We start from the raw sequence: 72,089 nt of genomic DNA on the forward strand, positions 1-72,089 counted from the left end.
GCATCAGTAGAACTTGACCATAGAAAGCAAATGGACCAAAATACAGATGTGGGGTGAGTTCATTTGTAGACTCAACGTCTTTCTCTGTATTCCGAAGTGGAATAGCAGCCTTCTTACCTGCACATTTCGATTTTTCTTTTTATCTACATTTGTTCAGTAAAAGTCACCACTCCTCCATTGTGCAAAGGCTTCTTTCTGTTGGCACCTCAGTCATCTATCAGTTATCTTACCCCTGCCCCCTGGCTGTCAGTTAGTCCTTTCCCTGGAGGTGCAGCAGATTTTTGAAGAAGCATTTGAGACACCAGACAATAATGCCCTTAGAACAGGCTGAACATAGAGAGAAAGAAAGGGAATGGTAACACAGCCCCCCCCCAGGAGTGGAAAAGAGATAAGGAGAGGATCAAGAAAAACTGAGAGAAAATAAATTAAATAAAGAGTAAAAGAATCAGTAAGTAAAGAATGAAATTCTAAGCAGAGGATGAGAAAATGCGGTTTACACACATCAGTTAAACTTCAGGCTTCTGTATCTCAGTAGTTTTACAGTCAATAACTGACCTTCTCAGCTTTTCCGAACTGCTTAGGGCACATCCATTTTTCTTTTTTTTTGACGCACAACCATCTAGAGGTTGGGCAAACCAACAATGATTTCAGACCAGAAATCCAGGTCAAGACAGGATGACTCTTCATCAGACAGATATTCCTCATGAATGTTAAAATTTCACACAATGAAATTAGACACATACAGAGAGAAAGAAAGACTTGGAATGGGATAACAGGTTGCTGTGGTCCTTGAGTTCAGAGGAAAAACAAGGAAACAGTTCAGGACTGGGTTGAAAATGTTAAGAAGACGTACTCCATATGTAAAGCTTGACTTAACTGTACAAAAGTAACTTGTACAAACTCTTTTGCAAAAGAAATTGATCTGAACTATCCCCATGAAGATAGCCTGGTATCACCCTTTTATTAATATTCTTTTTTTCTATATTAAAAGTGTGGCTGAAGCACTCAATGTCTGGGCATATAAGCCTCCCTTATGACACTCAATCCTTTCTAAACACTTTAGAACAAACTGCGTTATCATCAAAAGGTGATGAATGAGATTTGGGAAATGATGACTTTCTACTGCATTTGATTTCTCTTTTTTCCAAAAAACATTTCACTGAATATGAGCCTTAAAGAAATAATCTGAACAGACTCATAGGCTAAACACTTTGTAAGATATGCTATAGTGTGTGTGTGTTTTTTACTACTTTATTAGTTATAATTAAATGATTAAACGATAGTTAGAATATGAAATTATCCATGATTAATTGTGTGTGTGTTTGCAAAACATATCCATTGTCCACCACAGCTGGTTTAAACTAGTTTGGGCCAGTGTGGGTGTACGTGACCCACTGCATGGACATATGAGCTGTTTTCTGCCCAAAGTTTTTGTGTTTCCATATATGGTATTAAAACTGCACCCAGAGCGTTGTTGCACAGCCCATCTGGGTGTGGTCTATGTTTTTCTATAATAAATACTCCGTTCTGGGGCATCACCTCAGAGCAACTCAACTTATATCGGACTTCTGTGTCTTTTTGTTGGGTTTTTCTCCGAGCTGCAGCTCGCACCTCTCTGCCTCTGGTCACCTTTTAAGTCAGATAGTGTTTTTCTCCCTGAGTTGTGATTGAGCAACGGTCTTAACGTATTTAGACCTAACACACTTGGCAGGTCTTTGATATTCATTCTTTTTTTTTCTTCAAAATATGTTTATTAGTTTTCCATTTTAAATACAATTAACAAAATGTTCATGCTGACATAAACCATGGAATATAAAAAAAAAAAAAACAAGGAAAAATAATACAATAATAACAATAAGACAATCATACATCCATCCACACATACTCTCACGCCTAGTGAAGCTTGCACATAAAGACATTATACATTGTTGTACACTGTAACCCATGCCTTAGTGAGGAGAGAGAGAATTATAAAAATAAAAATAAATCAATAAAAAAACTTATTTTGCTATAATGGTCATGTAAGGTTCCCATAACTTTTCAAAGTCTCTTTGTTTTCCTTTTGCGATATATGTTAGTCTTTCTAGTCCAATGCATTCTGAAAGTTCTTTGATCCATTGTTGAATTGAAGGAGCGTCCATCCTCTTCCAGTTTAGGGCAATAGCTCTCCTGGCATGCAATAGCCCAAAGTCCAGTAATTTCTTTTGCTTCTTTGTTCTTGAAAAATCTCTCGGGTATATTCCTAGTATGCAAAGCTTGGCTGAAAGGGGAATCTTCACTTTAAAAACTTCTGATAGACATTTGAGGACATAATTCCAGAATTGTAGTATATCTGTACATTCCCATACACAATGTGTCCCTTTGTGATCTCGACATTTAGTACATGTGTCTGGAATATCGCTGGACATGTGATGAAGTATTTCAGGTGTTATATAGACCCTTGTCAACTATTTGTGTTGGAGTAACTTTAGTCGTGTATTAATTGTTTCTTTTTGAGCCCTCAAACAAGCTTCATTCCAATCTGTTTCATCTATATATTCATGTATGTCATTTCTCCAAGCATTTAATTTATCTATTGTTGAATCTGGTAAATTAGACCTGATAAATTATAATATTTTGACATCAAACCTTTTTGTTCACGATTTTTGAGAGACATTTCTTCTATTAGTGATAGATTGGGAATATGTAAAATGTCTTCAGATTTGGATGAGAGAAAACTTTTTAGTTGTAGGTATTTGAAGAAATGCTTTGTAGGAATTTGGAACTTATGACACAATTCACCAAACGTAAGCAGTAATCCATCCTCATATAAACCTTTAACCGTTTGAACACCCTTCACCTTCCATAATTTAAATCCTCCATCCTGTTTTCCAGGTGTGAAGTGTTCATTATTACACAAGGGAGTGAATTGGGATAATGATAAAGGGTCATTAATATGTTTATGTGCATTGTGCCACACGATGATAGTGTTTTTTAAAAAGGGATTCTTAGTCTGTTTTTTAAGAGTTTTTAAATTGGCTGAATAAATATAACTATTAAGAGGCAAATCTGGAATGGATTGTTGTTCAATAGTCATCCAAGCTGGAGGTGAGTTTGTGCAAAAATAATGTGAAGCTGATGTTAACTGGGCAGCCATGTGATACCATCTAAGGTTTGGGAGCTGGAGCCCCCCTCTTTCATAGGGCAAGTACAGTAATTTAAACCGAAGCCTCACTTTATTATTGTTCCATATAAAATTACTGAATGTTTTGTTTAGGTTATCAAAGAATGTTTGTGGTAATGGCAGGGGGAGTGTCTGGAAGTAATACAAGAATTTGGGTAAAATTGACATCTTCAGAATATTTATCCGTCCTATCATGGAGATGGGTAAGTTTGACCAACGATTTAAAGAGTCTGTAACCTTGTCTACCAGGGGGTCATAATTAGTAGCAACTATTTTGTTCAAATCTGGAGTAATTTTGATGCCTAGGTAGTTAAATCCATCTGTGGCGATTGTAAAATTAGTTTTCACTGTAGGATTTTTTCTGTCTTCTTCATTAAGAAACATAAGTACAGATTTACTGTTGTTAATTTTATATCCAGAAAACATACCAAATTCTTCAATTAAGTTCACCAGGTTAGGGATGGTATTTTTTAGGTCAGAAAAAATATAATATCATCGGCAAATAAAGATATAAGATGATTTTTTCCCCCCAATAAATACACCCGATAGTCCCATCTGAGTTCTCACTGCAATGGCTAAAGGTTCCATGGCCAGAGTAAACAGAATTGGGGAGAGCTGGCACCCTTGTCTGATTGTAGGGCTGCATCGGCCGTCTGCTGCGTCTCCTCGGTCACAGCAATGCGGGCCTCAGCCTGTTCGACTCGGCCAGTGTTAGCTGTAACCTCCTGGTTTGTGGCAATTAGTTTACCCTCTAGTGTTGTGAGAGTAGTTGACATGCTCGTTAGTCTCTGATTGATGCCATCAAGTCTTCCTCCAAAGTCAGACCGCAGTGACCTGAGCTTGGATAGCACTTCTTCAATGCTAGCCATGTTAGCAATGTCCATGTTGTTTATAGCAGTAGTGCTAGCTATGCTAGCACTCGTGTTCTCCGGGAAGCTCACCGGAGTGGTTTTCGTGCTTGTCTTGCGTCCGCGGGTGAAAATCTCACACTGTTTCGCTGTTGGTGTGCTCGACATGACCTTCTTTAACTAGAACGTTGGCAGTTAGGTAGGGTATTTTTCAGAAAAGTGAAGCACGGCGTCGGAGCTTTTCGGCTAAGCCTCCATCTTGGTCACGTGACCCCCGGAACCCCCTCCTTTGATATTCATTCTTAGATATGTTTTCACTCTTTGCATAAGCCTATTACTGCAGACTGTTTTTCTTTCATCTTACATCCATCACTTATTAACTTTCCTTTATTAAGTTTATTTCTATGTTGAAATCATGAGCCGACGAACCTGTGGCGCAGAGTTTTTAATGATATTTGATTGATGGATGCTGGATTTACTTTGAGTGCATGAGCAGAGTGCTAATGAAACTTTTACAAAGGGACAAAAAAATAATTTAAGGGGATAAAGACCTCACTGAGTGAAACCATTTTGAATATGTAGTCCTGTGAATGAAAGGAAATAGTAAAAAAAATAATATTATTAATGGATTGGAGGTATTCTGTCACGAGTCAGAATAAATAAGAGAATAAAGTGATCAGAACACTGAAATCATTGTCATCTCTCAATGGTAGCACTGAAGCGGTTCAAGTATGTACAGTAATTAATTAATGTGTGTACACAATTTTATAAACCACATTTGGTATTGAAGTTCTCTTTCAGATTCAGCTTGATAATTGGATTGAGTGCATAAAAACTTTTTTGCAGCTCTTTGTTGCATAATTGTACAGAAAAAATAAAATACCTCAGTGTCCATATTAGTCCTCTTAAAGTGAAAATGATAAATAAGACAAATTCACTTAATTGTAGGAGTGGACGATACACTGAGTACATGATGGGAAATGATAAATATTAATGGGCTTGCAATAACGATACAATATGAAGGAAAAAAAAATTGCATTTGGAAAAATAACCATGCTTTTAACTCCAGATATATTTACACTGGGTATGACTTTTTCAACTCTATAGGAATAAAAAAAGAAAAACAAACCATTACAATCTGGTGTGGTAGATCTTGTGCTTTCTTTTTTTAAAATCTGACCACACCGTCCCGATACCACGAGTAGCTTTGACCATACACCTTATAACGTTTTAAAAATCGCTGATATCTTGTTTTACTCTATTTCGTCTCACCTTTACTTTATTATATATGCATACATGAATTATGTTCTTTGCAGTTAATCTCTGAGGAGCAGTCGGCATCTACAGTGCAAAGCTCAGGGAACAGTTGGGGTTAAGGGTTGCTCAATGACACACAGCAGATTCACAGCAGCAACCCTCCAGCGGCAAGTCCACTTTTCTAACCAATTTGGCCAACACAGCCCTAAAGTAGATGAGTTTCTGCAGTTTCTACATGCTTAGAAAGACCGTCCCTCACCCTTTGTACTCACCGTTCCTACCTTGGCGCTCTGCAACAAGTCATACTGAGTGAGTGAGTATTGAAAGACATGCATTAACTATAAGAGAAATAAGTAATAGGATGAAATAGGATTTGAAATTAACCCTGCCAAGGTCATGGGGGTCTATAATTGCACAACTAATGAGGCCACAGGCTACTCTCATACGTTAGTTTGGCAGGCCATCCACATTGCCAACAGGGATCTTGATGAAGACTAAATTGGATCACTGCTCTGGCTTTTATGGCAAATGTGTGTTGGGAATGGTTATTGGCAAAAACAAAAGAAGAAGCAATCTCACTAAAATGACTTAGAGTTTCAACAAGTAGAAACAAGCAGAAACCTGGTCTTCTTGGCAAGCTTGTCATGATAATAAGGGACCCTCTTTTAAATAAGAAGCTAACGTCAAAAACTCTGGCAGATAACATTTAACATGCTAATCCAAATCTTTGAGCTGACACCAAATTAATGACAAAACAGAGGAACATAAACACCTTAAAAATCGTGGAGAATGCATAATTAATTCTGACTGGAGTTTATTGATAGACCGCAGAGACAGAGAGTGGGTTCAGGTTGTCAAACAGCAAACTAAAGCCAGCTGTCATCTCACTAAGAGGTTATAACCTTTAACCAATTACCCCCTAAGCTTTGATGTTTGTCTCCTCCTCACTTCCCTCTTGTTTTTGTTCAAATCTGTTTAGTTTTTCTTTCCAGTTTCTTTCTCTCCCTTTCCCCCTGTCTCACCCAATCTGATCTTTCTGTGAATTCTCAGAACAAAAATTCTATGTGAAGAAGCTGCTTATCCTTATTCCTGTCTCTCTGTCATCCAACTGATAAGCTGCCGCTTTCTCCACCTTTGTCCTTTTTCTTGTCATTGAATACTATCCTAGATCAGAGGGCAACACAATATTTTGACAAGCTGTTGAAAAATGAGTGCGAGACAGAAACAGAAAAGAAGAAAGATAATGGGACATGCACTGACCAAAGTTTCTGTTAGGATATTAAATGGAGCAAAACGTGCAGAGCTAGAAAACAATCAGAGAGCGCAGACCTCCGCCATGTCATAGCAGTCCTCCATATTGCATTGTGACCTAAGTGTTCCAAATATATTGTTGGTCGTTAAAGTTAAACATTTTTACATTTTTAAAACTAATCCAGATTCAGGATATTGATCCAGATCATTCCTAAAATCAAATCAATTCTTCCTCATCCCATGTCAAAATCCGTCCACTACTTTTTAAGTTTGTTCAGAGATTTAATTAAACAAACATAACTTCCTTGGTGGATGTTATGATAGAGAACTGTATGATAACCACATTCAGACTGGGAAATACAGGCTAAGAACAGTATGGACAGGCAAAGTGGCAGCTGGGTTAATCGTCAAAGACTTGGAGACGTGCAAATTTGTCGACTTTTAAAATGGCAGACACACAAACACACACACAAGAAAACTTTGACGTGGTAAAGGGCAAGGACACATGCAACAAAATGAGGAAATGAATTGTAGGCGGCGTGTCTACACTGGCCGACTAGAAACCTTCAGCATTGTGTTGTATGCGTTAATGAACTGAGCCACACACAGGGGTTTGCCATTCTGGAAGGTGATTTACTGTGTGAAAAACAAAATAACATCAGTGCAGCCACTCCACGTTTTACAATCCCACACAAATCTCCTGTCTGCTTCCTCACAGAACTAATGTTTTTTTTTTTTTTTATTAATTTATCCATTTTTAAAAACATGGTCGAATAATTTACAGATAAGATCCTCCCATCATAGCAATTCTGCAACAATGAATCATTCACAAAAGATACACATCACATGAATAAAAACAAAATAAACAGCAAATGTGTACAATATATTGTCTACACACCTGTGTGAAACACAGAATAATATCAGTACAGCCACTCCACGTTTTACAATCCCACAGAAATCTGAAAAAACAAAGGTGCCACAGACAGGTGAGACTGCACTAGTTAGCTTACATACGAGTGCTAACAGGAAACTTGTGTTGAAAGTGCTGTACTAACATAAAAAAACGGTATTTCACACATCAACTACTAAAAGAAATAATGGCAAAAGCCTTAGAAAGTATAAACAATGTTTGAATATGACCTAAATGAAGTATTTGTCAAAAGGAGAGCTAATGCTGCTGCTTACCTCCTGTCTGCTTCCTCATAGAACTGAGGTATAGCCCGTGAACTCACAGGGAGTAAAGGCACCTTCAAAATAAAAGTCTCCAAATAAAACATTACAAAATAAAACCAAGTTATTTTTTTTTTTTTTTTTTTTATCAAGGAAACAGGCTTTTGACCACGTAGGCTTCATAAAGAAATAGATAAACAGGAAGATGAGTTAAGGGACCAGGATACTACTCAGCATCTCTTGATGCATGCTGCTTCACTTTCCTTTCTCTTTGTCATCAAATCTATGGGTACACACTTGCACCAAGAAATGACAGAAAGCCAAGCAATCCAGTGATTACCTAGGTGTGCTTGCCAAGTATCTCCTAGAAAGCAGGAGGCAGCTTTGGGAATATACACACACAAACACAAATGCAAACACACATGCACACAGTTATATAAAAGGAAGATAAAAGTAAAAAGAAGAAGAAGCATGGGCTGCCATACTGGCTTTACATCAGATAAATGTTCTTATGTCACAAAAGATAACTAAACATAGGTTTAATATTTGAAGTTCGTCTTTAGATTTAATATTTAGGAGCAAAATATGAAGGATTCATACTTTTCTATTCGTAGTCGATTCATTGTCAGATCAAAGCCTAATAGTTAAATCTGTTGCCTACACAGTCTTGTAGTTTAAGGCAGTGGTCTCCAACCACTGGACCACGGACTGGTACCGGTCCGTGGACCATTTGGTGCTAGGCTACAGGAAAAGTAATTTTTAAATGGATTTGTTTCCTGCCTGTTTTATTTTGAAAAATTATTACTTCCGCTTTAATGCTCTTCACTCCTGCCCTTAATTGACTTTTCGCCAATCATACATCCGAGCAACCGTTACTATGTAAACAGGGTCCGTCATGCTCAGAACAGGTACAACGATGAAGCGGTGTGCCCATGGCTTGTGCAAGTTGGATACTAGGTACCCCAAGAGTTTGGCTGGGGGAGTCATATTCTTTCCATTCCCAAAGCTGAAAACACAAGTGAAGCGATGTCTACAATGGACTATAAAAATGTCTCAAGTAGGTGTGTGTCAGTATGCATGTATGTGTAGTATTGGAGAGGTGTAGGTTTTTAATGATATCTCATCTTGTCTGCACTAATGTTCAGCAAAATGACAATAAAGCTTGATTTGATTTTGATTAAATAAGATGACATAACTATACATTCACGTACCTATAACACTGTGAGCCATGACTCCCGGAAGTCCGTCTCATGCCGGGTTAGCGCCGCAAGCTCGTCCATCTTATTGGAGATAGATCTAACATTCCCCATGATGACAGACGGGAGGACAGGCTGATATCTTCTCCTCCTTGCTCGACGCTTTGCAACATTACCGTCATTTCCTCCTCAGTTCATGGGGGATGTTGGGTCTCGCGCTGCATTGGCTGGCGTAGCATTAGCATAGAATGCTAATAGCTGATCTTGGTGTAAAAATTTTGAGCAGTAATTCCTGACACGATTGAAAGCAATTGTAGACACAAGCAGCAGAAAAAATAGTGCAGTTTGAGTATCCATGTTTGAATGAAATAAAAGAACACACTGAGAATAAAAAATACAGGTAAACAAGGTAAAAAGAAGGAAAAAGAAGGGAAAAAGGTCAGTTGTGAGCTGGAGCTGCTGATGCGCCCATTCTGTGAATCGCTTCGATAATTGTAATGTCCACTTTATTGTTTGTTTTAATATGTTGAATATATCCCTCCACAGCATATTGTAACCCCTTTTGCCTGGATCTGGAGGATATCGTGCAGGTATTGCTCCAAAAAGAGTCACTAATGCGCACCGGGAGACTTCTCCCAGGCATTCCAGATGACAGCAACTCAGGAAAATGTTGAACGTCGCACAAGTAAACAAGGGGGGTGGGGCTTTTGTGAAAGGTCAATTGCTCTATGGACTTGATGCTTACACTCGCAAACCCACCCCAGAGTGAACGGGTGGCAACAGCAGCATCAAACATACATATTAGGGGTTGATCAGACTAGTCGACTAGTAGACTAGTCTGTCCACGTGACGTGGACTAGTCGCAGTACCTGACTTTTGCCCAAGATGGCGGCACAACACAGCAAACGAGGGTCCTCGTACCCCTGCATGGCAAGGCAGCACAACATCGAGTGTTTCTCACTCCACCGGAGCATCATGTTTAAGGGGGAGTAAATAGATCCTTGCTACAAAGACAATTATGCAGTTGACATAGCACTCTTCTTCTCTACCGCAGAGAAGCCACAGCGGTCACAGATATTTTTCAGGTCACAGATTTTGGCACAACACCGGCTTCAGTGAAGGAAGTTGAAGCTACCATAAAAACAGCCCAAAGAAAGTCTAAACACCCGACTCTGTGGAAGCCTCGAGGCTTAACAGTTATTGTAGACTCACGGTAGGCGAATCAGCAGTGTTTCTGGGTTTACTTAGCTTAAGTTCTATAGTATGTCCTGTGTCCCAGGGGCAGGCTGCGTTGTGCCAAAATTTGTGACCCGAAAAAATCTGTGACCGCTGCGGCTTCTCGGCTGTAGAGAAGAAGAATGCTACGTCAATTGCGTATACCTTTTTGTAGCTATTAGGGAGTTATATACACCCCCTTAAACAGGGGTTTGAACTGTTGCCACCTGCAGTCACAGATTTCTTTCGGGTCACAGATTTTGGCACAACACTGGCACTCGCCAGCCACTCGGTTCATCTTCAGCTCTTGGTGACGTCATTGACTAGTTGACGTTGACTCAACTAGTATGCACAGAGTCGATTCTTAAAATTATGAAGTCGTTCAACCCCTAATATACTGTATATACAACAACCACCCCTCCTAGACCACACCCCACAACCTCAACTGCAGTTTTTACTGTGACATGTTTTTGTGTCACGAATTTTGATCACTTATGACTACTTCTATTTTTTATTATTTATTATTATATTATGGATCGTGGCACACTTGTTCAGAACCTTTACTTTGCATGTGTTTGTCAGGTTCAGTGTTCACTGGCAGAACTATAATGAAAAACAACAATGTGTCTTTCTCAAATTATGCCTTTACAGTATATTTATAGTTGCTGACTTTTAGCACCATGTCTGTTTCTCTCTGGAGTTCTGCCTTGGTTGTTTAGGTGTTGACAGCTGCACTGTGTGGCCTCAATTATTTTTCAATTGCGATACACAATATTTCTATCTCTCTCACACTGTTTTGAAGTCAAAATGAACCAACCTAAAATAAAAGTGTGACATTCAAGTGAGCAAAAGCAAACAGAGTAAAAAGAGATGCAAGTTGACACCAACCTGAAATATTTAGCGAAAACAACAACAGCAGGAAAGTCAATGTAATGGGTCACTGAAGAATTTAAATATGACATGAGATGATAATTAAAGACTGTATAACGAGTTTATAAATGTACAATGTGATTTTTTATGGTCCATAAAAAAGGTTGATGAAAAAGCTGAGAGAGCATCCATTTGCTTAAATTTTGCATTAAACAGGACCTCGTAGATCACAGCAGTTAAATTACTCTTGATCTGATCGTAAAACCAAACCTGGATGTCTGTTTTCTGTTGGTTTATGCCCAATTATCATTTTAACATTGTCCTTTCAACGCTAAGGTTTCAGGGGAAAATAAGGGAATTTTGTTAAGCATCAACAAAGGGCACTTGAGGCAATACTGGATTAAAGTGCAGGTACTATATAACGACAACATTGGTCGCTGTCGAAAAGGTACTTTTACTAAAACGATACTTTGAATTATTAAATCTGATCCACTGCATGTCTCTTTATTTGAATCAAACAACTAGGGATGAAAAACTAAAGCAACAATTTGGTTATTGCAATAAACCTCAGGTGTTTTTTAATAAAGCAAGACAAACACAATACTTTGTATATTTTCTTGGCTTTTACATAGATGACTGACAAACTGAATGCCTCAATGCATTACAAATTCAAAGATTCTGATGCTGCAGGGAGTACATTGCTTACAACATACAAATTAAAATAATTTGTGAGTCATTTTGAAGCGAGGAGATAATCTGGCAAGTTCAAAGACTAAATCTTTTCCCTCTAAGCATTTTTGAGTGTTTCTCTTTCTTAATATAGAACATATTTCTGACATATCAATTATGTTGTGTTTTTCCACCTCAGAATTTTACAGGAATTTACAATATAAGTCCTCCTCTTTAACACAACAAAGAAAATAAACGTCATAAAAGTTTTATAAACTTTTTTTTTTTTTTTTTACAAGAAGTCAAAACGCACATTGATACCTGGCAAACAGAAGTGATCAGCATTCCTCCATCTTCTTTAATTTCATGATTTAAGTGGTGTTCAAGAAATCAAAGCCTGTATGAACAAAGGTTGTATTTTAAACAAACTTGACATGGATTCTTTGTGTCATCTGATTTGAACCCCCCCCCCCCAAAAAAAAAAACAAAACAAGAAAAAAAAAAAAAACACAAGATATATCAAGCAAAAGATGTAAAATCACAAGATGAACCAAGCAAAATGCAAGATTGTTTTCAAAAATGGACACTTGTTTTTCATGGCTTTGTAACTAGAGCAAATTTAAAGCAGTGCAGCAATCAGGCCATCAGAGAGCTTTGTGTATTCCTCAATACAGAAAAAATATTCAGTTGATTTCAATGAATACAAACACAATGACTTTTCCCTTTGAGGACCCATTCATATTTTTCGGTGACATAAAAAAAAGTCTACAATCAACAACAAATGACATTAGATTATAGAATGAAGGTTATTCAGCAAAGTGTGTTACTGTAAGACAACCATCTTAGAAACATAGCAGATGGGAAAGAGAGGAAATGGATGAGAATAATCTAATGATGTCTCGGAGGTTTCCCGCAGACTCCCTCAAAGTGGGATTAAGAAAATTAAAGCACAGAATTGAACGTTTTTGAGTGAGGGAGTGAGACAAATTTTTTTTTGAGACTTTCAGATTTATATTGATGCACTCTTTGCATTACTTAGCCAAGAAATGTAGGTAGAGCAGTAATTTTCCTGTCTGCTGAGTGTGTTTGAACAGGGGCTGTAATTGTGGAGCTCTGCATTTGACCTTATTGTAAGTGTGGTATGTGGTCCTGCTTGAGAGTGAGTGACACAGCTCTGACCACCTGGGAGATGACTTCCAGCACATCTTCAGAGACGATGAACTTCGCTTTTAATGATCGTTATTTACATTTGTTTTTCAATAGATTTAGATTTTCAGGTCATCATCTGTGTTTCTTTTTCGTGACCAAACAGTTGCTGTGACCAGCCCTGCTCCCATACTACAGGGAAGTCTCATTTTATTCTAAGTCTAAAACGGTTATCAACACTTTGCAACAGTAAATGCTACACTCTCATTAAAATTGTATCTCCTGTGTCTTTTATATAATTATGTTAAAGCATAAGAACTTGGAAGTCATGGCAGAGAGGAGTCTCTAATGAGACTTAGAGGCAGGGGTGGACTGCCCATCTGCTACGCTCCGCTATGTTTTTTTTTTCTAGAGTGGCCAAAAAATGGGCAAATAAAGAGGAACTGGGCGGTATATAACGGCAAAGGGTAGCTTAAATGGGCATAATGTGGCAAACAATAGTGAAAAAGGGCAAACATGTGGAACAAAAAGAGGCAAAATGTAGGGAAAAAGGAATCAAGTGGCATTCATTGGGCAAAAGGTAGCTTATTGGGATGAAAAGTGGAGAAAAAAAATTTAAAAAAAGGACAAAATTCAAGCCTCAAAAAGAACAAAAACAATATTTATTTACAAATAGTAGCTAAAGTCTGCAAAATGTTTTGAAAAGGGGCAATAAATTGGACAAAGGAAGTTGCAAAATAGCTAAAGGAAAAAGGGGTTAAAGTTTCTCCCTTTTAAGGTTTTCTGGTGGAATAATGATTCAAATGAAGACATAAAGAGCCACATGTTGAACATCTGATATGTAGTGGGCTGGTCTGGACAGAAAATGCCAGGGCTGAATTTTAGTCCCAGTCAACCCCTGCTTGGAGACCCTGTTCTTTTTTTCCCTGCAGATACATTAGAAAAAGAAACATTCTCATCACTGGTTGGTTGTAAATCTGCCACTTGTGTTTGCAATATGCACAGATTTTGTGAAAACCCAGACAAGACGGTCAGCACACAGGCTTTGTAAGAGGTGAACATACAAACATTCATTTGTTTTCTTTATCTGCACATGGTCACAGAGCTGGCTGGAGTTTACCCTATCCAATACACTGTACACAAATTGAATGATTTTTCAGCAGAACCAAGGAGTCAAACCTCTACCTTTACGTTAATACGTAAATACATACATTACATAATTGCTAAGATGGAGGATCATCATCCTGTAAAGGGGTTTTCAGTAATCTATATGAAACTAGGTTGATGGGAAACTCAGTGCATGTTTCAATCATTCTAGTTGGAAAAAAGATGTCCCTATTCCACATCCATTTTCAGCATACACTGTGGTATTAGAACACACACGCACGCACACACACAAGGTGGGAAAATGAATCCTGCTTTCATGCTTTGAGAGGCATTACTAATTTGAGTTGAAATGAGCTTGTCTACATTAATGAGAGTCGCTGCTAAACCGTATTCATATTCTCAGGTTACACTTATGCAATTCCTACAAATAGCACTATTTTCTGTCAAAGATGTAGCGCTCTGTAGAAAAGTGCAATCCTCCTGTCTTGATATATTTCAAAAATCTAACTGTGGCTAAGTGACCGATTTGTCATATTAGCTGCTTTTTAATATAAAAGCAAAAATCTTTAGATTAGAGCATACAGAGCAATGATTCTAGTCAAATAATCAAGTTAAGAAATGATTTTAATATATTTAAAACTATAGACAACAGTCCAATTCTATAACATCACAACTGAAAGCAAGAAGCAAGCAGCTCTTTAAGTTTGTTTTTTGACAGGTAAAATTTTCTTCTCATCTACCTTGATAAGTAATCCCATTTCCAAAATTAAAAAGCAAAGATAAATCAGTTTATTTTTACAACTCAACAAAGAGGTGCGACCTGATATACATCAAAACAACTTCATAACAGCAAAACATGCTTCTTCACTTGTCACATAACAGTCATTGGACCATGACCTGTGCTCTTGTTTGGAAATATCATGTCTAATTAAAAGCTCACAGATATGACGTGATTAGAAAAATAAGATGAAACCATTGTTGAGGTGGAAAAAAGAACAACACCCAAACACTGAATTTCCACAACCAAAACTCTCAAATATTGAGCAAAATTTGTTTGTTTTGTAAACTATTGCAGAGGAGTTTCTTTAGGTGATTTTACCATATGGAAACTACAACTGAGGTTCATTGGACTTCAAGTTTGTCCAGCAAAACTGAGCCATACATAAATGTGACTTTGATAACATCAAGGCCTTTGAATGTATTGTGTGCATTTTAAAAATTTGTAGATGGTAATTAAAAAAAAAGTTGAAAGGAACCAGAGGAAATGATTTGCAATTTAATTTGTATTAATCAAAATAATACAGTCTTAATCAATGAATTAACTATGCAATTAAAGAGTTGAAGAAGAATGAATTTGATTCAAATAAACCAAAATGAAAGCACGAGTGAAACCGATGCTATTTCCTATTTTTGGGTGAATTACTGAACCACAACAGAAGTTCATTAACATTGTTTGTATAGACCACAGAATAAATAAAAAATACCTACAGTAAGGCAGAGAAAACATTAGTTATTAAGGATTTTAGTGAGAGGATAAAGTAAAGAATAAAGAAGTTCAGTATTTGAGTTGATAATTAAGGATTAATATGTATACTAAAGAAAACGCATCAAAACTAGATAAAGCAGATTCTGTAAAGAGCTGCTCCTGCCTTCATTGAACATAGGCAGTGATAAAAAGACTGTTTTATTGAGTTTAAAGGGAATATTTTTTCCATTTGATGACTGCAGTGGCTAACACCTGCTGGCTGTAATAAAGCCTGCGGGCTAAGGTTTTGGACCACCCTGGTAGACATGTTGGACAGGAGCATCCGTCACTCCTTTTAAATTATTCACAGTTTTATCTTGATCATATGGTCCACACAATGAAAGGGTAGCCTGAGGGCATAAACAGGGGCTCTTTCCTCTCTGCTGGCTTTAGGTCTGTTTTGACAATTTGAAGAGAAAATGACATGCTAAAGCAACAAACCTGAAAATATGCAATTAGCAGCATCCACCACATCTCTATCACTACAGGTAGAGAGGGTCTCCTGATTGATGTTGAAATTACCCTTGGTGGTGCTCCTTGCCTGTCATGTCAGGGATTCTCTTCTTCCTTTATTTAAAGCTTCTGATTATTCTTTGTTGTTTCTCTCAAAGTTCCACATCATAAAAAAAATCCACTTCTCTTTATATAGCTTCCATTTATTTCCTTTTATCTGGTGCATTTGCAGGTGTAACCACTTTATCAGCATTCAGCTCACATCTCATTTTCCAGTATCAGTAAAGAGAAGCATCTGCCTACAGATGAGAGAAAACACTCTGAGAGTTTAGAAGATAAGGATCGTAAACAAGGGACAGAGAGAGAAAAAAAAACCAAAAGACTGTACAAGAAGCAAAAATAGGTGCCACAGCTATCATATCATGATTTTTTATCAAAATGCTCAAAAGTCTGTAAGTTTCTTCAAATCCACACACCAGCAATATGAAAAACTGTCTCTTTTAGCTCTAATTGTACTTTCTTGGGCAAGGATAAATGTTAAGTAACTGTGCAAAAGTTGTTTTTAGGCAGTGGCTATTCGTACGGTTGCCAAATCAATATACCGACATTCTATTCATACACAGCGCCCCTATTTGGCCAGTTTAGGTCATGTGATAGGTCAGTCATTGGCCAGTTTAGGTCACGTGATTAAGATTAAACCTTACCATAAAACCTAACTCTAACCCTAACCTTAAAAAATGTTACGATTTTGGGTTAAAACCCAACCCTACCGTTAAACCTAACCTTAAACCTAATCCTAACCCTAAAAATTGTTGCTATATTGGATTATAACCTAACCCTAACGTTAAACCAATACCCTAACCCTAACCCTAAAAATTGTTGCTATATTGGGTTATAACCTAACCCCAGGATTAAACCTAACCCTAAACCTAATCCTAACCCTAGGACGCTACATACATGTACTTTGGTAACCGTACCACTAACACTGGGGGTTGTCCGTACGGCAACTGTACATATAGACACTTTCTTCTTTAAACTCTCTCAAACAGGCTTGCAATAACTTTGTGTTAAACAATCTTTGTTTTATTGATTTGTGTTCTAATGTAACTCGTTGGATGTTTTATTATTGTCCAAATGTTAGTCTTACACAAAGCTAAATTTGGCGACTAGAAATATTTCAATGAAAAGGTATTCGACAAGTAGATAGTAAGAGGATATTAACCAATTGTCATGGGCTCCAGCTAAGAAAAAATGCATCTTTTTCGGTCCTAAAAATGTGTTATATTCTATTGTTTTCTCTCATGGTTTATGCAAACTTATATGGAATACTAACTAGATAGCAGTGAAAGTACTGTATGTAGATCAAGTCATTTTGAGGTAAAACACTTCATCATGTTGGCTAAAGTGCTTTAATTTTTTATTATACAGTACAAAATTGTGATATACTTTAATGTATACTGTGGGGAAACTCCAGTACATTATCAACCTAAATCTCTCTTGACATAGATGCCTAAAATGGTATTATATTCTGATCATCCCCTTTAAAATATTCTACAATAATTCAGGTCATACGACATCTAAAACGCTTCCTGTGGTAAAGCTTCATGTTTTCAGCAGAGAAAATAGGTGGGTGCATTTTAAATATATATATTCAATTTAATTGTAACAAGAGCACTCAAAAACAGCTTTAGCATCCTACATCCATGTTTGTTGCCTTTGGCCCACAACAGTGCCAATACACCTTCAAGAGGGAATGAAACAGTTCACCCAGCAATAGAAAATCAGAATAATGATACTTGACAGCAAGGAATTGATTTCACCACAGTACACATCAATGGGCTTATGTACGGTAATTGTCACTTCAATGCTCATTCAAACTCTATATGTAGCAGGTCGTCGCCAAGGCGCTACAACAACGTATTGTTTGTGCAACCTAATATTTAGCTGTTTACGTTTGGATTTTGTGACCAGTTGTCATTAATTGGAAAATAAACCTGTAGAAAGAATGACTAGAGTTGCTTCAGTTTTTCTTCCAAGCATTGATAATGAGTTTTAAAAAAAATAGCATAATATAACATCAATTAGCATGCCAGTGTGAAATTAAAAGGCACTCTGGTAAGGTAAATGAAGAATGTTACTTTTAATTTGATGCAATTATTATCATTGAAGTCCCAATATCCTACTAAGCAAAGTTGTGTTCAAGCTGATTTAGTATGGAATGGAAAAGTAGACTGGAAAACACAAAGTACACAGCCTATTGAGTGTTGGATAATGTCAGAGTCTATAGATTTGCTTGTTGACCAACCTTGTCTCGCTTTTTCTCCCTCCATCACCAAACCTAATTGAGCATGAAATGGCCTACTCAACCCACCAGTCAGTGTTGATCACCTTTATTGATCATTTTTCATCCCTCAAATCCAGGTCAGTCCTTGCCTTGGTTTTTATATGATAGGCATTTGAGACTTTGTGTGACATTTGCTGATTTTGATTATTGAAAAGTCACGTTCCAATAAGGACACACACATAAGAATATGTTTCTATCGTTAAAATGTCAGTATTCTGTCTTCAAATACAACAGTATTTATGTAATTCCATACATCAATCAGGTGACACAGCTAATTGATGTTTCACAAAAAAAAAAAAAAAAAAAAAAAAACACATTATAAACGTATCAATAAACATTTTAAGAGCTAAAGATTAAAACCTACTATAAATGTTGACATTGTTTTACAGAATTTAATCAAATTGGTCCCATTGTTGTCCAGTGTTAGGTTCATCCAACTTCCCAATAAAGTGCATTAGTGGTGGTAATGGGGCTTGAATAGGGTTAAATATATAATCAGTTGAGCTGACAAGTCCAATTAATTAGTGATTTGTCAGAGTAATTGTACTGATTTCCATTTCAAGTCATCAAGAGTTTAGCCAATAACAGGTACAGTGGGTTTAAATGGGTCATTAACACACCTTTTAAGGATGTTCTGCAAAGATCATCATGAAGGAAAAAAAAAAAAAAAAAAAAATCATGTTAACACATCTGTTTCAAAACATACTTAATTTTCAATTCCTAGAATGTGCGAGAGTCAGAAATAACAACTATTAAAGATGCAGAGAGCTGTTATTCACCTGCTGATGCTGTAGTAGTACCTGTTTATGGGTCAGTGATTATCACCATACGACAAGGCCAACGCACAGCAGCTAAGGGCATTAAATAAGAGACCACAGCTTATCTCTGTGACAGCAATCTAATGCTCTGTATACTCTGGGGATCAGGATATTTGTCCCTGGTGTACAATAAGCACTGGTTGCTATTACAACTCCCTCTGCTTTCCCATTCTTTCATTTCGCCAAAATATGAATCGGTAGTAAAAAAAAAAAAAAATCCATTACTGCTGAAGCCTTTAGATTCTCAAGTGCGCAGTAGTGTAATAATATAAATAACACCTCACCACGAAGAATGTAAGCAGACATGTTTTCTGATGGAGTTTTAATGAGGTTAACCTTTAAAACACAGACGGACCCGGAAAAAACACATGGGGAGGTAAACTACACAGCTTTTCAATTATGCTCCACACATGACCAAAGACATTGCTTGTGTATGTGTTTGTGGTCATGGGTGAAGCATTATTGAAAAGTTGAGTAGTTTATCTGCTCATGTGTGGCATTTCTAAGTTCATCAGCGATGCTCACATGAACAAAACTGAAATGTATCCAAAAGTAAGAGCCATCATTTTTGCAGTTCTTTGGAGGGTTATCATTTCATCCAGTTTAAAAAACATTTTGCATCCCAATTATTTTAATGCAAATACCCAAACTTGCCGAACTGGGCGGTAGCTGGCCCTGTAATCCCCACCTTACCTACAGTTTAATTACACCTCAAACATTTACCAGCAACTGCAGGTGGGACGATAGACAGAGTTCATCATACAATATAAAAGATTAAAATGGGCTCACAGTAAGGATACAATATTATGGAAAGAGAACAACCTTGCGGGGGGTACTGCAGAGGGGGTGGGTGGTTGGGGTCCTCGGCCTCATGGGCTCAGTTCGGTAGGCTGGGATGGACGGTTGTGAGGCCTGGGAACTCTGTAGTGACTGGGGAGAGAGTGGTCACTGGGGGTGGTTTGGGCCTCCTTGGGTCCCCTGAGTAGCTGCCTGCCTGGATGTTCTCCAGCTGGGCCCGGGGCGGTGTGATGATCCCAATAGCAGCTCCTAAATGCACATCTTAAGTGGATGCACAGGGATGCCTGGGGCTTTGGGATAGCTCTCGTTGCGACATAACTTAGAAATAAGATAGCTCTTTCACACTTGTAAGCACACACTCACTTCCTCTTTTTACTTTTATCTTCATAGTGTCTGAGCATTGGGATCTCCTCTAATATTATCTCTACATATGCCACAGCACAGTGACACAGCACATACTACCAAATAGTAGCATCATATCATACCCCGCCCAAACACACGGTTTCAACACTACCCTCACTTTTCATTTTTTCAAATGTATATTTTTGTTTTTTGCTACAAAAAACATGCATTGCTGCTGCAGAAAGATTGCACAACATCAAGTGTTAATCTGTGAGGACATGGTGAAGAAAAAAAAGAAATAAAAATATTTTTCATAATCACTTAAACGATATGCACGCATGCACCCACGCACTCACACACATATACACGCACGACACATCCATATTAAAATGAATGATTTAATGTTGACAAAGTTGGTAGTTCTTACCCTCTATCATCTTTTTAAAATTGATTTATTCTTTGTTTTTCTCATTTTGTTGTCTAAAGGCTGAGAATGCATTAACCCAGGGGCTTGTCGATTTTCCATTGTCTAAACAGAGTGAAAACCTTTAGTCTTCAGTTTCATGACAGGAAGTGCTTAACAGGCTCAGTATGCAGGACCAAGATCCCATTCCGTTAAAATGTTTACCCTGAACTCATTCGTATTTAAAGGGGTGGAAATAATGTGACATGAGCCGCCAAAGGAAATCATCTTAAAACGAAAAGAGCCACCACAGCTTTAACAAATGCACACTGCTTTTTATGTACGTTATGTTCTCTCTCTCTCTCTCATTATTCCAAGATACAATTCCAGATCATGTTGTTCACAGTAAATCAGGCCCTTGGTATACATGTATGCATATAAAGAGTGATTTCGACACCATTGGCCACGTTTACAGGGGCGCTTTATTTCCTCTTTAATTCAGATTAAAAGTTAATTCCTGATCTTGTAAACACTTAATTCCTAATGCAAATGTAATTCCGAATTAAACTCCAAATTACGTGGCTGGTTTATTCCGATTTTAATTCCGAATTCAATAATTCCTCTTTTTTGTAAACACTTAATTCCGTTTTAAGTTAATTCCGGTCATTCTGCGCATGCGCGATGTTGCGCTGGTGACGACATAGTCCAAGACGGCCCCCCGGACTCCAGCTGAGAATATTTATTTAATAAGAGCCTGGAATGTATTAAAGTATTTACCATTTGATAATAAAAGGTTTAAACTCTTTTTGAATAAAGAATTGACTCTAGCCAAATGCATATGAGTAACATTATGTGTATGAACAAAAGGCCTTGATTTAAATAATATTACCATGAGGTTTTCCACAAAAATTTGGGAGTGTTATGATAAATGTTGGAACAACATTATATTCAGACTCTGTGTCTACTAATTCCATCTCTGTGCAGTAAATTTTAAGGCTCTGGACCTGTCAAGTTTACACTAAAATGAGGCGTAGCTCTCCTAGGAGAAGACAATGTTTATTCAGCTTCAACTCGATCTGCGTCGTGAGACCTATATGGAAGACCTTTAGTGCGTAGATGTTTCTGTAAACAGGATACCAGATGTATGACGTGCATTTTTTACATTCATATACCCTATCTGCCGGTACCAGACAGACTTGTATTCCAGTACAATTTCTAATTGATAAATAGACTGTTTTCTTCATACTACTGCCCAGGAGTAAGTTGATTCCTCATATGGTGATGAGCTATTGTCAAAGACATACCCCTGAAAGATTTATACGGTTTGCCTTCCCCGGACCAGAGTTTGCATCGATCGAGCCGCAGCTCTCATTTTTTAGAACATTGATTGTATTAATAAACTGCCTATTATTTACAAATCACTCGTCCCGAAAACTTTTTCTACACCACCTTTTTGTCATCATCATCCACCCCACAAGATGCAACAAGCCCTAAAAAACATGGATATAATGAAAATAGTGGATGGACAGAAGCATAAACATGCGCACATTCACACAGACTTATTACACACACGGACGTCGGCAAACAAAACAGCCTTCATTGGGGCATGAAGCACCAGAGCTTCACTAATGACATGCGTATCATTATGAAGTTCATTTTTCACTCAATGTCCTGTATAGTGGAGGTAGAACAGCTGTTGGATTAACCCATGGCTCTGATTGACCAAAGTACGGACTTCTGCATCCTTTCTCCGCTGCTCTGTCTCTCTTCTGCTACACTGCAGATGAAAGCGAAACCGTATGTTATTGTCAAGCTGCTGCTTCAAAACTACAATCAAAATAAAAATGAAAACAGTTCTCATGAGGTCTTCTATGTTGTAGCCGAAAAGAAAGCGTTTGCTGTGTATTTTTTCCCTGTAGATGTGAATACGTCACATTCGCTCCCTGTCCAATCTGAACCTTCCCAAACAATAAACCTAAAGCGGAATTGAATAAAACCAAATAAACCTGTTTTTTTTATGAAAACCTCAATTCGAAATTACTATTTCCATGTAAACTTGAAGCAGAACACTTTAATTCAGAATATTTTAATTCGGAATAACTAATTCAGAATTAAAATACATCATGTAACCATGGTAATTGTGTTTGTAAAGTTAGATGAAGCTACATTTGTGTTCCTTCTTCCTTTAAGACAGGAAAATCTTAATGACAAAGTGTTTGCTAAAACTATCCACAATATTGGGACTTTTGACAGCAATACCTTTGAAGCTAGGATACATATTTGTTGCGTTGGAACATTTCTCATACATGCTAAAATTATTTCAGCTGTTATCCAATTATGTAACACAGGCAGTCGTATTATCAGCACCCCTTAGCATAGGATGGTTGTACTAGAAAAAGGATGCAGCTGAAAAGCATGTGAAAAGGCAAAAGTGGTTTGGCATCATTAATAAAAAGGCAGAGACTTATACAGTCATTGTCAAAGCAGTCTGAGAGGAGTGCATAGGGCTGATTGCTGTTTCCTAGCTTTAGGATGTAGAGCTGGTAAGAAATTGGGAATGACCTTAATCAGGACAACTGCCTTCATTTCATTGTTACCGACTTGGGCTATGTTCAGTGTACCATTGCCTGGTCATTATCGCACCCAAGGAGTTCACGATTGAGGTGATTGCCTACTTCCATCCAAGTGTTCCTCATCTAGAGCAATCATTCTGCCATGCACAGATTTGCCCTTATGTGTTCCTGAAGCTGCTTCAGTCGCTGAGTTATAGGTGAGTTGGAAATAAAGTGAAAAAATTAGATTTTTTTTTTTTTATAGCGATGAAGTTATCATCACGTCAACAGATAAGCTAGATCATCTTAAACAGGGTGCACACATTTTTGTCCCAATTTTTACCCCTTCGCCACCAAGGATGGGAAACGCCAGATTATTTTATGTTTTATGAGATTATTCTGTGGTTTGAGGCGTGTTAAGAGTGAATTTGTCACAATACTCGTATCCAAAATGGGTCGGGGCCAACAATAGTTAGAATTAAACTTGTTTTAATATTAACGACTGAAACTCCTTTATGTAGGCAAAATTCCCATCTTTGAGTTCAACCGTGTTTAGAAGCAGCATGTCATAATATTATTTACTTAATTATATTATATTGGATATTCCCCCAACTTTCAAGTAGGAGCTCTGACTTCAGGTGACATTCCAAGTTGTTTGGGATGCAGTATTAGATCACGTTGTTAGATCTCATTTGATCACATATGATTTCTGGCTTAGAGTAAGATTGGTGGTTGGACAGAGTCGGTTTGTATCACCCCACATATTACAATGAAAACTGTTCCATGCCCAATTTTTTAATCTTCATGTGTGGGATCTGTAACAAATAAAAAAAAATCTTTTTAGACTTATAAAATCCTTATATGTGTACCCCACTTTACTGAAATAATGTTGGTGTTCCATGCCTCTCACTTTAAGTCACTATTCCATGCAGCACCTGCTTTTTTTTGGCAAAAACATGTTTGGCATTGAAGCAAAGGTATGACTCGCGGCAATGCGATTCTATCAGTTCTGATAAATCACTCCCTCGCTGTACTGAATCTTCTTTTAAATGTCAACCTGGCTCTCCCTGTCAGCCTTGCTACAGTTAGTGGTTATACTGGTTCTGCAGAGAGCATATCATAAAAATTGCTCTGACTGTATAATTCGCTTTTCTATCACACATTAGAACAATTTATTTTCATTTGTTGTGGTCGCTTAATGTGCTTCCTATGTGTGTGTGTGTGTGTGGCAAGATGAGATATGGGCAAATAAGAAGCAAGCTGGGCCTTGCCACTCCATCAGTGTTCTCTCTACCAAATCCAGTTGTATCCCTAATGTACATCTTCAGCCTTTAACTGTTCTCAAATACATGGAGATAGAAATTCTGACACTTGTAAAATAGATGACCTACATGCACGAGTGCTCCTGCGTGTGTTTGTGTGTCGGATTGCTTAAATACCGTAGGTAATTTATTCTATTTTGGTGAATTCTTGAACAACACATTGCATTATCTGGAGAATTTGCAAAGCAAATGAGGTAGTACAGCATTCTTTATGATTATCTTTTATGTCTATGCTCCAGCAATGTGGATCTCACTAATATTGATTAATGAGTCGTCTTAAACACCATGTTTCAAAACAACATCAAAGTGAGCCAAGAAGAATGAGGGGAAGGAAAATTACTTTATCACATATATTGTAGTTACTATTTAAAGTAAAGGAAAATACAGCTAATTAGATATTGTTAGGCGTAAGAGTGGTAAAGTGATTTTCAAAAAGTTTGTGTTCCAATCTTAATTAGAAGATGGTTCTCGCTCAAATATTATGTAAACAAATACATGTCTTTGTATTAAACACTACATGCGCACTTGGCTGAAACATAGTATAAATATTTCAGAGCTATAAAACAGGGGGGAAAGAAAAAGATAGTTAACTCTTATATAGAAAAACCCTTTGTGATGCATGTACTTTAAGTTCCTAAGAGAAGATAAAGATTCAATGAACACCAAGGCAGTACAGATGTTTTATGTGTGAAAATATGTGGTTTCTCCAGGATTCCACATGTAGGCAAAAATCAAGGTTGATGTTTATTGAGTGAATTGCTTTTACATCGTTTCTCATGTGTACAAGGTTACATGAGCTCTATGCCTGAAAGAAGCTATTTTCACATGTTTAAACATAGCGAATCGTGGCAGCAGCAGAGCGACGTAGAAATGGAGGAGTTTGATGAAATTGTGCATGATGCAGTGGCTACAAGTCAGAGGTGTGGAAACATTTTGTTTCTGTGTCAACAAAACCATAAAGGAGAAAAGGTGGACAATATGTAAACACTGCTAGTGTACCGTACGCTACACTTCTGGAAACACAAGCAACATGAGAAGCCACTTAACAACCCGGCATCCTGAAAAGTTTAAGGATTTTGTCAAACAAGCAACCCAGTCTGGGCAAATATCTCTAAAGGAAGCTTTTACAACCATGCTCCCTCAAAACAGCTCAAGGGATCAAGAAATAACAAGAGAAGTTGCGCAGTTACAGCCGTATTCTGTTGTTGCTGTGGGTCTAGACCATCGTGAGACAGGTTAGTTTTACCCTACCAAGGATGTGTGGTTGCAATAGTCTTGGCTGAAAGGAACTGTGTGTGTGTGTTAAATGTTCATCTTTCTCTGGAAAAACCTCAAATGAAGCTAAACACAGAATAAGGAAGTTTGCACTACTTTGATTTATTTGGCTGTTTTGTTTTTTTAAATTTATTGTTACTAGGCTGTTTCTATACCTGTGTTCCTGACTCGATTTTAATTTTTGCACTTTATCTAAAGAATCTGTGTCTGTTAGTAGGCAGTATTCAGTTTATAATGTCATGAATGTAAAAGTATGACAATAAATACTGTTAAAATAGTGAAGACACATTTTTTTTTAAAGGTCATCATTCTTGTTATTGTTAGCATTGCTGCAAACTGTGAGCCTTCCTGTAAAACCGTGAGCTTTCCTAAAATACCGCAGTAATTATCGTACTGTGAGGTTTATATCGTGATTATACCGAACCGTGAGATTTAGATATCGTTACATCCCTAGTAGCTACACATTGAGCATAAAAAAGCAGGAGAATAGCTTTGAGGCAGGAGCAGCAATAACTCACAGACAGACCTGTCATGTCATCTAAATGTTCAGTCTAACGGTCCTGCAAGAAATGTGGGTGCTGAAATTGGGTTTGATGACCTGGTGCAATCTTAGCCAGCAAAGAGAAAGGAAGTTCAGACTGGGAACATGTACAGTGTGTAGCTCGGTTGTGAGTGTAAAGCTTTGAGGGACCATTAGCCAACACAGTCTGCACCAAGTAAGAGGAAAGAGCCGGAAATGGAAGATAAAGGATGCGTGTTCCACAGTGATCTAAAAGAACTTGTGTGTTATAGTGTCTGTCTTTCCCATTTTGCCCTCTTCAACTTTCAGTTTCTTATTACCATGTAGACCATCCAACCATGAAAACCGAAATAGCTTTAAACATTGGACGACCTTCTGTATTCAGAAGTATGTGTGAACAAACTGAGAAGAGGGATAACTCATATTGTCTGAGTGTTAAAGGAAGAGTTTTTCAGCGATATCTTGAGACAGGTGCTGTGGTTTCCCTGTCTTGTTCTTTCTCACTTTTACACATCATCTCGCAAGTGCCATCGGGAGTTCAGACTTTGGCAAAAGAAAAAAGAGAGAAGGCTACGAACTGTAATGTAGAATAAGTTACACATATTTTTTAATCTCTATTTTTACCAATCCTCAGATGATTCCTGGTATTGTCATACTGTCAAAAAAAAATACTTTTATAACTTGCATTTTGTTGTAGGGTTGCATGTTAGCTATCAGATTGATATTTAGTCAGCTCATAATGGTACAATTCTTTTTCTTCTTCTCCTTTTTTCAGTCAAAAATTTGAACAAATAAGTCCTAGTAATAACACATAGACCAGTCTTTAAAACTGGGTCATCAAGCTATGCCCTTTCCATGCTAAGCTAACCAAAACAGTCTGGACTCATCGCAGTATTAAAATGTTTGCGCAAAACAGTGTACTCTACTTCTGTAACAAATGTACAAGACATGTTAGACACTTTCCAAAACAAATTCACATCAATTCAATTCAACTTTATTTGTATAGCGCAAATTACAACAAAGTAATCTCAAAGTGCTATCAAAATATGTAATTCATAATAAGAAGTAAAAAAAACCCCAACAAGATTGACATGAAAAAGCGACAGTGGGAAGAAACAACTCCCATTTAACAGGAAGAAATCTCCAACAGAACCAGGTTCAGCGGTAGAAGCCATCTGCGTCGTCTGGTTGGGGTAAGTGAACAGGAGGAGGAACAAAACAGGATGGAGATATAGAACATCAGAGTGTTCCAGACTAGTTGAGCCATGAACCTCAGATCAGGAACTGTCAGCTCCAGCTTCAAAACACCTGAAACAGAAAACAGAGAGAAGGGCAAGGAGAAGGCACAGACTGCAGAAAACGTGATACAGGAATACAGGGGAATGAGAATGAGTCTGGGGTGGACATCAGTGTAAATGATGTGTAAGTAGTATGAGCAATGTGATGGGTATACAACAAGGTTCAGAAGTGGGTGGTTGGCTACAACCCGGCACAATTTTCTCTGACTGGACTTCACACATTACAACCCTTTAGAGCTAGATGGTGGATTGTGTTTGAATATAGTGTTAGTGTTATACTATATAATCTTAGTTTTTAGTTCCTATTTTTAGGTTTAGGGCTTTGTTCCTAGTGGTCACGTTAATGCTATTTAACTGTATACGCTGTAGCAAATAAGCAGGTTTTGAGTTTAGCCTTAAAGGTGGAGAGAGTAGCAGCCTCCCGTACTAAGACTGGGAGTTGGTTCCAAAGGCGAGGAGCCTGGTAGCTGAACGCTCTGCCTCCTGTTCTACTTCTAGACACTTTAGGAACTTCCAGAATACCAGCAAACTGAGAATAGAGTGTTACCGTAACAAATGCATGGATTAGTTTTTCAGCATCACTCTAGGCCAGTGTTTCCCAACCAGGGGTGCGTGTACCCCTAGGGGTACTTGAGCACATTGCAGGGGGTACGTGGAAAAATGAAGAATTTCATTCCATCATAATAAAAAAAAAATATTCTCAGTCATTTCACAACTCCGACAATAAAATGACTTGTTTTTAAAGTTTAAATGCCTGTTCATCATAGGAATGGGATCCACACAAGGTTCCTGCTGCTTAACAGAAGGTTTTCCTTGCCGCCATGATGAATTCATGTTGGGTGTGGGATACATATGTATGTGTATATACGTATATATGCATATGTGTGTATCCATAAAATGAAGAGTCCATCCTTAAGACTGCTCTACTGTAAAGTGCCTTGAGATACCATTGGTTATGATTTGGCGCTATACAAATAAAGATTGTTTGAAGGGAACATATTCAAAGATGCTCCTTTTGTGGTCAATGTCATAAAAGTTTTATATAACTGGCAGGTTTTAATTATTTGTTTTGTATCTGTTTATTCATATTACTTATTATTTTGATTTATTCTTGTTTTTTTCTAATTTCAACTATTTTTCTTTAATAATATAATCGTGATATATTAGTATTCATAATACAAACGTTTCCTATAATATTATTTCTTATATTTATCATTTCCTTTGCCTTGAAGGCAACATCATTGTGTGTTTAATTTGAGTTAAATAAGAAGATAATGCCTGAATATTAATTGTTCAATTTATGAAGATGAAATAAAATGACTTGCGTTGAATATTCAGTTGTGTTATGTTCTACTTTTGGAGAATCATGAACACGTATGAGTGCGGGGGTACTCATGCTATGAAAAAAAGGCTCAAGGGGTACACAAGACAAGAAAGACTGGGAGCCACTGCTCTAGGCCAAGATATTTCTGATTTTAGAGATATTACGGAGGTGGAAGAAGGCCGTCCTTGAGATTTGCTTAATATGAGGGTTAAAGGATAAGTCAGTATCAAAGATAAGGCCTAAGTTTTGGACTTTGCTTTGTATTACCATATGGGTCGTTGTGATCTTTTGTGTGCTAAAGCAGCATTAGAAAGACAACGCGCGCGCACACACACACACACACACACACACACACACACACACACACACACACACACACACACACACACACACACAAAGAACCCCTAAATGGTGAAATTTAATGTTCATACATAGGTTAAGTTAAATTCACATTTAATTTTTTACTATACAAAAAAATATATAATTATCACATTGATTTGTTTTATGAGTCTAAATTGGGGTGGGGACTGTTTTTGTGATGCCACTTTCTGTAGTTAAATGCATTTTGAAATGCAACAGCATGATCAAGAAATAAATAATATTTAAATATGAGTTGCATTGTCTCTAGAACTGGTAACAACAATATGGTTATTTTCACCTCCTCTCCCACACCCATTTCTGTCTCACTGGAGCCTGCATCAGGTGTTTTGTGCTCCCTGCAAAGAATTGGGCATCTGAGATAAAATTTCAAAGGTCTGGCAAAAATTGATTGTCAATCTAAACCATCAAAAATATATTTCAGAGTGAGAAGGATTAACATAGTGAGAGTACTGCATACAAAGAGATCCAATAAGATTAAACCAGTCCATGGAGAAATAATGGCATCAAGAGAGAGGACAGCTGTAATTTTTGAACACCTTGACAATCTCCTTGTCACCACCTCGTGTCTATGAAAAATATGTTCAGTTTAGTGCAGTTGGAAAGGCTACTTAACAAGCCTGTCAGCCTTGTCAATTTTCTCCTTCTCTCCAACTGTGAAAAGGTTTTACAGTGAGGAAGAAACTGACTGAAGACTGTGAAAGTCTATGGAAAAAAGCCATGGACTTGAAAGAAGCATAGTGTGGGAATTAGATTTGATCACTTCATACAAAAAATGGCTGTTTAAGCAAAATACTGTTGGAAAAATACAAAGAGGGACACACAACCTTTAGATCACACAGTTTAGCTCAATTCAAGAAATGTTTCGATATCGATAACTTTGCTGGTTACCATCCATCTATTTAAATGTTACCTGTTCTCTGAATCTAAGATGAGTATTTGTAAGCAACACATGTTGGCCACTGCTGACATATTCCTATACATGAGAGGATAAAAAACAATATTAATATGCAGTAATCATTATGTAATAACACTACAATTTCATTCATGAAAAATGCATTTCAAATAAGCAATTTACCATATGTCTAAAGAAGTAGAAATCAGACATGAATTCATGTCTATTTGTGTGTGTGATGGATGCATGTGATAGCAGGCAGAGAGGATCAGGGGGTACTGATTAAGGGTGGAACACTGCGGGTAAAATATTTAAAGAAATAATTGATCATAAATTTACCCTAAACTTAATTAAAATGGCTTTAAAAATATGCTCCTGTAACTTGCAGAAAAACTGATATTTAAAAAGAGTTAAGAAGACTAGTAACAGTAAAGAAATCTAAACATTGAATCAGGCTTTCATTACTTCATAGATCAGAAGGCTAGAGAAGTTTTTTTCTCCTTTTCTTTTAAGCCACTGTGGTATTTAGTGACCCTCTTATGATTTTTGCATCCATAATTATTTTTGTGTTCTTACAACTTGATTTAATAATTCCTTGGAACACAATGAAGCTATTTCCAACTGTGAGTTGTGTTCTAATGCAATATGACTTGCCTTAGCCATTTGGGAGCAGTTGAGTTAGGACATAAGACCAAAATAAATAAATAAATAAAACAGTGCCCAGTGCACCAGCACTAAAATTGGAAAAACAGCTGCAATTCAGAGACAGAAATAGTAACAATAAACCAAGAAAATTGTGCCTAGAGATTTTGCTGAGTGAGGAGGTCCTGCGCCTCAGTCCATTATTATAAAGGCCCCTGCAAGTAGCCCTGCAGGTAAGGCAGCTTATTGCTGTGGGGGTTTAGGAAGCTCTACTAGTTGAGCAGAGAAGGAGAAGTAGACGTGTGGTTTTATGGATCTTTTTTTTTTTTTTTTTACCACAGAGGTCAGTAGTCATAAAGGTAAGAATTATACACATAATGGCAAACTTGCAAAACCAACTGAAAAAAAAAAGACTTTGAACATGTAGAGACACGATACGATTCTCTCACGATTCATTTTACAAAATGGGACTGTACACAAATGACGACTGAAAAATATTCTGTTATTTTTTTGGGGGAAAAAACTATAAAAAACTATACTGTTTTCCTTTTATTTTTCATTGTCAAAAGAATCCCTTGATAAACTATTCAAAACAATGCAATTTAACTAAAAATAAATCGTGAATGAAATAAATAAAGGAATAATACAAATGAAGAAGAAGCCTATTAATTTAAATTCTGGTTCTATAGTTAATGCAAAACTGCATAATAGTTTTTAAAAGTGCAACTGAAAATGTATTTTGTGCCTTAACAATTGGACTTAAAAAAAAAAAAAGTCATTTGACTATATTTAGGTCAGATATTTGTTTGAACCAGCAGAGGGCGCTGGTAACCAAGTGGTTGGTTGGCATGCAGATATCTTGCAGTGAAGAAGAGATGCTATGCTAGCAGACAGAGCTAATAGAAAAATGTGACTTTTACAGATATTCACGTAATATTACAGATATTTTTTGGTACTAAAGGGGTAAGAAATCATTTATGAACATGTTTAAAAGTAGAAGGCGGCCAGAAAGAAAGTATTAACAGATTCCGCCCGCCGCCAAACACTTCTGGATTTTCACAGTATTGATGTGAATCGTAATACCTATAAATCGATTTTTAACTGCCTTACGATTACAAATTGTTACATCCCTACATGTTACTGTAACTAAGTTGCATTTATGGGTACCTGTACTTTTTTGAGTATATGAGTAACTAGTAACATTAACTTTGAGTTCTATTTCATTTAGCTACTTTTTACTTGTACTTCAGTATTTTATGTACAACTTACTTGTGCTTGTACTTAAGTACAATTTCAATCAAGTAACAGTAATTCTACTTGAGTAGGAAATATCAGTATATCAATATCAATACTCTTTACACCTCTGATAACTGATCAGCAATACATTGAGCATAGCGGTAGTTCAGGCAGACCGCAGATGTCAAGCCAGCCACACCTTTCAACCAACCAACAGCCCAAAATTCGTTCCCTATTGCCCAACGCATAGAAGATGCACTACTTAAACCATGACAGCTGCCTCACACCTCCTCAGCAAGCATCTCGCAAACAATCGAATGACACTGCTCAGACCTTTAACGTTTTTCCTCCAGCTCCAGACCCATGGCAGATGGATGACATTAAGGATTCTTCGCAATCATCTGAAGCAGACAAAGCCATCTTTGAGGATACCCTGCTTCCCGAGAAAATTAGGAGTTCTCGGCTGGCAAGTAGTTGCCCAACCACATTCTAACACAGCTAATCTCCCTGGGAAAGCCACGAAGAAAAGGAAGCACCTTTTTCCATCCCATCCAGCAACAGCTGCAACTTCAGCTCCTCAGGCTAAACAACCGCAATGCCCAGCTTGCAGCCCGCAGCGGACGACACCATGCTGTCGACTTTGGGTAACATCAAGTCAGCGCTGTCCAGGATAAGCTCCTGTATCCAAGCTTCAGTTTCCTCCAGGAGCTTCTTTCCCGAGCCCAGCGTTCAGTTTTCTCATGTCCATGTGCCAACAGCCGCGCCAGCATCCACGGCGCCAAACGATGTTCCATGATGAGTCATTACCCTGCGAAAATCCCTGGCAACTGCAGCTCCATTCTTCACTGGAGTCCTGTTCTTCCCTGTAGCTGCTGCCATTTCTCCTAACCTGAGGAGCCAGATCCTTGCAGGTAATGACATTAACCTGGTAGAAATACTGCTACATTTGGATTACACTGATAGGCGCATTGTGGACTGCTAAGACATTTCAGTCATGTTAAAAGCTAGCGACCACCACCTTGAAAAGACTTTGACTCTGGCCGAATTTAACGTGGCTTTTGACATTTTTAGGGATGTCATTTGTGAAATTTTCCATCATGTAGAGCAGAACTCACACCTATTTTGCCGTAATATCCGATCTGGCCATGACATACGGTGGGACTCTGTTTTATGAATATCACAAATCGTTCTCTGCAAAAGCGGCGATGTTTATCCAAAGGTTTAATCAAGGACTGGACTGGTCCGTCATAGACCTCGCCCTCATAAGCAGGCACTTCAGGGGCAACCGAGTCCTTTCCTGCTTCATCTGTGGCTCCTTCTCCCATTCCACAAATCTGTGTTTACCCAGGGTTTTTATACCTCCTAAAACCGAAAAAGCCAAGGTGACTTCATCTATGACACCCCATGTGTTTTAAAGTCAATGAAAATGTTTGTACTTTAATTATTTGTAAGTATATCCACGCTTGCAGCTACTGTGGGGACGGGCACCTCATTTCAGTCTACCAAAGACGATATTGTACATCAACAAAAGAAAAAATAAATAAATAAAGCCATCAACTCCTGTCAGTGACCCAAACTGGGAAAGGCACTGAGGAAACATCCAAACCGCTGTTTTCTTGATTATTAAATCACAGGACTGGTCCAGGGGTTCTTTGCTGGTTTAATTTTAATTAAATAGTCAACTCATTTCTGGAAAAATAAATCAAAAAAGGATTCATTATTGGGCCATTTCAGAAATCTCCCTTTCCAACTACCCATATTAATCCAATAGGCAAAGCAACCTGAAAATACTCCAGTAAAAAGCGCCTCATCATCGACGATAAAACTCAAAGCATAAATAGTCTCATTCCTTTTGCCCCCTTTCCTTGTTTTATGCTTCCGTCGATGACGTCAATAAATTAATAAAAAAACAAGCAGGGGCACTTGGCTGGCCAAAGCAGACATCACGGATGCCTTCAAAGTAATGCCTCTGCACCCCTCTCAATGGCATCTATTTTCCATTAAATGGCGAGAAAAAAAATATTTTTGGTCAGGCTCACCTTCGAGTGTCGCAGTAGTCCAAAAATATTCGACACCCTGTCAGAAGCCCTTTTTTGGATCTAGGCAAATAATTACAAACTGCCTTTTGTACTTCACGTCCTCGATGATTTCCTGCGAGGACTATCCCAACTCAAAACCTGACCATGTATTTTGGCACTTAAAGACAGCTTCATCACTCTCTGCATCCCGTTATCCAAGGAAAAGAACAGTAGGACCACTCAAAGTCATTGAATTCCTAGAAGTAATCTTAGACAGTAACCTAATGCAAGCATGCCTCCCTGCCCCTCGAGAAATTAAACCGCATCAGAGAAATCATGTGAAATGCTCATGTCTTAGTAGAACTTACCAAAAGAGAGTTGCTTTCTTTGCTCGGGCACCTTAACTTTGCCATACAGTTTATTCCCCAGGCTTGCTCTTCATTTCCAGGCTTCTCGACCTTTCCAAATCTGTAGCTAAACTACAAGATACGGTGAGCTTAAACTGAGGATGATGGTCCGAGCTCCGCTTCTGGTCTCTCCAACTGGAGAAGTGGAACGGCATCTCTTTTTTCAACAATGAAATCTTAAAGCTGTACACAGATGCAGCACCTTCCATTGTTTTTTTTGGGGGGCGGGTTCAATGAGCAGTGGTTTGCTGACTCATGGCCCAAAGAACTGTCATCACCACCATCTAATGCCTCATCCACTGCACTAATAGAACTATACCGCATAGTGATAGCCTGCCTCTTGTGGGGAAAACAGTGGTCCAGGAAGCAAATTGTGTGTTTTTGCGACAATGAGGCCGCAGTCCATGTTAATAACAAAGGACGTTCCTCAGTCCCATTTATTAAGAGAATTGTGAGGCGGCTGACATGGTCTTCCGTGCTGGATAATTTTATTATCCGAGCGGCACACATTCCAGGCCTGGATAACCGACTCGCCGATTCTCTGTCTTGATTTAATTTTCAGAAATTCCACCAGCTGTTTCTGGAAGCAGCTCCATCCAGCCTGGTCTGCCCCCCATTTGCTCAAACAGTGTCAGATTAAGCAACACCTGGCAGGACTACGTGCATTCCGTGGAATATTACATGCTCTCTGGCTTCGCTGAATCTACAATCAAAATATATGATTCCACTTGGTCTTACTTCAATTCTTTTTGTGCCACTTTCTCTAATGCAACTTTGCCCATTAACATCCATGCCATATGTGCCTTCATAGTACATAGCTTTAGGTCTTGCCATTTGTAGCCTTCCTCCATCAAAGCTCTCGTAGCAGATATTCAATTCCATCTACGCTGTTTGGATCCATCCATGATCAGCCTGCTGGGAAACCCGTCCATCCATCTCCTGCTAAACGGCCTCAGGAAAGTAAACCCTCCAGGCAATGATACTCATCTCCCTTTCACTCTTCCACTCTTGAAAAAATAATCAGTCATATAAGGAATGGGTGTTTCAGTCCTTATACATATTTGCTATTTGAAACTGTGTTTCTCTCTGCTTTCTATGACTTTCTTAGAGGTGGCGAATTCACTACACAGACTAGATCCTTCGATCCCTCTCGGGACCTCACCATAGCCGACTGTCCACTGTCATCCATGATTTGTTACCTGAGGAGCCGATCTCAAGCCAGCAAAAAAGAGCCTCTCTTTCCTACAGAATAGGGGAAGTCCAAGTCCAGAAAGTCCAAGTCCAAAACGCAATTGACGAGATAACTCGTCAATTGCGTTTTTTTTCACTACCCCGGCATAATATGGACTAAGGGGGTCTGGCTGACCGCGCTCCTTGCTTCAGGCATTCCATGAGGGCTCATTGAGGGAAACGGAGGAGTGCTGTCCCCGCCTTGGGCTTTTCCACGTGGAAAAGCAAGGAGTACCCATAAAGAGTCCATATTAAATTCATATTGCTACCGCCAAAATACAAGATTGCATGCACATAATTGTAGAGCCCTTGCAAGCGCTATATAAAAAAAACTAATGCATTATCATTGTTAATAAATAATGTATTTTGACTAAAGCGGTCCTGACTGAACTGTTGTGAGGAATACATGAGAAATGATAGAAAGATGGACACGGATGATTTGAAAAGAGAGCAAGGACGTAAGAACAAACACAGAACCTATTATCCCAGTAGATGACACAGACTGACTACCAACAGGCTATTGTTTGCTTTCAATTTCTTTTAACTGAAAAGGAATTTGTTTACGTACCTCTTTTTCATTTTTTCTTTTTTCTTATTGCTTTGCAACATACAAGACAAAAGACAAGAACAAACAACAATGCGATAACTCGACAGCATACAACCAGAGAACAACACCTCCACCACTTTTTAAAGGGAATATGTTTCCCAATGTGGAGAGGCTTAGAGAGACTATGTGATGAAGACTGTGAAAAACGTACTTCTGTTTTGATGTGTTTTTAAACTGATTTAATAACTTTTCGGGTCTATGCTACGAATCTAGATAATTATACCTTGGATTAATCTCGGTTAGCGGGCTTCAATTAACCAAACATTCCCTGTCAGAGAGAAGCTGTTTTACGACGGTCAATCACAACACGTTAATTTAAGCCAAGAGTTTTCAGCTTTGGTACGGGTACGTTCACATAAAAAGGGTGGAGATTGCAGCTTCTGACTAACCACTACAATGGGGAAAACTGGCAGAGCTAGCGTATGAAAAGACAGCTTATCATCTTAAACAAATATCATGTATATAAATCCATGATTTCAGTAAAGAGCAACACTGTTAGTGCTGTACGCACCAGGAGGTGGAGCTTTTATACTCGCTCAGAACTGATCCACTTCATAACTTGGTCCCAACCTGGTTAGGTGTTGCTTAAGTTTAAAATTATCAATAATTAAAATCCATAATTCAGACCAAAAACAACATTGTTGTTACAGACAGGAATGAAAGAACCCAGGCAGGAATCTGCTGACACTGTTAATGCGTAAAAGTATGAGATTATTTATGATATTAATCCATTGGATCATAAACGGACAGCGTGCAGTTTCACTTTATTATTATTTATTCTACACACGGGGATGAGAGCACATTGTTTCACAGTCTGTACTATGTTCCTGCTGATGTGGTCAGCCTCACTATAGCGTATGAATAAAAAAATTAATTAATTAATGACTTCACCCATCCGCGCATACAAAGACACAGGCTGATCAGCTGACTGTAGATCAGTCCATCAGAAATCTATATCTTTCCTAAAGGATGTCATCGGTTAACGAAAGAATTGCATCAATGTCTTAATATTCCCTCTCCTGTCAGCTGTCAGATCAGAGCCACACAGGGACGTGTTCACACATCACCTTTTGTTGGACAGCTTGCTTTCTAAGATAACTGATTGGTCAGGAGGCAGGACTTTAGCGCTCACTAATATCCTAGCTAGAACAAAACCTACTCCCGACAAGGCTAGTCTTTCAGGGTAAGTTACCATGGTGATTTAGTATGTTAAGACGTTAGCGAGCTTCCTTGTCCAGCACACACTGATTAAATCCTGGAAGTTAGCACGATAAGAGGTAATCTCGCTTCGTAACATAGGCCCTTCATGTTTTATTCATTTCTGTTTGGGATAAATTGAATAGCGAATTAAATCTGTGTACTATAATTCCTGATTCCTACCTTTGTCAGGTCTCCCACTAATACTGAATCAGAATTTGGTTTTTGGTTTGTTTTTTTAAAAATAAACAAACCAAAAACAAATGTTTAAGAGTAGTTGCTCTTTACTTTTCTGCAGTTGGGGAATGACAAAAGATGCATTGTAGTGCAAACTTTGCTTCAGGTGATCCCTGCTCGACCTGCCTTGATAATGAATGATGCTCACTCAGTGTTCATAAACAGGAATCATTTGTTCGATAGGGAGCCCTGAAGACATTTTATAAAAGAGGGAAAGATTCTAAAGCACCTAAAAACGGCAGTCCTTGCATAAACAGAAGTATTTTGTTGCACAAGGTTAGAAACAAGATTGCATTATTGCATCACATTTGAAAATATGCCACAATTGCATGTGCACACAGTTACTTAGCCAGGTCCAGTGGCACACAAATTACAAAATCCTCCAATACCCAGACCACATTGGAGAATGCTTCTGATTTGGATACCTATTGTTACAGGTGGTGGCTTGTTCTTTATTGAGATATCTCCTCATTTACCAAGCAAATATACAATTAAAATGGGAGAATGGAAAAAATCACTTGCAAAGAGTTTGTGTTAGACATAGATTGTGCAAATACATGTTAGTCAGTGATGTGCCGTGAGCACTAGGGTTGGGCAGGCAGGGCGTCGCAAATCGAGACCACCAATGTCAACACCAATGACAATTCCATATGTTTCTGCAAGAAAGAAAAAATCCAACAAGATCCACATGAACAAGCATTTAGCCATTCAACAAAATCAAGATTGTAAAACACCAATAAAGAAACATAAACAATAATTAAATAGCAGTCTCCATACTCTCCCAACAAGATATATCTCATGACACGGCAGCACATGCGTTGTGTTGGAAACACAGAAACATGGAGAAAATTACAACAACAACAACAACTCAGAACAGTCTCAGTGAGGCGCATCCACAAAGCCAATCCTTCCTTTTGTACCATTCACTGTGGAAAGTACGAACCATTTTCTGACCTTACCTTTGCTGAAGGTCTGGTAGCTCAGGTGTTGGTCTCCCATCTTATAAAAGCTGTCGTTTTTCCTCAAAAGAAAGTGTCTTTATCGTCTCTAGCGCTGTCATCTTGCCTGTAGCGTTATCCCGCCCACTAGCTAGAGTGCATTAGTAATATCAATTCACTAATGCACTGTGAACTTACGTATAGCATTTAACATAGTGCAGTTACTTAAGAAGGCAGCGTAAAGAGCTGCCTATTTATATAAATGGTTTTCATCTTGGGGAACTGACTGCGCATGCGCAAACATAAAAACACACTATGGAAACAAGAGGCAGAGCAGCAATATGCTTTTGGGAGGGGGTGTGGCCTCCTCCTTTCTTACAGCAGAATGAGACTGTGCAGCATCTCTGCCGTACCAGGATATAGCGATGTTTAGTCATTTGGGCTATGAAAAGCACAAAATGCTGATACTTTCAAATTTATAGGTACTGTAGACTATCAGAAATGGAAAAATAAATAATTTATAATATTATTATAATTAAAACAAATAATCAAAATATCAATTCACCCTTGGGTAGGCACTGCCTACCTTGCCTACCCTGACTGCACGTCACTGATGTTAGTTGGGTTTCTATACTGATCAAAGCGTTGAATATCTTTGGCTGCAGTTTGCAATGTGCATTTCTTCTGTGATAGACTGGTGTACTGCATTTTTCATTCAGTCAGCTGAAATATGTCATTAGTCAGTTCTGACATTTTATGCTCGCAACTATGAAGCTGTTAATGAATTAGCTTTAGCTCTAATCTGGCAAATTCATCAACATGAAAGTAGTATTATTTTAAAGTATTTTAAACGTACAACACAGTTTATTTGGCCTAAACATAAAAAAATGACAGTTTTACACATCACAACAAATTAACACCCTGGTATATCAACAAAAAGACTATCGCTATTTAAAAAGAATATACAAATCTAAAAGTCTACTTTGAATAAATATTTTTCTTTAGCTTGGTAAAAGGGAACAAAGGTCTTACAAAATGTGTTGAAAACCTTTAGGCTTTGAAAGTCACAGGTAAAATAAGTCATGATACATTAGTCTCCGGTTTACAGGTACATACACTTTAGGGCAACACTGGTGTAGACAGGCAAAATCTGTTTGAAAAAATCTGCTATGACAGGTGATATCTGGCACCTTTGTGTGAAAAGAGCTTTTGGTTGTATTTGTGCGATTGTGGTGACAAATCACACAACCTTAGGTGATGAAGGTTACTTTTATAGGTTGAACTTTTAGCTGTAAAGTGGTTAAGGACGCTGGCCTTGTAATCAGAGGATTCCCGGTTCAAGCCTCACCTGGGCCATCACTGTGGGATGTTGAGCAAGTCCCTTAACCCCGAACAGCTCCCCAGGCGCCGCAAAATGGCTACCGACTGCTCCCCGGAGATGGGTTAAATTGCAGGGGACAAAGTTCAATATATATGTGTAACAACATATATACATAACGAATTAAGGCTTAAAGCCCAGTTTAAATTAAATTAAAAACCATAGCACTCAGAAAGCGCAAAACTGCACCAACTAAATATCCTCTTAGCCAGATATTGGCAGTTATCTGGATAAGTGATTCTGATAATGGTGCCATGATTATTCACACTTTAAATGCTTGTAATAAATGTATATTCCCATTAATAACAATAAGTAGGTCCAAATGTATGGGCACCCCAAATTTTTTTTTCCTCAAAAAAATTGATATGCAATGCGCAATCCAGATTAAATGAAAACTGGTGGAAAAAAAAAAAAAAAAAAAACCATTGTGCAGATTTTCATGATGCATAATTTGTTACCTGTTTATGCAACAGCCCTGTGAAAGGCACCCTAAGCTCGAGACAAGTCAATGCAACAATTACCCAATAGTTACTCAACACTCTGTGAGGTTATATTACTGATCATAACATTTAGGTTTTTGTTAGGAAATCCCATCAAATCAAATCACCCTTATTTACTAAATAAACAAAGAGCTGTTAAATAGCCTTCAATAACATCTAACAATTAATGGAAACTATATTCCCCAATAGAACTGTTTTATATTTCCAAGTGTGTTTAAAAAAATAAATAAAAAAACAACACATTTTCATTACTTTTAGAAACATTTGAGCATCACAAGTTACTGTATATTAAACTAAGGAAATAATAATGCAGTGTTAATTGCCTTAAGTTGCTGTTCTTATAACATGACTCCATTTTCATTCTTCAAAACCTTCAAACGTGCTAAAGATAGAGCCTTATGTGCAGTATCTTTGTTCTTCTCAGGTTCCATCTCTGTTGAAGCAATTGTCCACACAACAAGATTTTTCGACATGATTCACCGCTATCTGGCATGCTCAGCACTGACAAGTATGACATTTTCAAGGTAATGCAGTCAAATTAGGTCAAACAATACAAGCATCAACACAAACTATAGTTTGTGAAGCAATTCAGAAATGTGCAAGTTTACAGGATAGAAAAAGTACTTCATAATAAGGGCGTGTATAGAAACGTGGAGAGCCTCTGCAAGGTAGAGTACATTCATTTGATGAAGGCTGAAAGTTAACCTTGATGGAATGGCTCAGGGTAACATGACAATAGAATGTGGAAAAAAGGAGTACATTTGTCAACATACTGTACTGTAGCTTTACCCACTCACAGTTCCCTCTTAGGTCAGACTTTCACTTTCTGCTTGATGAACCAAAAACACCAAATCACTGTTATTTCAGGTAGGGTTTCTACGTTTATTTTCACGTTGCACTGACAGCTAGAGTGTAAAAGGTTTTTATTTTGTAAAAAAATTAATTATCTCTACTGGGGTTTCTTGTCACAAACTGCATTTCCAACACAACATACATAGTTGTTTCATTCTAGAGACATCTATTGTATCAACCATTTCTATAGACATTGGTAGGAAAATACATTCATGTGGGTCTGCAAACAATCTTGTTAATTTCACACGCAACCAGTCAACAGGAATTTCACTGTTCTTGGTTGGTTTTGCGAAAGGTTTTAAATGATTTCACCACAGAGGTCTATTGGTCCCCTTAGTTTGCCAGTTCTTGTGGTCATTTTCTTTCCATTTAATGTTTCTTTTAATGGGACCTTGGCCTTGTACCCCAACCTTGGTCGGAAGTCTATCTATCTGACTGTGGTAGATTGTCCAAGACTCTTTTACCTGGCAACCAGTACATGAGCTTTATGCTCACAGGGAGCCATGTGTAGCAATAGACAAATAAGAATTAAGTTGCATAGTTTTTTAGAGTGAAAGGATCCAAACTTTTCACCAGCAATATTTGTCTTTCATGTCAAAGCAACTACAATTATTGTTTTTGCAAATTTCATAAATATTGTACTTGTCATTATATATTTTCTATGTATCATAAGATCATATAGTTGTGTATCTTTATTCCAAAAAGAGTCCACAAAGATCCTGCGAATGTGCCAAGTGACAAATGACTTACACAATGATAATCCATCAGTCTTTGTTGTACATTTCAATAACTCGAGCCTACAACTGGGATCCTTCCAATGCTTCCAGCCCTGATAACATTCTGTCCTTTCTACCTCTGCTGTGTCAGCTCAAATGAAAATGGCACTAAATCAAGATGGATTGAATAGTTTGTAATTGTGATAAATTGGCAAGTCAAATAGTTTTTTCCCCTTCTTAATAGCAAGAAAAGTAAAAATCAACAGGCCTTTAGATAAAGTGTGTTTTGGTGTCTTCATGTATTCATTATTTATTCATTTATTTTGAACGAGCAAATAAAAAATAAAAAAATAGGTGAAAATGAATAAACAAATTTAGGGAACCAAACCACATCAAGCCTAAAGACCCTCTTTCTAACAGGAATTAACCAAGGAGCCTGTTTCTTTATCATGAACTGTTTACAACATAACTGCCCCAGCAACTTTGAGATGCATAGCTAACCCCCACTATGCGGCCTTTGAACCCAATAACGTAGCCGAAAAGACTGGCCCAACACTTTGAAGAGTTCAGTACAAACTCTTTTACGACTCCACACGGGGGAAGAACATCCGTCTTCCCCCTCCTTTACAAACAGATACCTTTGGGATTCTGTAAGATCACAGAACTGTCCCACTGACCCCTGACCCCCTGTGGTGAAATGTCACAGAAGGACACTTTCCAGGCCCCTTGTCGGAGATGTGTCCCAATGAAGAATTGAGAACAAAGAAACTATATTATGTTTGAAAAGTTACAAATGAAAACATTATTGGAATGGTTTCTGCAGAAATTGAAATTGCAAATATTGTCTGTCCTAATCCACTCTTTTCAGATAATTTTATACCTACAGAATGCTTAAACACCAGAAAACATCACAAGTTAGTTCAAGGTATCTACTGCAACCATTAATTACAAATAAAATTCATTAACCAGTTCCTAAAGTAATTCTAGGCTATTTTCCAGTACTGTTTGGTATCAAACTCTTTCGTAACACATGATATTTCAAGATATGATGTCGAAAAGATTATTTGAATATGCTGAACTCATTATTATGGTTTATGTGTAAATCTAGGAGTCATCCCTCCTGTTTGTCCTTGTCTCACATAAACACACACCCCAGACACACCCAAAGGCAGCCAGCTGAGATGCTGGCAACTTTAAACCAATCAACGAAACTTCCTTCTTGGGAGGCGACTCTCAAAGATAATATTTTAAAAGGAAGAAAACCACCCACAATTTCACTTTTGGGACGCTGGCGTTTCATGCTCAACGCGTTTCCCTTCCCCACCTTTTCATTTATTTCATTTTTTTTCTTGTTGAAACAGTTAGATTTTTGGAAACGACAGCTTGCTTGGTTAGTGACGTGCGTAACAGCCGAAAGAAGCCCGGCTCGCAACCCAGTGTGGTAAGCCACGAGCCATTCTCTAACCCAGCTGCGAAGGCCAGAACTGCCTGGATCGGCTGAAGGGCTATACTCTGTTGAAACGCAACAGAACTCAACGGTGGCACATCCTGCTGCATTTCTTCAACCCAGCACCTTCAGGTCCAACCGTGACATCATCTGCAAGGTACCTGAACGAACTCAGATCAGCAAACTTGATCCACAATAGCTCACATACATACTTCCATGATGCCAAGGGGGCGCCAGGGAGCCCCGTGGCACATACGAGCTCATACGAGTGGATGTTAAAAGCCTCTCGGAGGCCTTTTTGAAAGGGGGGGACGGGGGCCAGCCTCCTTTTCTGGTAATTTTTTAATTTATCGGAAAATAGTCGTGTGATATATCCTTTCAAAGGCAATTCAACGTAGATTACCATTTTACATCACACTATTTGTTTTACTCGGTGGAACCCAGCCATTTCACTGAATTCTCGGGAACGTGGTACATGTTATTCGGCTCGGAGACGTTCCGTGGGCTCGGCCGTAGTTCATCAAAACTTGTTTTAAATTTCCTGCAGTCCATGCTCTGTAAATTCAAGAACAGATAATCATAGCAATGACCAATTTTGACCAAAACAGTTAATAAGAGCTAAAGAGAAGACTGACAAACAATGAGAATAAAGTATATGTGCAGTGACGTGCAGTCAGGGTAGGCATGGTAGGCAGTGCCTACCCAAGGGTGAATTGATATTTTGAGTATTTGTTTTAATTATACATTTTTCATTTTCTGATAGCTTACAGTACCTATTAGTTAGAAAGTGTAAGCATTTTGTGCTTTTAATAGCCCAAAACGTAATAAACATACGCTGCACAGTCTCACTCTGCTGTCAGGCAGGAGGAAGCCACACCCTCTCCCAAAAGCACTTTGCTGCTCTGCCTCTGGCCCCATTGCCTGTGTTTATATGTGTTTGCGCATGCACAGTCAGTTCCCCAAGATGAAAACCATTTACGTAAAAAGGTATCTCTCTACGCTGCTTTTGGACGTAACCGTGCTATGCTAAATGCTATAAGTACGTTCACAGTGCATTAGTGAATTGATACAGCATGGCCGCTGCTGCTACGTTCTCTAGCACAAAGCGGGATAACACTACAGGTAGGAAGACAATGCTAGAAACAATAAAGAAACTTTCTTTTGAGGAAAAACAACAGATTTTAGAAGATAGGAGACCAACACCTGAGCTACCAGACCTTCAGCAAAGGTAAGGTCAGAAAATTGTTCGTACTTTCCACAGTGAATGATACAAAAGGAAGGATTGGTTTTGTTGTAATTGAACAGTTTAGTGTGAGCTGTCATCACACGTCATCACTGTTGGACGTTAAAATAACCTGTCTCACGACAGTCTAAACCCAGCTCAAGTTCCCTATTAGTGGGTGAACAATCCAACGCTTGGTGAATTCCACTTCACAATGATAGGAAGGGCCAAAGTTGAACGATAAAAACAAAGAAAATTTTCAATTTTTATTTTATTTTTGCAAAGTTTATGCACAGATAGGGATTTTTTTTTTGGAAGAATGTCATGATGATGGTATGATTTTTAATTTTAGACTGGTATGAATTGTCAGTGTCTGTTTTTGTGTTCTTTTTGCAGAGTGGAACTTTCTGCACTTTCAATAGGAACAAATTGGTCTTATTCATTGTTTTGTTGATTTTATATTCACTTGAGTTGAAAAGGTTATACCCAATGTATATGTAAGTATGTTTAGAAGTAATCAAATAAAAACAAGCAAAGTATTTTTTTTGGCTTTCCAAAATAATGTCCTGTATCTGTACCATGATTCCTGTATTGTATATTGCCTATAGGAGTCGTTCCCAACCTTTTTTGGATTGTGACCTCATTTTTGCATAAGTTTGTGGCGACCTCAAAGATTATTTTCTGGAATTAGTATTTGATCATGTTATTATGTGTAACGAATGTGCCAGGTCAGATATTTTGTTCTTCATTCTCTTTCTTAATTTCTTTATACTTCATTTAAAAGCTAGACGAATATTTGAGAAAGTGAAAGTATAGATAACAGCTGTTTAAGATTTTGGTTAAAAGGTTAAAAAACTTTGGCTTTACTGAATACACAATTTACTAACATTTGGCACCACAGAACTGAAGAATATTGATTGGGTAGCTATGTCTGATCTTTTTTTGTGTAACTGAAAATAAAAACCTGCACTTGTGATTACTGGTGCAACAGTTCAAAGGATGAGAGTGAGTGAGTAATGAATGTAGAAGGGTAGTTGGAATCCAGGGTCAGAGATCAGGCCAACACATGGGCAGCTTGAGTTGCAAAAATAATTCCAGGCAAATATGAACAAACAAACATTTACCAATAAACCAACTTCAATCTTTGAAATCAGTAGAAAAACTGACTAAAAACTTTAGAGAAAATACATTTTGTCTGACACTAACCAGAGCAAAGATGTAAGAAAAACCAAACACCGTGACACCCACATCTTAATAAGTAAAGGAGGGTGATCCAGATAATAGGTTTAACTAGTAAGGATTTTCTAAATCTAAAGAGATTTTTTCATCTGTAACAGACCCACACATGAAGATAAGTCTAGCAACAGGATCTAAGGCAGCGTTCCAATTCTAAGCAACTCTTCCAATCTCTTTCTTAAAAAAGTGTCTTGAAACTTCACCTGTAGTACGTTCCTACTTTAGATGATGGGAAAAAAAATCTAATTATCATACTAGTCAGCCTGGTTTGAGATGTGCTGCTGCTGAACTTGATTGAACATGGGATCGGAATTTTCAACTCGAAAATGCAGAATTCCGAGTCGCCTGGAACGCAGCATTACATGTTTCTCAGTCAGCTTGCATCTGCAATCAAGCGTTAGCCATCCTTGGCCAGGAAAGGGGAAAAACGGGACAAAAGGAGCCCGATTGTCTTTATGTGTGTACCCAGTGTAAAAAATATGATATAATCAACTATACTATACTATACTATACTATACTATACTATACTATACTATACTATACTACATATTCTCATTCTTGTATCTCTGTAATTACAATATAAAAAAAAGTGCAGCAGCTGAGGGTAGATACAGAATGAGTTAGCTGGTGTTAATGCAAAGACATTAGAGCAGGAGGAGATGATGATGGGTGTGGTAGTGAGGATAGCCATTAAGGTTGTTCGAAATGATAGATATTTTGATGACGTGGGAAAGAAGCAAGAATCTATTCACCTGTACTCACTCTTTAATTCAACTATAATAGACTTTGGACAATGCTTTCTTTCTACTTTTCCTCTTTGTCTTTCCCACTTTTTCTTGTTCTTTCTTGCTCCGCTTGTTTGTTTGATAGACAAGGTAATTAACAGCAAAGGTATCAGAAACACACCTATGAAACACACATGTGTCTGGAAGTTAGTGTGTGATCTAATGTAATTATTAGAGATTAGGATGCTCACCACGAGGCTGTTGTAAATCTTACACATTAGAGCACATCGACATGGGGCTGAATAAGAAGACATTTCCACAGTGACGTACAATCAAACCAATAGACTATTTAGACTATTAAATATCAGATTGCTGTCATCAAAATCTCTCTTGATGAATGATCTTATAACAGACCATCAATCAGGTTTATTATGCTTCACTGAGACCTGGCTCAAAAATGAAGATTTTGTTGCTCTTCATGAAGCCAGCCCTCCCAGTTATGACAATCACCATATTCCCCGTGAGAGTGGTTGGGGAGGGGGAGTGGCAGCAGAATTTTATTTGTCGCTTTTCAGAGATATGTTTGCCATGTCTTTAGGTTTATCCTTCTATTGATTGGTGATGATCCAAATAAGTGACACATCGAAAAAGTATGTTGTGCATGACAATACAAATCTTTTCTATTCTATTCGATTAAATTGTCTATGCATGAGCAGGTATTCAGTTTCATGAAAGACCCTAAAATCAATTTTGTAGCTTGATTAAAATGCCCCTGTAACAATTGTATTGCAGAGTACTTTCAGGTTCAGGTACACAGACGGATGAATTGTTACCCTCACGTAATGAAAACATAATTACACACACACACACACACACACGCACACACGCACACACGCACACACGCACACACACACACACACACACACACACACACACAAGCAAGCAAGAGTCAATGTGCTTTGGCTCTCTTTAGTGAAACAGATCAATGTCAAACTTTTACCGTTAGAGATTGTGCTTTAATAGTAGCTCTGGTGCTGATGCCGAGCAGCACAAAGGGTTGGAACCCATAAAACGATAAATAAAATTTTATGTTGTAGTAAGATCATATTTGATAGAAGATGAACTGCTTTTATTGTGCATTTAAAGTGCTTTTAAAATGGTTTTATACATTAAAGTACAATCCATTAGGAGGAGCCGTAAAGTCATTGATTTTGGTGCAGCGTTTACATTTGGTCCCACCCGACTGCTTTGATTTTACTCATTATTTATGTTTTTCTAGTGCTTTTCTCCACATTTTATTTAATACTGTTTTATCTATTACTACTGACAACACAAGGATGTGTGAGTTGTAGAGCTACTTTGGACATTCATGAAGTTGTTATTTTGAGCCCCTGCTGCGCTTCAGAGTAGGCAACATGTGAGACAAGAGTTCCACTATGTCATTATCTGGCATTTTATTTCATTTTCATGACTTCAATTGCATAATGAAAGTGGTTCATAGCAGTTACTTATAAAGACATTCAGCAGCACCTGAGTAGACTCACAGTGCTTTTCTTTAACACTCAGTTCCACAATAGCACCATTGTGGATAAAGGTTGTCTTTAAATGAGGCAATTACCACATCATTGTATACGATCCATAAATCAACAGTTACATTTTAAATAGATTTATCCTCTTTGTTAGAATCTTGGTGGATAAAAGAGGCTCTCTTTTTTAATTAAAGTGTTGTATTTATTGTTGTGGCTCATGGTGTAAGATATAGTATTTTATAATTTACTGATTTCCATAGTTCTGTATTCTTTTCTAATACTGAGATTTGAGGAAACACACTTTCTCACACTGTTCTCGACCTTAGAAGAGAAAGTCTTTCTTGCAAATAGTTTTTTTGTTTTTAATATTTTTGCCATTAAACATTGCAATTTTTAAACCCTTCTTACTTTCTTTTTACACCTTCTTCTACTTATTTTTCCCCATCTACTGACCTGAGTATTTCTTATTGCTGGACTGATTGACGTGGACTTTTTTTGCTCACCCTTTTTTTTTTACTCACGATATAGCAACATTTATGGGCATATCTCTCTTACACTCGTATATCATTATCTCATTTTTGAATGATGTAAATTGCACTCTTTTTTATTTTTTATTTTTATTTTACATAAACAGTTTTCTTTGCAAATTCGTTCCATGAGTTTTTGAAACAATTCTACCATTCTTCTAGAAACACTTTTTTTGGTCAGACATTAATGTTAAGACTTAACTGTTTCTGCTCTAGGCAAGACAATTTATTTGTATCGCTCATTTCATACACACATATACTCAATATGCTATACATGATCAAAAAGTGCAACACAAACCATTCAACAGCTTAAAATCAATAAGAACATTAAAGTAGGCAATCTCAATCATGGAAAAAAGAGTGCCTTTAACCTTTAATTTTGGTACGGTGCCTGATTGGAATGAGCAGTTCACTATCTGACACAAATCAGTGACAAATGACTTTACAACAGTTTTAAAGAAGTTTGAGGGTATTGTGTCAAAGCAACACGTTGATGGTTTCAGCTGCTGAACAGTTTCCTCTATTGTTTTTGGGTTCACTGTAATAAACTCTAACATTGTAGTTGACTCATCCCTCAGTGTTTGAAACTGTTCAAGCTTTTTGTTATTTTGCTGGTTTGTTCTGATGTTTGACCTTATAAATTGTATTTTTTCATTGAAATAGACAGCAAATTCATTGCATTTTCCAGTTGACATTAATAATTAATTCAGGAGCTATCTGATCTGAACAAGCCATCTTTGAATTTACGCAGACTTATTTTGTACAGTTCTGGATTGATCTCCATTTACGCTCAACTCTTCTACAATCAGATTACAAATTCTGCATTATCTTTTTATCTCTCTTTCTTTTAGTACATTCAAAAGTTTAGGTTGAGGTCAAGGCTGTTGCAGGTTAGTTTAAGTCCTTCAAACCCACTTTCTTCTTTGTGTTCCACAAAAATGTTGCAGCACAAAATCATCAAGTATTTTGTTTATCTTTTTTACAACATACCTGCACTCATGCAAGTACTGTTTTTGAAGAAAAGATTCCTGCAGTGGATTGGTAGACAGAATGGTCTGTGACTCCAGAGATTATGTCTTCACTGCCGAGAGAGATTTGCAGCATTTTTGACACCACTTCCTCTAACACCTTGCATTGCACTTGATATCATAAGGCATGAATGTAGCTGTACATGCCATAACTTTTTTTTGTTTGTTTACAGTATGTTTAAGTGCTGCTGTGAAGGCCACTAGGAATGTAGATACAAAAAATTGGTTTCTAAACACTGTGTGCCCACTGTGCTGTAATTTTAAGTCATTCACCACTCAGCCACTCAGTCATTAAACCAATTGGCACATAAAGATGACCGTTACATATTGTCAATAAAATGTACCTAGCTGGAGGCCTACACTGTCACAGATTTTTTTTGTGCTCCTGTGACCACCTCATTCTTTTGCAAATTTTGGAGGAGCAATTTCATAGGTGCTTGATTTAATGCAGCTGTGGCCACAGGACTGCGTGAAGTACCTGTATTCAGTTATATGTAGGATTTGCTGTTTTTGCCCAATACTTCAGAGATAAATTTACATAGCAATGGTTACATGTTCAAAAACAACAAAACATTTTACTTCAGAAGAGAACATTGTACTGCAATCACTTCAACACATTTCTTATTACTTTAAGTGATTGATATGGATATTGGTCTCTTACATGAAGGTACGCTGATTGGTTTTAATCTGTGTTGAGGTTGGACAGAAAAATTCAGCCCAATCTGCACATGACTTCATGCATTGATCCAATTGGTCAGCGAGCTATTCCAAAACCTGAACTAGTGCTAGAACTAGGCAAAAAGCAGGATCCGTCTGAGACCATCCAGGGGCAGCCCTAAAATGTCAAACTTTTGGTAAGACTTGAGTTAAAGTTTTATATATGACTGACATTTTGCTGTCATTATCAGTCATTAGCATGCATAATGTGTCATGAAGGCTGTCATTAGGTGTTGTTTGCTAAGTGATGACACCTTTAGAACTATATTGGCATTTTTTGGGTTAGGTGAAAGATCTCATGAGGTTAGGTAGGGTCCCGGGTTAGTGTAATGAAGGGTTGGGGTAAGGTAGGAGTGGGCGATATGAGAAAAATATCATGTCACAATTTTTTTTGTTTTGTGTGAAATCACGATCTTGATTTTATCAGTTTTTTTTCATTCAAATCATTTAGACTATTTTAAAGTTATTTACCAATAAAACAAACCAAATCACCTACTTAAAATCATCGCCCTTAATGGAAAAATGGAATAAAAGATTATTTAGGACATGGTAATTATCAATTTTTTTTAAAAAAAATTGTATGTAAGCACTTCATCAAACTGGTTCCTAGTACAATTAACATCAAACAAAAAGGCTGACAAATTATTTTAGTCACACAGTCTTCTTACTTTGTTTAACTAAAGTGGTGTAGCATTAGCATTAGCAACACTTGCTACATAACAAGGCAGCATATCAGTCTAGTGACTTCTATTTGTTATTGAGGTAACACACTCATATTAATAAAATCCTACTTTAAACAGTGTTTGAACGCCTCATTTCACACAGTTTAGACAATCATATCCTTTACAAGATAAAACGTTACTGCTTTGGTTACATTAGGCCTGGATGATATGGACCAACATTCATATCTTTATATTTTTCCTCAAAATGTCAATAGGTGATATAAATTCCATTTATTTTGTTTTATTTTTTTCAATAGTTTTACAAGAAAAACAATAATGGGTCAAAGTCAGTGGAGAAAAATGCCACAAAGACCCTTTTACTAATCCCTAGCAGCACAATATCAACTTTTGACTTTTTCCTTCATTAAGGCTGAATTGTGATTAAATTATGCAGTGATGCTTTTTTCAGGGCAGCTCTGAGTTGCTGAGAGTAGTTTTTAAAGTAAATCACATTCAGGACACTGTCTCTTTAAGAATATGGAAGTTAAGGAGAGGGAGCGCTTAATAATCTGTAATGTCTGTAATGCTGACTAGCAAATAGTGTGATTTGGCAGAGAAAAAACCATTGGATGCGCTGTGTATAAACCATAGACAAATGACGCAGATATGGCACCGCAAGGGTTAAAATGTGAACTACAGACAGTTCTACGATAACCGTGATTTGGGAGATCGTCGTCATGTTTTAATCCTTAACGATCTATTATCGTCAGATCGCACACCCTTAGGGTAAGGGTAAAGAACAACACTTAATGACAGCCTTCATGACACCTTATTCATAGTAATGACAGGTGTCATGTCATAAAAATGACAGCATAATGTCAGCGTTTATAAATAAAAATTACCAAACTTTATTCAAAGGCCAGAATTGCTCTAGACTTGGTCCAAGACCAATAAATCCTATCCACTGACGTCATATACAGAGCGAAATAGGACATATTGTATGTTAAAAAATGTTGTCCTATATGTGTCGCTAATTGTGTGTGAGTATTTTGCTGCTGAAACCATTCAGCTCTTCTATCTTTTGTTTTAACCACCAGATCTTCAGTAATTCTTTACCAAATTATAGAGACTTTGCCAATGCACATTAGTTTCTTCTTGGTACGTTTTTTATTTATTTTTTTGACAGATCCTGTCAGATTCTGTTTAGGGATGTCTTTGACTCCTCTCAATGTTGCTCACCTGAAAACCTCTGCCTCATCTGCATTACTCCAAACTACAATAAGCATTATGCAAATCTTGAAAATCAGCCCAAAGTCCTGTCCTCAGTGAATGTGAGATTAGTTTGTGTTTTTTCCTCCTTTTTGTATTATTGCATGCTTGCCTCCATTAATGAAATCTAGCTATTCTCTGATGAAGTTCTTCTTATTTCAGTCCTTGGCTCCTTTGAGGGGAAGTGGGGGCTGTGCAAGGACAAAAAGAAAGAGAGATGTTTCTGTGAATAAGTAAGATATGTAAAGCTGTAAAGATTTTTGCTTTGAGTCAAGTAGTTTATTGTTCTAGTTTGGGAAGCCTTGACATGCTGGCTTGGAAAGATTTTCCAAGAAAGGATTAATTAAGCTGTGAGGTTGCCCTAGTCACACACCCACCCACACCTGGTCAGGGCTTCATAACCTTCTCATTATGTCACTAATATTGGTTTATTTTTTTGTATTCAATAACGCTTGTAATTTTAATGAATGTGTAATGTGAAAATGTGTAATTATATTTAACTTATTGTAATCATCCATCCATTTCCCGACCGCTTGCCTAATTGGAATTAAATCTTGAAAATGGTTTTCACCTTCAGGCTTCTAATTGACTGTTTTAAGTCAATAATTTACATTTACTTACTACAAAGTTACGTGACTCTTATATGTTTTGATGTTTATTATGTTTTCATATTTTATTTAATGTCCGAAAACAAAATTCCCTTACCATAAACAAAACTGTGTTGAGCTGCATTTTTTTGTATGAAAAGTGTTTTTTTTTTTATTTAAAAAAAATAATAAAAAAAGATTGATTTGATTTGATGTGCTCTCTCTTAGTTAGGTCTTAGAATCAGTACCTCTTTTGAAGTTACTTTGTCAGTATCATGAAGAAGTGACTTTCTTTAGGCAGAATGACTGGATGTTTGAATTCCAGGGTCATTGTTTTCCAGTTTCTCTAATTTTCTACCAACCATCAAAATGGTAATGACCAGAAGGTGGGTTTTTGAATTCAGTTCTCTCTTTTTGAAATGATTGCTGTTGGATGTATGTCACAAGAGTTTGTAAGGGTCCCAAAAGACACATTTTGTGTCAGTGCTTTATCAATTTCCAGCCGTGACTTATTTTTTTGTGTAAGCTTTGGGTTCTTAGGATAGTTTTGACTAACAAAATCCATGCTGCTGATCAAAAAACTTTGTTCCATGATGAGAAAAAAGTGGGCCAAAAGCAGCTTCTTAATTTTCCCTTAATCCAAAAGAAGAGAAAGCAGTTTCAGGCACAATGCACTCAAATTAATCTGTTAGTTTGATTGAGCTTCATCTTTTTGTACAACCAGGATGTTTTACAAGATTACAATTTCATTTAGCAGATGCTTTTATCCAAAGCAACGTACAACACTTATGACTTAAATAAAAAAAACTGCTCTCACCTTTGCAGGTTTTGATTTAGACAGAAACAGACAACATTGTACAGTCAATCATCAAGATCTGTAAATATTAAGGTGAGGACTTTTATTATGTAAGTGGTTATACATCTATAAGTTTAATTCATTAAATAGGCAACTTTCAACATTGTTCCTCTCATTTTCAAGCAAAATCTAAGCACATTTCTTCTGTTTATAACTGCTCAAACCAAGCCTCTTTAAATGACACACAGAAACACAGTTTGTCTCAACGCCTCCCTTGTAAGAGTGCTTTCTGAAACAGCACCAACAGATGTTGACCGGTCGAAACAGCTGGAGTTAGATTTGGCTCAACTTGCTCTCTTTGGGGCATTTGGATCCACAGCTGAAGCTGTTGAGCCTCGACATGTGAAAAAGTACTGACCATCTGTGTAAATGACTAAGACTAAAAGGAAGCTTTTTTCTTCAGCAGGCATAGAATAGGTATTCTAAAATAATAATAATAATAATAATAATAATAATAATAATAATAAATTTTATTTAAAAGTGCTTTTCAAGAAACTCAAAGACACTATACAAGTTAAAACAACAATAGCAAAAACAGTGATTAAAACAAAGAAATATAAATTATAAAAAAGAAAGAACATCAGTAAAGAAAAGGCAGGAAACAGGTATGAATGAGTGGATGGTTAAATGTTAAAAGCAATGTGAAACAGGTGGATTTTTAGAAGTGATTTGATTATTGCAAAACAATAAATTTCACTGATCATCTTTGATAATGCAAGAGAGAGAAAGAGAAATACAAAGTTGTATTTGCAGTCAATTGTAGAGTGACAAATAGCATTTATCAATAGTTTTATTTTTTATGCATAATGATCGGAAAATGATGCACCATCTTCATAATTTTCAGCAATCTCTGCCCCATATTCAATTATTAAAGTTGTATCAACCCAATTTTCCTTCAGTAAAGCAAAACAATCCTTTGTTCTTTCTGTCACTAGTGATGAACCACTATCGCTTGCTCACAGGTGAACAAACACCACTGCCTGGTGATAAGGCATGGCGTAACCTGGACAAAGTTATCGCACTGGAGCTACTTTAAAGGAGACACAGAGGAGACCCTGGGAAGGAGAAGATGAGACTACTGCAAAGATTGTAGTGAAGAGAAATGTAATGAACATGAAGCAGAACAGATGAGCTGCCAGGAAATGATCTCTGAGCAACAGAGTTCCAGTGCTTTCATGAGTGAGCGTGACAATGTCTCCAGGGAAAACCACTCCAGATGTCCATTATCACTCTTCCATTAAGTCATAGTTACTTTACATTAACATGTAATCCACAGGGCTGTCCACACAGTAATTGAACATGAGATCGATTACCGGTATGTACACGCATCCTAAAAAAATTGCTTTTGTTAAAAAAATATGCTAAGGCCTCCCCAGAGCTCAGGGAGCCCTGGTATATTATTACATTTCAATCCCTGTTGTCATACAAAGTAGAAACATAGAAAATTTAAATACATCACCTCCTCACTCAAGCTTGATTTCTGCTTCACTTATCCTTGAAATGTGTCATACAAGGCCTCATCTGAGCAGTTATCAAATGCTCCGTGAAGAAGAAAGGCATCCTCCAATTTCCTCTTAGAAATCAGCCTCACACCGAGTTATTCACAACTCCCCATTAGAATTTTGATTGTGTTTGGTTGTTTTGATTTTAGAGGTCATGAACAAGTCTGTGAAAAAAAATAAATGAATAAAAAAATCCAAGGGAAAGATGTGATACCAGATAGATTGTTGCCGATGCCATCTCACACTGTATTCCATATGCTACAGTTCACACTATCTTGAACAAACTTAATTAAATGCTACCCACGCTGTCAGCAACTGTCACTATAATAGTGTTACATATAGAGATGAACGATACTATCCGACGCGAATCGATACTGACCATGAATTAGTATAACCTTCTCTTTAGCTTTCTAAAGGCATGTGGGGAATCAGTATTCATCTCTGGTCCTCTTCCTACATTAAATAGAGGTATAGAACAATTTAGCTTCCTCCTAGAGTAGCATAACTTCTTATAATTCTGCTGCAAACTCCATAATTTCAAGTTTATTGATAATTTTGATCAATTTTGGAAATGTGCTGATCTATTAAAAAAAAATATGGTGTCCATCTTAATTTACATGGAGCACAAATGCTAAAACCAAATTTACAGTCTGTGATTCACAACTCTACACGCACATGACTAGCTGTGAATAAACAGGCAGTTGTAGACACTTTTGTAGACAAGCCCCTTATTCAAAGCACAGAGCACCTTTACCTCATAAACACTGTGCTGAGCAGTACAGGAGTTAACCATCAAAACCTAATCAAAATAAAACTACAAACAGAACACAAAACAATGAAAAAAATATTAAATGTGGACTATAAAATATCAGATCGCTTTCATCTAAATCTCTCAGTGAGTGATCTTATAACTGGCCATCAATTAGGTCTATTATGCCTCACTGAGACTTGGCTCAAAAATGAATATTTTGCTACTCTTAATGAAACCAGCCCTCCCAGTTACGATTATCACCATATTCCTCTTGAGGGCGATCAGGGAAGGGAAGTGGCAACAGTTTTTCACGCTTATCAGAAACCCCAAAAACCACAATTCATTCGAAAGCCTTTCTCTTGAAATTTGTAATCCCAAAAGTAAAGAAGAAAAACCCATCTTACTGGTTATAGTTTACCATCCTCCTGGTACATATTCAGAGTTTCTCTCTGAATTCAACAGCCTAAATAATTTTTTTCCTCACTATTAGAGTCAATCGGCTTTACACAAAATATAAACAAACCAACTCGTTATCTTCATCATGCCCTGAACCTTGTACTAACATATGGTTTAGATATTGATCACCTGACAATATATTCTCAAAATCCTATTCTTTCAGATCACTTTTTGTTGTCCTTTGAATTTAGAATATCAGCCTGCTTAAACTCTGAGAGAAGAGTACACTATAGTAGATCACTGTCTGAAAAAGCTATAGCTAAATTTAAAGATTTAGCTCCATCACTGCTTACCTCTGATCCATATGATATCTCAACAGAGAGTAGCTATCAATGTCTTACGACAGAGACAATAGATGACCTTGTCAATAGTGCAATGTTGTCACTGCACACAGTTCTGGATGCTGTTGCTCCGCTTAAAAAGAAGATGATTTGTCTTAAAAAGGTCTCTCCCTGGTATAATTCTGAATTGCGTTTTCTAAATCAGGCATCCCAAAAATTGGAAGTGGCTCTCTTCAAACATGTTAAAAGTTAATATAGCCAGGAAGAAGAATTTGTTAGCTTATAAAAAGCTCTCCGCAAAGCTAGAACTTCCTATTACTCAACTCACTAACTGAAGAATAATTCTCTGTTTCTATTCAACATTGTAGCCAGGCTCACCAAAAGCAACAGCTCTGTTGAACCCTCTATTCCTGTCAACCTGAGCAGTGATGACTTCAATTTCTTTACTGATAAAATTCTAACAATTAGAAACAGGGCTGGTGTCCCCTCTGCAGGAGTGCTTAATAATGTCTTAAACAATGCAGCTCCTGAAACATCCCCAACATGTAGCTTTTGTTTGCATAGTTTCAGTCCAATTGGTCAATCTGAGCTGACCTTGGTCGTTGGTGCTTCTAAACCAACAACTTGTCTTTTAGATCCAATCACAACTCCATAATTTACACATGTTTTTCCACTAAATAGCACTAATATAGTGAACTGGAATAACACATCTAGCAACAGGTTATGTGCCACTGGAACCAAATCTCTCCTTAAAAAAACTACCCTTGATCCAAATGACTTGTCCAATTATAGACCAATATCCAGTCTCCCTTTTGTTTCAAAACATTTTGAAAAAATCATTGTAGGTCAACTATGTGATCACCTACGTACGTACCTGTACATTGGAACAATTTATACGAAAGCTTTCAGTCTGGCCTTAGAGCCCATCACAGCACAGAGACTGCCTTAGTAAAAGTAACCAATGAACTCCTTGTAGCCTCAGACAGAGGGTTGGTCTCAGTTGTGGTGCTCTTAGATCTCAGTGTAGCCTTTGACACAGTGGATCATCCTTTATTGCTGCAGAGACTGGAAAGTGTTTTTGGGATTAAAGAAACTGTGCAAGGTTGGTTTAAATCCTATTTATCAGACAGAACCCACTTTGTTCATGTTAATAATCTCTCCTCAACGCAGAATTAATCATGGAGTTCCACAAGGTTCAGTTTTGGAACCAATACTCTTTACATTATATATGTGTAGGAGGTCATGTCTATGACAGATACCAAGGCACACTTTTTGACCACTTTTGGTCAGAAACAGTTTCCTCCTCCTTCCTATCAAACAGAGACAAAGGAGCTGAGAACAGGAATTTACGTCTGTTTGTTCCTCAACTAGTCTGGGACACTCAGACGGACTATCCTTCTATCCTATTCTGTTTGCCCTTCTGTTCACTAACCCCAACCAGTCAAAGCGAATGGCTGCCATCTGTGAACCTGGTTCTGCTAGAGATTTCTTCTTATAAAAAAAGAGGGAGTGTTGTCTTCCCACTATCACTAAATGCTTGTTCTTGTGAATCTTGTTGGGTTCTTTCTTTCTTACTATGGACTTTATATTTTGTTAAGCGAGATGACTGTGTTGTAATTTGCGCTTTATAAATCAAGTTGAATTGATGCAATTTATCCTTCCAGCTTTTGGCTACTGATAATACATTTCTAATATAGAAAATGCACATTACAACTTCAATGTAATTGTTATGTATTGGCATTTTTTTCCCTATGGACAATATTAAACTTAAAAAATATTTTTAACCCTTGACTCTTCTTTGGTTTAACTTAATTTTAAACCTTTAATTTTGTGACCCCCTGTTCATGACATGTCCTTTCAGTCCCCAGCCAAGAATAATCTACTGTGTTTCCTGTGTGAGCATGATCCCACCTTCATCAGTCTGTGATGTTGTTAGTTTTGGCCAGTGAAAACAGAAATGTTAACACTGTGTGCCCTAAAGGGATTTGGATAAAGAATAAAAATGTTACTACATCTAGTGGTGTCCACGTATTCTTTTTGCTCATTTACATTTTGATTATCCAACTTTATTTACTGTTTCATCTCTTCAACTCCAACTGTGTCAGATATTGCCTATGTATTTATCCATGTAAAATTTTATTCATTTTTATTTTGTCCTAAAGGGCATTTCAAACTAAATCATAATGGGTTCTATATATTACCAACCTGCCTGCATGTGTCAAGGTGAAGATGAATGTTTGCTCCAATGCATTCAAGTGTGTGATTTAAAATTTTCTGTATTACGAGATTTCTCTGAGATATCTCAACCTTCCATGTTCTCCATTTCCAATTGGCTAGTACCGGCAGGCATAGAGGGAAGTAGAAGTGGATAGGGCTCAATTGGAAATAAGAGGAAAGTACCCAACCAGCAGCTGCTGACCTCTCCCTGCAGGACTACATATCTACGTTTGTTGAATTATTTTGAGTGGAGATTACAGGTCTTGTTTTTGCAATTTTTTTTTTTTTTTTACAGGTTTTAGAGTTCGACTCTGGGTGACACAGCGTTATGTGGGTTGACTCTACTTTTGTTCAGTTTTACCAAACTCTCTTGTTCTTTGTTTTTATGATATTTTCCTGTTTTTTTTTTTTAATAGATATGATCTATTAATGTTGATTTCTTGTTTGGTGGCCCTAGGTCAAGCCTTGGCCTTAAGTTCTGTAGATGCAGTAGTAACGAAACAAGTTCCTAAATTAAGGATTAGTAAATGTCAGTTTAGTGTTACATTTTATTTGAATAAACTTCTATGTTTATTAAAAACGTTTAAGGAAATCATGGAGTCAGAGATAAGTAGCATATTTATAATTTATTCATTCATCATCCAAACCCGCTTGTTCATGTTAAGGCTCGCAGGGGTCTGCTAGTGTCTATCTCCAAAAGCCACAAAGTGCTAGGCTAGGAGCGGACCCTGGGCAGGGCGTCAGTCCAGAGGGAAAATAGACAGACAGACAACTACTCGCACTCCCATGAGAATGCCAGAAGGAGAATGCCAAATTTAAAATGTAGCTTTCAAACTCTTTAATTCTAGGAAGATGTAGCTTCAAGCAAGTCCAAAAAAGAAGTGCATGACTCTTAATGTCAAACAAATTGTCACATGTTCACCTTTCCAGATGCTTATAAAGAACACATTGCAGCATTAATAAGTGACATATACACAGCTTTTTCAATGAAGGGTAGACACAAAATCTCAGCCGTTGCCAAGCAACACTCGTGCCTTTCTAACGAAACCGAAGGTTGGAAGTGACATACACGCTGCACCATGCAATTTGTACACAAAGTTCATGCAAAATTACTCCAGTCCAAACCAAAATAACTCACTGGCAAACGGCCACATTGGGAGCCCATGTGTCTGTGTATCCTCTCCTTCTGGTTTCTTGAGCTCTTTATTCATTTCTCCTCCCTCTCCACCTGAGTGCCATCCATAACACTTACTGGTAAAATTCTGTTTTTCCAGTAAAACTCTGTTTTACCAGTAAGACTTATGGTGGATGCACACCGCTAGATATAGACACTAATTTAATTTATTGCTCGTAAAAGGATTATTTCTGTGTTTCTTAATGTGTGTCTGATAGGCCCTGAAACTCAATATGTTTGGTTTGAACTCACACAACACATGTGGACTGTTTTCATGACCTCAAGGTCAGCAAAGGAGTTGTTCTTCCATGTGATATATGATCATATTTGTGACACCTCTTGGAGCAAGGAGGGGCCAGTCATGAAGATATACAGATAGAGACAGACATGGGTAGATATGCATAAAACAGAGAGACGCAGACATGGAGAGACATAGGTTTCTTCCTCTGGCCACCTGCGTGTGGGCTGAGACTACAAAACTGTAACTGGAATAAACCTCATTGAAAATATACTACTCTTGTCATCTGTCCTCGGAGCTGTTCAATTAAAAGAATCGGGAAGAAGGTACACTCGCATGATTTTTCACATTCACAATGTTTTAGTCTTTCAAAATGGTTAGTTTATCTCCAGGAACTAAGACCTTCCTGTCTTGTATTTTGTTTAATGCAAATTATATTTTAATGTTATGTGCCCTAAAATGCTCGTCACATACAACTGTGTGTAAACTGTGCTCGCTCTTCGACTGGTCCACTTAATATGTCACAATATTGAAAAGTAACATTAGCAGTAATCAGTGACGTGCAGTCAGGGTAGGCAAGGTAGGCAGTGCCTACCCAACGGTGAATTGATATTTTGATTATTTGTTATTATTTATTTTTCCATTTCCGATAGCCTACAGTACCTATAAGTTTGAAAGTGTCCGCATTTTGTGCTTTTCATAGCCTAAATGACTAAACATTGCTATTTCCTGGTACAGCAGACGTGCTATTTTTCAGGCACGTTCTTTTGCGTCTTAGGCTTTCACTGCAAGCAAGGTTCTTAAAAAGTCTAACTGATGCAACTACTAATAAAAGAAAAATGAAATGAAAGACTGGAAACATGAGGGAACACGTGTGAGCTTGAACGCCCGCGTCCAAAATTAAAGTTTCTTTTTTTTAAAAGAATTTGGAGACGCCTTTTGGAGGAGGTGTCTTGGTTGATCATTCTGAGATCATATCGGTATTGGTCAATGTCTCTGCTTTCAGCTTGTGGGTGTGTCTCAAGTGTGGGTGTGTAGTGGAATGACATAGACAACAGAGGGAGTTCCTAAACATAAAATAATGCCTAATAATTAATTCCACATATTTCAAAACATCTTTTCAACATCATATCTTAATATATCATCTATAATGAAACAGTTAGATACCAGACATGGCTGAAAAATAGCATAGTTAGTACTTAATAAACCTGAATGTCAAAATTCGGGTTAAGGAATTTTCTTTATCATATGGTTAACATTCAGTACATTGAACTAAGCTTTGTGATGTTTTCTAGTATTTCAAGCACCTTTTAAATGATAAACATTTTAAAATAGCATTCTGTTGGTTATTGAATTACATGAAAAGAGTGGCATAGGACAGACACTATTTGCAATTTCAATTTCTGCAGGAACCCGTAACAATAATCCTTTCTTTTGTGACTTTCCAGTCAAGCACATGTTCTTTGTTCTCATTTGAGCAGGAGAGCTAGTGCTATTCCAACGTCCTGTGTGACCAGTGGTTTGGGTTCTGGAGGTGACAACATCCCAGAGTTTGAAAACTTAGCATGTAAACATTGACTGACTGTTTCCTTTTGATCGTAATGTAGCAGAGAGGTGATATAGGAGGAAAACTGTTCTTGGATTCTCCTGTTCTTTTGTTCGAACAGGAAGAGGGAGAAGATCCCCCTGTGGGGCACGTTTGCATTTCACAGTAGGAGACAGACTCTCTGACTCCATTGACTGGTGAAACGAGTGTCCTAAGTCAAAGATCAACTTGGGGGGTTTGGTTCCCTACATATGATTCTTTTGAAATGCAAAAAAACATCTAACCAGTCTTTTACTATGGTCTACTGCCGGTGATCAGTCATTAACATTAATGTATATAAGACCATCCTTTGTCCTATAGACCCCTATACAAATGGAAACGATCACCGAGTGCGCCCAGCCAATAGGCTTTGACTTCCTGTTTTTGAGCCTGTCAATCAAATTGAATGTGGAACTGTGCACGGAAACAAGGCCGTGCGTCACAACAGCAAACAGCTAAATATGATTTTGGCTCTTACCTGATCCATAGACCTATATCAATGCGACCCGAAGCAACCTTGTTATGTTCCGCGATGCGCGTGCAGGAAAGTAGAGGCATGGCTTCTGGGAGATTGCAGAGGCATTGGGAGGAAGTGGAGCTGCTGTGGGCGGGATATCAAGACGTCCTCTTAGAAACTCTGATTATCAGCTTTAATTATGGTCTTATTCACAAGTTAAAAGAAAGTTACTTTTTATATTTTGTTTGTTTGGTCTGCACACTTCATTCAGCCATATGGTTGTTTTGAAGTGTTCCGCACATCCAGTCAGTTCTTAGGACTTATAATTTTATAATAAATTTTCATATTATGCTGTTTTCCCTGTTATCTTTTTGAGTTATTGTCCAGAAAGTGGAAACATAACTTTTAAAACTGCTTTTCTGCTCCCGCTCTAACTTCCTACTTTGTCTGTTCTCCATGCTGTCTTTGGTTGGATTTTCCCTCTTTGAAGCTCACAGCTGTGCTTTGATTTATCACCTTCCCTCTCCTCTCTCATGTTCGGGTTAGGGGGGGAATTATTCTAGGAATATTTTCTTTCCCGCTTTTTCCGAACGTAACCTTTAACCGAATAAAGTGCATGAATGGAAACATTTAGCATAAGTCCAAGACTACAGTTAGTTATTTTGCCAACCTTTCCTATGTTAAAATGTTGACAATCACTCACATCTACAGTTAATACTCTGCAGGAAATTAATTTTATCTTAATCAAGAACTCCAAGAGGGAAAAAGTGGCTTTACTGAACTGAGTAAATTTAAGATGAAAGATAGGATGAGTGAGAAATGTGGTGTGCCAGCATTTGTTGATAGTAACACACCATGTATCTCATTAAAAAAATACGTAAATCTCTGATCAAATCCCTAAAGGCCAGATCTTTGATAAGACTAAGATTGATCAACACTAACATCTCCTCTGTCACCACATCCCCAGGCGGAAAATTAAGATGATGGCAAATGAAGGAGAACAGTGTCATAAATGATCAGAACAACAACCTTCTTCGAACAGAAAGGAAACTTTTTGGTGCATTGAGAAATGTGGTTCAGTGTTAGAAGTCCTATAGCAAGCAGCAAATTTCAGGATACTGATGGGAAAATTAAAATGATATGGGGAACGTGGGGGAAAAAAGTAATCAGATGATTGGCTAAAAATAATAGAAATGATGTGAAGAACAATGCAAAACTGAACCTGTTCAAAGAAAACAGACAGTACCACGTGTACAACAGATCAAATCTACAGAAGTAGGTTTTGTGTAACATGTTCTCAGCTCATTCACTAGATTAGATCTGAAGCTACAGTATATTGAGCAGCCTACATCATATGAAGAGAAAATTAAAATAAGAATTACTGTATGAATTAGTATGTAATTTCATTAAACAAAGGCAGTGATAAAAGGCACTTTGCCCCTCATGGGTTTAATAAAGCACAGATTTCCATCATGCTCAATTGTTATATGCAGTGTATGAAAAACATGAATTTATTATTCATATATTTGCATTTAATATGAACCCTGCAATTAATTACAAATTCATGTAAATATAGATTTGTAAGATTGTTGTTTTTTTAGTCTTTGAGTAACAGACATCTACTGTATGTAATAGGATCCCCACGTTTATTAAGATTTTCTTATAGCTCAATTTTATAAATATATTTTTACTGGTGCTAGGCTTTGTTTTAATTACGATTAAATAATTACACAAAAAAATGCATTTAATACACAAAAACAAATAAGTTTACAAAAATCCAGAAAAGAAAAATCATTATACTGTATTCTTTATTTAAATTGCACATTATGTTAGCACTCAGTGATGTTTCGTTGAACATCATTTATTATATCTTAATTGATTCAGTCATACACCAAAATCCATTTTAAAGGAAAAACGTTGCTTCTCGTGTCAAATATTGTCAGGCGATTAGTTGAGATGAATTAATGACAGTCTTTAAAGGCACACCGCAGACTTTGTGACCTTAAGAGTTGACCCATATGAGTTATTTTAAATGATTCCTCAGGCCAATATACAGAGCTTGTCAGTATCAATCCTCCGAGTGGGGTTTCCCTCTTGAAATACTGACTATGTAAGTTTGGAGAGACGGACTGCCTTTGGCCAGGTCATGTGACCTGAAGAATGCCTGGAGAATGTATCACTTTACGGCAGTCACGTGACCACAGGCTCTGATACTCATTGGGCTAAGGCTTTATAATAATAATAATAATAATAATAATAATAATAATAAAAATAGATTTTATTTGTATAGTACTTTACATAAAATAAATCTCAAAGTGCTACAAAAAAAGCCTAAGACCTATAATGAACATAACTAGTAAAACAGTTTAAAACCAATAACAACGAGGCATAAAAAAGGCTACGTAAAGGCCTTTGTTAAAAGAATCCACAGTCTGCAGAGCTCTCAGATGGTCTGGGAGAGCATTCCGCAGTCTGGGAGCAGTCGAGCAGAAGGCTCGGTCACCCATGCTGTGCAGCTTGGTTCTGGGGATCTTAAGGAGGAGAGCTTTGCCGGAATGGAGGGTGCGCGAGGAGGTCTGGGGGATAAGAAGTTCCTTTAGGTAGGTTGAGGCATTTCCGTGTACACACTGGTGGGAGGAGGGAGATCTTATGTTCAACTCTTTGTTCCAGAGGGAGCCAGTGCAGTGATTTCAGGATGGGGGTGATATGATCATATTTGCGCACCCCCATCAGAATCCTCGCAGCGCTCTTCTGGATGTATTGAAGCTTGCGAATGCTCTTGCTTGGGATCCCGATGAGGAGAGCATTACAATAGTCTAGCCTGGAGGAGACAAATGTATGTACCAGTATTTCAGCGTCGGGCAGAGAGAGTGCGGGGTGGAGTTTCGCGAGGTTCCTCAGGTGGTAGAAGGAGTTTTTGCACAGCTGCTTGATGTGTGTGTCAAACATCATGTGAGAATCCACACCCAAGTTGGTGACTGCTGCGGAGAGGGGCTAAGGACAGATCCCTGGGGGACACCACAGGTGGCCTGCTGGGTAGAGCATTTAGCGCCACCAAGGGCAACATAGTCCGACCAGCCAGATAGGACTGGAACCAGCTCAGGGCCATGTCGCGAAGACCAACGGTGGATTGTAGACGATCCAGGAGGATGGCATGATCTACTGTATCAAACGCTGCTGATAAGTCAAGGAGGACAAGAAGGGATGGACATTCAATATCCGCCGCCATCAGCAGGTCGTTGGTGACCCTTACTAGGGCTGTCTCGGTGCTGTGAGCTGACCGAAACCCAAACTGGAACTTCTCGAAAATGTTGCTGTCTTTGAGGTGGGTTTGGAGTTGTGCAGCAACTACCTTCTCCAGCACCTTGGAGAGGAGCGGGAGGTTGGAGATGGCCCTGTAGCTACTGAGGGCTTCTGGGTCCAGAGTTGGTTTCTACAGGAAGGGAGTGATGATGGCAGTTTTGAGAGCTGACGGAACAAAGCTTTAGCTACTATTTTTCTGCCTGTTTGAAGTTTAAAGCAGTTTAAAACTGCTTCTGAGGAGGCTAAAAAGACGCCTTTGAGACCCGGCCCCCTCCGCCGACCCGCCTTCCGCCTGGCGCCAGACACCGCCCCGCGCACACCGGATCGCTCGTCCCCCATATGCCGGACCTCCAGTGGTGGGGAGAGGAGGGGGGCAGCGCTGGCAGCTCGTGCAGCCGTGACGCGAGCCCAGCTTTGCTTCGCTTCGCACCCCAGCCCGACCGACCCAGCCCTTAGAGCCAATCCACGAGGAGCGATTGACGTAGAAGTTACAGGTCTGGCACCCCTAGTGGTCAAATGTTACACAGTGTGCCGTTAGGTAATTTCATCATTTTTTGAATCGAGTCCCACCACTAATTTTTACATAACAGACCTGCAAGTGACTTTTTCAACTTCTGATCTGTCGACACCCTGCTACTCTGTATCCCAAATTCTGTTGAATGAGGAGAAAGTTCCTAATTTCACGATAAGGGAGTCAAACTAATGAGACATTGCAGCCTTTTCTCTAACTTTATCTCAGTGTGCTACCCAAAGGCTCTTATTGCAGAATTTGTTCCCATCTCACTCTCAGCATTCTCACATGCCTCAAACTGTAAAGTATGACATTAAGCTATGGGATTGCTGTCAGAAAATAGGAAGCAAGCTTTTAATTTATACAATTATAGTTAGGCTTGTTTGCAATAATGGTCTGTTTATGCTTTTCCTGACATTCAAAAGAGTCAGTGCCCTTATTTTAACCCTACAATGCTAAGAAAAAAATAAACGTTCCTGTTTTTTTAAAGTAGTTTGTACTATGTATTATAAATAGTTGCACGACATCTGAGATGAATTTTACATTTACGCTTCCCACTGCAATGTCATGATGGTAATTCATTAGTCAGTAATCGATCGTGATGGCCAGATGTCTGGTCATTTGGAATTCTAATGAAAGGCAATTACCCACGGGTCGACGATCACTTAAGACGTAGCAAACGTCACAACAAGTGTTTCATACACATGGCTAAAATTATGTTCACAGTCTTATTTTATGCTATAAAAAATGTCAGTTTGCCAGCTGTCACACTGTAGTGCACGTGCTCCAGCTGTGACTGGAACTGCACCAGGAATCCCTTCATTAGGCCTGTCCAAAAAAAGACAAAGTTATAGATACAGAGGTACAACTGTATCACTGTACTGCCAACGGTTTTTGTTAAATGCAGAGAAACGTAAAGGCTGGCTGTCTTTAATCAGTTTTTTTAATTGCTTTTTTTGTTGTATTTAATGTACGCTTTCAAGTTAAAATAAATTCTCCCAGGACTTTTTTTTTTTTTTTGAAAGGAATCAGTCTGCTTCATTATTTAAAATTTGTTGCAAGCATGTTGTCATTATTTGGATCACAATTTGATTTTTATATGTATTTATCTTTTTATACGAGACAGCTGACAAATAATCTATTAATTAAGACACTTCAATAATCAAGCACAGGCTGTTAGTTTATCATCTTTCCATATACCATGTGGTGTACAATATTCTCTGGAGTAGATCAATGATAATTAGTGCTCCATAACAAATTAAAAGGCCTAATTTGATATTTATCATGTGATCGGTATTTTTACTAATGAGTGAACATTAATTATCCCTTTAACACCTGTAATAGTAACAACTCTGCCTGTTTTTTGTGCGCTTGTTTTGCCTATAAAATGGTCAGTAAATGTGCTATGACACTTTAGACTTCCAATATTTGGCAGTTTAATTATTATTATTATTATTATTATTATTATTATTATTAATAATAATATTATTATTATTATTTCGAAAAACACAAAAACAAATATTGAGATAAAAGCTCACATGAATGACAATTTTTTCAACAAATAGATACAATTTTGTATGTATCAAACTATTTACAATAAAAAAACCAAAGCAATATCTTTGCAGGCTTTCTATGAAGGAGGGAACGTGACAACCGTAATGTTTGTAGGTTGTTAACAGAGTTACGGTAATTTTAATGTGCGCAAACCAGGATGTGTCACCGGCGATGCTGTAGGTGTTTTCATTTAAGTTTTCCCAAATTAATTAAAAAAAAATTTAATTCTCAATATATTGTACATAATATACAAATATTTACAGTAAGTGCCAAAAACACAGTGACTAGGAAATGATAAAAATGGCGATATAAAATTCAAAGCTTCACAAAATGAAACCAAGTAAAAACAACACGGCGTACACCGCGGGTGCCCCGTAAACTCACTAGTTTGTTGTTTGTAGTGATACACCGAGAAAACAAGCGGCTGGAACAGAGAACGAGCAAACACCGTGCTCGGTGCGCACTTGTCCAGATACAAGGCGGTGGATTGAGCAGTTGTGGTTCCAATCTTCTTGCCTTCCTCCCCCGCGACAAAATCGGCGTCCACCGGCCGGGGAGGTACATAGCGAAGGTTGATATACGTCGTTAGAGACTTTAAATGCCATAGTCTAGATTGTTGGACTTTTAAATACTTTAAATCCATATGGATCCTTTTATTCTCTCCTACTTGTTGTTTAACTTAGTGATTTACAACTGACAGCAAGTCTATCCCTCCATGTTCAAGCGTATCTCACACATTAAAGCATATGTATCGAGTGTTGTATGATATATCATGTAGAACATAACGCTGCTTAATTTGAACAACTTTACTTTCTCATTCCTTACGTTACAAGACGTTGCTGAACATTTCAAGCTGCATTTTGGATTTATTTTGGCAAGTCCATAATACAGCTTTCAAAGCTTACAGAAATGAGAAATTATAATAATAAAAACAGTTACATTGGTACATTTGTTTTTATTCCTTATTCGTGAAGCGAAACTCGAGACTTTCTATTTTTAAACTCCGCCTATATTTGGCAGTATTGCAGAGTAACAAGTAAACAAATGTTCTAGAGGAGGCTTGAGGCAGCGTGACATAACAGAAAGGAAGGCTTTAGGAAAACTAAGTGTCACCCAGTCTGGTGGCACGAAAATCGTACTAATACATCAATCAAGTCCCTATAAGAGACAAACTGAAAGTTGCTCAACCCAATGCTCCAGTATCACTTATATTTTAAGACAGGTGTACAAGAAATCTAAAATACCCACTTGTCAACCACTTACTAAATACAATTACTGTATGTGATTAGAATCTGGTAGGTCGACCTTTATGAACATTGAAATGCTCTGAACATTCCTACTAGGGCTGGGCAATATGGACCAAAACTCATATCTCAATATATTTTCTCAAAATGGTATACGATATAAATCTTGATAATTTAATCAAATAAAGTCTGACCAGAAAAACAATTTTGGGTTAAATTTGCTGATGCAAAATGCCAAACAGGCTCATTTATTAACAAACAGCTGCACAATATGTGTCACTCAGAAATCCATCTAACTGAGCTTTACATGCTGTTCTGAGAAGTAAAAGCAGAGACTACTAAAACTAGTATTTTGTTTCATATGATATATGAAATATTATATTTTTCTATATTGCCAAAGTAGAAAACTCGATACATCTTGAATCTCGATATATCGCCCAGGCCTAATTCCTAAATAATAAAACAGCCTAAATAAAAACATAAATGTGTATATGAAGCACATGTGTTTATTTAATATACTTACAGTTTATATACAAGTCAACACGTTGCATATTTACTGTTAATTTCACGTTGCTTGTCTTTAAATTAGACATTAACATTTGAGTTTCATTATATATTTTCTTTTACTTTCTCATGCTCACTCATGTGGTTCTCTAGTATTAACGGATGACTTATACACATTTGTTGCAGACTTTACATTCTTTAACACTTTTTGAAAGCAGTGTATATTTGTGGCGCTTGTGATTGGCTGATTTTTCATGGCGACTTACATTGGTCGGCACCAATCTCGTGAGAACTGCCACCTGAAATGGCCTGAGTGGCAGGCTATTGACGGCGTTCAGTTTAGTAAGGCATCTTTTCATGATTATTACATTAAAATACGAGATATTTATGGAAAATACTAATATGGGAAGATGGCGGGAAAGAGGGGTAAAATACGGGAGTTTCCCGGCCAAAACGGGATACGTCACAGGTATGCAAACATGCCTTTATGTATACTTGTTGATGTTGTTGTTTTTACTCCCTACTATTATTGTTCTCCAATCCAATCAGACATGGTGGATAAGGCTAGTCTGAGCTTGTGTGAAAACAAAGAACACAACCTCATGATCCTCATTTGTTTAAACAACACACCTTCATTTCTCAATCGAATCCCAATCCCAAAGCTCACAGGTCATTAATATCTGCATTCAGCATTGTTGTGTTGCAAACAAAGCAGCATACATTTTGTGCAACTGGATTTTTTGGGTAATTGGTTTAAATATTTGTTTGCAGTGACTGTGTGACTTGAAAATAAAGCTAATGTGGTTTGTGAGGATTATACATAACCTCATTGTATTTTGTTTCATTTTTTCCTGGCTTTTCAAATGATTATAAATGCAGGTTCATGGGACTTCCATTTTAATGTTTTGATCCTTTAATTTAATTTTGAGTTGAAATCTTTGAATTATCCTATTATCAAAAGCCTCAAAATGATTGAAATGAAATGGTCAAGGGTTTAAATATCTGTGAGGGGTTGATACACTGCTTTAAAATAATGAGTTAAAGTATGAGTAGGACATTTCTTGTGTATTGACTTTATTTGAGCATGTCATTTTGTAACTCGAGAAAGCAATATATTATCTAGCATATAACAGTATTGAACGACATTTCAACATGAAACGTGAAGAAAGATCCAGAAAGTGGAGCATTATTTTTTCAAAAGTTATTCAATTTTAAGATAAATTTCAAAAGGTCATAGGACAAAAACATTTAATGTAAAAACTGATGACTTAAAATGTATCTTATCATATAAACTGATGAATAATGTAGACCAGGAATACTTCATACAGTTTGATCTGGACTTCCACACCAGAATAGCAATAAAAGATCAGCTGTATTATGGGAGCAATACTTAATAGCTTTTTATTCTGAAAAACTGACCTCTAAAAGCATCCTGCTTACCGTATTTTTTGGACTATAAGGCACACCGGATTATAAGGCGCACTATCAATGAATGCGTCTGACCGGGTCTATTTTCATACATAAGGCGCACTGGACTATAAGGCGCACCGGTTTGTTATTATTATTATTATTATTATTATTATTATTATTATTATTATTATTATTATTATTATTATTATTATTATTATTATTATTATCATTATTATTGAGGCTCATTAAGCGAAACAAAATAGTCAGATAAGTCAAACTTTTTTTCAACTCATTAACAATAACTCTCAACATTGTTCAGGTTTAACACATAAAATATTGAACAATACACTCACTTTTTCAGTTCAGTATGTTGAAGCACAGTACTGGTACACATCATTCCATGAGGCGTCTGACTACGGTAACCCTGAAGAGCCAAAAATCCATCAAGCAGTGCAGCTTCATAGTTTACCAAAGTTGTACTAAAACATTTTGACATATTAATTTAATACATAAGGCCCACCTGATTATAAGGCACACTGTCGATTTTTGAGAAAATTAAAGGATTTTAAGTGCGCCTTATAGTCCGAAAAATACCGTAATTTATTCCAACTTTTTGTTGTTGTGCAGCATTTACCAGTCAGAACAACGATGACTCAGTGATTTAAGAATACTAAGAAAAATATAATATTCACACAATATGACGGTAAGATACTCCACAACTAGACATACAGTAATTTTCCAAATTGTTATGAAATTATTGATATTTGTCTTTGCGCTCACTTGTACTACACATGCAACCTCAGAAAGGATTGTAACTATGCTGTCACACTTTTAACACAGATTGCTGTGAACCAGACCATGCCAATCTGGTTAAACACATGGCTTCATCTCCCCATCCTTCTGGAAGGTTTTAGAGATTAGATGGATTTACATTTTCTGGATGAAAAACTGAAGGGCTTTTGAATTGCCTATCATGTTAAGTAACCTAACAGAGTCAGAG

This window comes from Gouania willdenowi, chromosome 13 (assembly GCF_900634775.1).
Source record: "Gouania willdenowi chromosome 13, fGouWil2.1, whole genome shotgun sequence".
In the NCBI taxonomy this organism is placed as follows: domain Eukaryota; kingdom Metazoa; phylum Chordata; class Actinopteri; order Blenniiformes; family Gobiesocidae; genus Gouania; species Gouania willdenowi.